The sequence below is a fragment of the Apteryx rowi genome, unplaced genomic scaffold (genome assembly GCF_003343035.1).
Source record: "Apteryx rowi isolate R43461 unplaced genomic scaffold, aptRow1 scaffold_262, whole genome shotgun sequence".
NCBI classification, from domain to species: domain Eukaryota; kingdom Metazoa; phylum Chordata; class Aves; order Apterygiformes; family Apterygidae; genus Apteryx; species Apteryx rowi.
This window is the reverse complement of record NW_020448997.1, coordinates 271,321-343,409: the sequence shown is the minus strand read 5'-3', so window position 1 is coordinate 343,409 and position 72,089 is coordinate 271,321. Positions and strand designations below refer to the sequence as shown.

At 36.9% G+C, this 72,089-nt stretch overlaps 1 protein-coding gene and 1 long non-coding RNA gene across 9 annotated transcripts in view; both read left to right on the top strand.

Moving 5' to 3' along the window:
• The window catches only part of LOC112967056, a 24,059-nt gene extending 11,804 nt beyond the window's left edge, over positions 1-12,255 (top strand). For 2 of the 5 annotated variants that reach the window (XR_003253835.1, XR_003253831.1), the window contains exons 4-6: positions 1,544-1,652; positions 2,675-2,798; positions 8,638-10,215. This is a non-coding gene — a long non-coding RNA (uncharacterized LOC112967056). Of the gene's footprint in view, positions 1-1,543; positions 1,653-2,674; positions 2,799-8,637; positions 10,216-11,980 lie in introns of those variants that run through there. The other 3 variants (XR_003253834.1, XR_003253833.1, XR_003253832.1) reach the window with 3 other exon arrangements.
• Positions 12,256-30,607: 18,352 nt separating this feature from the next.
• Positions 30,608-70,475, top strand: SCAMP1 (secretory carrier membrane protein 1). 4 transcript variants are annotated; one of them, XM_026067780.1, is made up of 9 exons: positions 30,608-30,746; positions 44,749-44,826; positions 54,027-54,125; positions 54,384-54,495; positions 57,836-57,964; positions 64,134-64,293; positions 66,365-66,466; positions 68,074-68,191; positions 69,974-70,475. In XM_026067780.1, exons 1-9 carry the CDS (start codon positions 30,690-30,692, stop codon positions 70,136-70,138), a joined length of 1,020 nt encoding a protein of 339 aa, XP_025923565.1. In that variant the 5' UTR covers positions 30,608-30,689; the 3' UTR covers positions 70,139-70,475. The 4 variants fall into 4 exon arrangements, with proteins under 4 accessions (XP_025923565.1, XP_025923566.1, XP_025923567.1 ...); XM_026067782.1 differs by lacking the exon at positions 30,608-30,746 and adding an exon at positions 46,353-46,484 and having other exon boundaries at positions 44,743-44,826; XM_026067783.1 differs by lacking the exon at positions 30,608-30,746 and adding an exon at positions 46,326-46,484 and having other exon boundaries at positions 44,754-44,826.
• The last annotated feature ends 1,614 nt before the right edge of the window (positions 70,476-72,089 follow it).

The window sequence follows — 72,089 nt, the reverse complement described above, 5'->3', positions numbered from 1 at the left end:
GAAGAAAGGCTTTCTTCTTTGGAAATGAATTAGTATCTTTGTAGATACGAATAATACTCAAAAGAAGATCAGTCAAGCAGCTAGCAGCTAAGAGCAGAGGACCTAATATAATGGATTTCCTTTCAAACCTTGACAAAGTGTTTAAAGATTTGCCAATAAGTCATGTAAACCTTCTGACACTGTTCTTATCAGACAATTTTGCTTCTATGGCCTTTGATGTCTGCATTTCTTCCTTGTTTTTATCACTATTGACTAGTTCATGAAATGCTAGTGAAAGAGGAGAGCTGTATTTTTATTACCTCCTTTTACCGGGTGTTCAGCAGGGAAAGGTTGAGGTTTGGTCTGAGTTGTTACCCAATATTCAGGGCTTTTCATGCTTCTTTTTGTTAGAAGAAGTTGATGGTATAAGCAAAGTCAAAATAACAGCTAGTGTTGTACAAAAGGAGCAACTCTTCAGGGACACACAAAAGGAGTGTCAGCTATTCTGAAACTGCAAAACTGAGCAAGCAGCATAGAGGAACCTGGCAGACTAGTCCGGATACTAGGAGCATGTGAGTGGGATAAGGAATGGAATGGGACAGCAGGGAATACCACACCTACGCAGTGGTCAGGGTGGTCTGCGTCTGGTTCTCCTCAGCAGAGCTTTGCGTAGTGGGCTTTGCTTCTGGCGCAGAAGATAACACAGAGCAGTGGAGAACACTACCCCACCCATGCACACATTTACTTAAATGTGGGGCTGGAGGGAAGTGGGGAAGAAGATGAAAGCACCAGAGACTTCACCCTTGATACCAAACAGTCTTCTTTCTGCCTTGAGAAAAGTATTTCTTTGATGCAGCTTTGTACATAAAGTCCTATTCCCTGAAAACAGAGAGACAAAAAGCAGATAGCAGTTTCCTCCCGCACAGTTTCCAAGCTGCTTTTTCAGCAAATCTGGAGCCCTAGAAGTCCACTTTCTGCATGTATTGTCTCAGGCTCCCATTCAAACTTGTTTCTTCTGATGATTGATGGCTTTCTGTCTCTTATCCACATTTTGCCAGTATAGTTTTTTAAATGGTTGATTTTCAGACAAGATGAGGACTTAAAGCTTTCCAGCAAAAAATAATTTAAGCAGAATTAGTACCTTTAAAAGTAGGCTACTTTTATTCAAGCATCTGCTAATGAATAAAAGTGTCTAAATTCAGGCACTTTCATTTTAAGGGGTAGGCAGTTAAAAACACTGGAACAGAGCACACCAACAAAATATTTCTAAATGGAAAAGAACTTCAAGAAACAGCAGTAGTTCTAAACTTTAGGCTACATAGGGACTCAAAAGTTTGACTGCCTGAAGGACATCCCTTCTTCCCTTCTCCCATCCTTTAGACTTYCATCAATACTGTTCTTGATTTCTTTCTGTACATTGCTTGACTATTGTTAGTTTTTCTGAGTGTCACTCAAATTCCCATATGACAGAAAGGCAGAGAAAATTTGATGCCCATCACTGAGAAAGTTTGGGAGAGTTCTCAAAAGTATTATATATTTTTGCATGGCTCTTACTTTTCCCTAGGGATTTCCTTATGGCCACTGTTGGAGAACAAGACTGAGAGATGACCTGTTGTTCTGACCCACTACAGCCTTTCTTATGTTCTTATAATTAAGACTGTGACATGGAAGTGGTATGTGAAAAGCTCTTATACACCAATAAAGGGAAAAAGTAGGTTGAAAGTTGCATGGAATGGGAAATGGGAAGTCAGAAAGAAAATTACCTACAAAACAGTTTTAGAAAAAGGGTTAGAAAAGGGGAACAAGTAACAAAAGAGAAAAACATTCCATTCTCCACAGAAGAGCAAGGTTTGACACTACACAAATGTTGGAGACACCAAGTCTGATTCTCTAAAGATTCTGATATAATTTAATCATTTCTACCCATATAAAGTAAATGCAGATTCTAAGCCTTCAAATGGCAAAATAAAAGTTTACATTCATCAGGCACTTGTTTTGCATCTAGTGTTACTTTGAGATTTTTGAAGTAAACTTAGCTTTGACCTCTAATCTAGTTGCATTAGAAATCAACCTTTTTGAAAGGTATTTTACATGTATGCAGTAGTATGCAGAAGTAAAGATCCGACCATTAAATTCATTCACATATTATGATAACAGTCAGGAACGACCACAGGTTTCTCCGTCACACAGAGGTAGACACTGCTCTGAGCACAAGTAAGAGCTGAGACTCTTTGCAGTGCAGCAGAATTCCCTGGTGCCTGAGTGAGTGGGGAGAGTCTGCAATCCCCTATTCTGCTCGAGCCCCACAGGCACCCTCAGCTCTCCCTGTCCCTGCCCACCCCCAGGCCTCCCCTTCCCCACCCAGCCCCAGACCCCCATCTCAGCCCACCCTGGGGCTGTCAGTCCCTGCCCTGTGAAGCTGCAGCGGTGCTGGGCTCCAGCTCTGCACGGCCTTGCCCCTGCCTGGCCACGGCCCCCCGACCCCCAGGCGCTCATCCAGCTTCGGCCTGGCACCAGCCCCCACTGTCCCTGCTGCCCCTGGCTGCTCTGCTCCCTCCAACTTGGAGGTCCACAGATCAACATTTTCTTTACAGTATAAGGAGCTGTTATTAGTGAGTATCATTGTTGAAGGGAAAAAAATATATATATATTTAGTTTTATTGTGGAATGATTAATCAAGTTAAGCCTTTTTCAGCGGCAGTTCCGACTTTGGGCACAAGAGGTGGATGTTTTCACAGGAAACTTCCAACAAATATTCTGATGAACAACTCTGTTATACTCCAGGGGGACCAGCAATTGTTCATTTCCTCCTTTATGTGGTATGTATGAATATATTTACAAAAAGTGAGATTAACTGTAAAAATGTAATCTGGAGAAAGTGCGTAGTCATGAGCTGGCTTACAATGCGCTATGTGAGTTATTTACATTTGTTGCAGGGGATCTTAGGACCTTAGATGGGATGAAGTGTCTTGTTAATATTTTGTTCTCCAGAAAAAATTTTTGAACTTTGTACACACTTACGAGACCAGAGTACAAATAGTAAAGCTGATTTTGTGGGTGATGGAGAGTACAAGTCACTTGGCCAGCACTGAATCTGTGTTAATGATGTTCTGCATGGTTGGGGTAGTCTTGTGAGCAACCACTCTCGCTCTCTCCAAACTAAGCAATTAATGACCAGAAGTCAAGAGGGTGGACAGCAATAGCCTCAGACACTACTTACATTTTACACAGTATTATGTTTGTGTAATAAGTGGTTGATATTTTTCTTTAATAAGAATTTTTCTTGAATAGGGAAAAAATACTTCCGACTATTAAATATTTGTATTTTTAACCTTGTAAGAATTTTTCCATTCCTAAACATCATGGAGAGGATATAAGACATTAGCTGTATTTCTTTTTCATAGGGACCCATACACACATTCCTTGGTTAACTGCTATCTAGCAGGATTATCAAAGATAATTTTTAAGGGGAATACAAAAGATAATTTTTTATATTAATGCAAATAAGAGCAGTACTATATATATGCACCTAAGTCAGATTGTTGTGTTTAATATCAGTTAAAATATACTTTGCATTTTAATCTTCCAAATGTTACCTAAACATGATTCTTTAACAGTCAGCAGTGTAGACTGTAAACATAGTATGTTATACAGATTCACAGTATCCAATGTGAAAAATAACCTTTTTCTTTGTACAGTCTCAGAAGGAATTGTCTAGGGACCTGAGGCAATAAATGTAGTGGGGTCTGCTTTTATATGTAAGTTCATTAGTAGACCCATTAACTTTAATGTAGCTATTTACGTGAGGGAGGATTTCTTGCATGAAAAAAAGTTTCAACAGGGAACTTAGTTGTAGCCTGGAAAGCTTTTGTGGGAACTGTAGCCAAAGACAGACCGTGCATTTTTTCAAGTCTTCATTTCTACATATTATCTGAAGAGTGCATTTTTTGTTGTCAATACAAACTTTAATTTATGGAGGATAATACTTACTTCAAAGAAGTCGTAAATTTTAAGTAATTACTTGCCATTAATTTTGTGAAACCCGATGGAGGAGATCCTTTGTTCTGTTTCATTTACATGATGAACCTTAATTTCCTGTGACAGAGCCTTAGATATTTAGAGTATCAGCTTGTGTATCTTACTATGTATCTTAGATATTTAGTGTATCAGCTTCAGAGCATTGCTCTGAAGTGGTGTATTTGAAAATATTCTCAGTACAAGCTGAGATTTTAACCTACTATTTCATGCCAGTAAGAGCATGAAGACAGTACTTAATGAAAGTGCAAATTAGTTCAGGTTTTAAGTTTGAATTTGCTTGAAGATTTTCACTGCATACTTTTTAACACTACATATTTAGATTATGTTAATTTAATCACTTTCTTTAAATGCATATAGCACTTTCCATGTAAAAGAACCACATTTTCTCATAAACATTAAATCACTTGTGGAACAATAACTGAACAAAAGCCAGTTAATACAGTTTCATGCTTCTAAATTCACTTCTTAAGAAAATGTTTAAGCTGAACAATCCAAATAGACTCTATTAATATAATATTAATAATTCAGGACTTTAAACGGAAAGAACAAAATTAGAGAATAAAAGATTTGGGCAGTGAAGCACTGTAACTGATTGTCTTGGGATGGTTTGTAATTTAGAAGACTGGAAATCTGTATTAACTTGCTGGAAAAGCATCTGTCAGGATGCTGTGGGAAAGGAGATGGGCCAGATGACCTCTCAAGGGACTTTCTGGGCCTATTTTCTATTATTTCTATAGTAATATATTTCCCTAAACTTGGACAGGTTAATCAGTTTTTAGAAACTTGAGTTAACACAGGCTTATTACAGACTTGGTAGGTAAAGAGTCTGTACTAAACAAAACCAGTCAAGCTTGCAGGAGCTGAATGTGACTTTAAACAAACTGCTTCTCTTAGCAGCCAAAAATGGCTGTTTCATGCACAGAGACCACAAACATACCCTGTCCTGGTGCCCACGCAGTGAGAAAGCAGAAGAATTAGGAATACAGTGCTACAGCCACGTATATGACAGTATTTCTGGTCACAGATTTCTTCTGTGATCACAAATCAGTTACTAAAAAACAATTTGCAATTGTTGCTTTTCTTTGGGTTCTCATCCTAACTGACCCACTTGACACATTTTTAGTAACAAGGCACAAAGTTCAATTAGCATCCCAGTTTCTTTACTACACAGAGCAATAGTAGCTTAAAGGAAGGCTGAGTCATATGCCATAGTACAGTAGTACTTAGAGTGATGCATAAACTACAGATAATATATAAATATTAATATATATTAATATAATATGTAAATATATAGATAAAACTACAGCTTGCCTGTGATGTGTGATTGGCTTTTGTCAAACAAATCCCCACAACATACTCATTCAATAAATATCAAATATAATGAATTACAGAAGGAAGCACAGATGCACAGGGATGTTACAGAGAAAAGTTTCAAAAACAGGCAAGTYTGGATTTCTGAATTAGACTGAGTTTCTTGTTTGAGAATGTTTCTTGTCTGAGAATACCCAAAACGTACCAGACACAAAGGCAAATAAAGCTAGCAGGTCCAGTGGAAAATATGGGATGATGAATTGTAATCAGTACTTTTTAAACTCAAGACCTGTTACCTTAAAATAAGATATATGATATTTAATGGTGTATACTTCACAGTTTTTAATGTTTTAGAATGACAATATATGAAAAAAGCTAAACATAGCAGAACTTAGTTGACGCTTTGAACATTGTTTGACAAATACTGTGGAACAGTGCTAACCTTGAAAAATACATCCAACTATTAATAAAATATGAAAGTTTTTCACATTCTCATTAAGTGAGGGTTTAAAATAGGACATTAGCAGTGAAAATATAATTTAAGACTAAAGTATTGCTAACGGTAGCTCTCCCGAGACTATGTAGACAGCTGTGAAAACTTAATAAAACTATAATTCCTCATATACATTGCTATCTTAACACCATGTAGACTGAGATGTTTAATTAAAATTATATAGCCTTGAATAGTCTTTTTATTGTGAAATGGAGACTTGATATGGTCTTCTACCTATTCCTTATTTTAATTAAGATAAGCTATAAATCTTTTCTCTTTTTTAATTTTTGGCTTCATTTAAGCTATTCTCCCTCCACCCCTCCAAAATAATTACCCCACTGGTAGCCCAGCCATTGTTCAACAGTCTAGTCCTAATTATTTGGACAGAGTACCATATACACCATTTAGACATTTGTAGAACAAGGTAAGTTAACTCCAGAAAGAAGCAGTGTTTTCTGATCTGATCCCCTTCATAGCCCAAGTTATAGAATATATATTGATTCCTGTTTCAAATGAAAAGTATTCTGTAATGTGTCTGTCATTTAGGAGAACATTATATCTTCTCTATATTGACAAATAACACATTAAGCTGATGCAGTATCTGATTACTCCTGTTAAAATTCAAAGTGTATTTGAAACCTGAAATCATGCCAGTTCAGCCTTTGTATTCTATTTTATCTTTGTTTGCTAGACTTAGCAATCATGTGTTCCCTGTGCATGTACGATTAAGGGTAGGCTTAGCATTACAATTTGCCATAGTTTTTCTTGAAGGAGCCTATGTGGACAACATGGAATAAGTCACATTTTATCTGTGCTAAATATTTCTGAATATATAACTCTCTATTTGAATTTTGTACTTTTCTCTGAAATTTTCAAGAGAAGTACTATCAACAGGATGGTCTAATCCACTGAGAGGCAGAGCTCCTGAATACCTCCTGGTTTTGCTCTTATTACTTTTGCTCTTCTTAGTTAATTGAGTAGCTCTATTGTGGAGATTCTGTGGTAATTTCTTTCTTTGTTTCTTGTTTTAATTTATCTTAAAATCACCACAGATATTATGGTAATTTGCCATTATAAATGCATGTAGAAACAAGGACTAATCTCTTTATGAACAAATATTAGCTTTGCAAAAATATCATTCTATTTAATAAGGCGAATATTGATACTTCTATCACCCTGAATTAATATCTTCATATTGCAAATCCTGGAATATTATTTTCATATTTGTATTTGAATAGTAAGGGAATAAACAGAAAGATAGTCTTGGCTCAGCTTGGCTGAACTTTTGGAAATATGCTACTTAATTTGAAAATACCTTCCAGAAAGATACTCAGTGAACAGAAGTGCGTGCCAAATGATGATGCTTTTGAGAACCCATTTTCATAAGTTTTGCAGCAAATCAGACTGCTACCAAATAACAAAATATTAAAAGAAAAGCTATATCTGAAGCAGTAGTAATTTTGTTTTTAGTGGTTTTGGAACGGACTTCAGCAGCAGCAAAAGGACACAAAAATTGAAGAGAGATATTATTCTTAAAATTACAGAAGAAGATTTTCATTGCTACCACAGGAGGTTCCTAAGCTGTTCTAGAAGAAGGTTAGCAACCACCATCAATGACTTCTTATTAGGAAGAATGGCAGAGAACTCAGTAAAGGGCCAAAGACCAGCAAGATGAAATAAATATACAAGGAGTAGGATTTATTACCAGAAACCAAAGAGCAATTTTTTTCATTCTTAACTAGACATCTATGCTTGGTCAGATGTATCAGACCATAAAAGTATTTCTTGCCATTAACTATAAATGGTGTCCTGGATGAGTAGATCAGAGGTGGAGGGCTGCACTGCAGACAGGTTCATTTAGTCAAATGAATCCCATACAAAAAGAACCTGAAAAATTGGGCAAAGTTCTGGAGCTATTAGGCAAGTTTCTGCTCATAATGATCCATATTTGATCATCCATCTGAAGACCCGTGGAAGTATGCAAGTCATTGTAGACTTCAGCAACGTTGAAAAAGAGCTGAGGAGAAAGAAAGTCAAGTAAATTTACTGGAAAGCATTCTAGTCCCAAGTGTAGGGGAAAACAGAATAGAGAAGGTAAATAGGTCATCATATAACTAGTATGAAAATGAAAAGCTCAAGTTTGTGGAGCTCTTGACCACTTTCCAAGGAAGTAGTGAACAGTGGTGGCAGTTATGGGACTACAACGTACAGTTCTGCTATTATTATAAAAAGATGTTGAATAACAAGAAAAAGTATGAAAGAGACCCAAAATTTTGAGGATAGTTATCACCATCGCTTTCCTTCTCACTGATATTATCTGCTACTGTATTTAAAGGACTCAACCCTAGTCATGGAAAGGAGTCACTGCATGGTCTGCCTGAGCAATTAATGTGGGTGGCTCTGTGACACTAATACTTAATAATGAAGATACTGAAAGACAATTTAGTAAGCTGAGGAATGTGATGGACAGCTACCTAATTGCTTAGGAGAAAGTTAATTCACCATTGAAGTGTCATTATTTAAATAATGCTTGTCTGTTCAACAGGCATCTACTTAACAGAGATGTTATTAAAGCTAAATTATAGCAAAGCTGTGAGACATCTCCATTTAAACAAGATGGGCAAGTCAAAATGAGTGATGAGATATTTATTTTTGTAATTTTCAGTTTAGCCATATATAGCAATTATTATTGTATGCCATATCTTTCATTACTTCATTTGTCATTTCATGTTTGGGGCTGCATGATTTGTATTTTTGTTGCTGTGTTTTAAATATATAAACAATATAAAATAATATGGTACTTTTTATTTAAACAGTTGTTTAGTTGCAGAAGTGATATAAGAAGAGGATGAGATACAAAGAAACAGAAATTAGGATTTAATATGAACTATAATAACCTCAACTTCTAGATGAACATGGTCAGGTGAGAATCTCAACTTTAAATTTTCAGCCTCTCATGGCTACAACAGAAAAGCTTGAAAATGCAAAAAGAGTGTTACCTGCAAGTTATACAACTGGAATAGATATTTTAAAACCTCTATTACTATTATTTAAATCTGATTATTTTTAAGGCAAGCTTTTGTTCTGGAGTGGAGAGAGAAGTTAAATATTAATATAAAAAATAGACTGCAATAATATCGATCTTGATTGTAAAAGCTGCCTCAAAACAATCCCCAAATCATTCAAAGCCTTAAAAACATGAACCAAAGAAATTCAGGGGAAAGAGAATTCCCCTAATGTACTCTTGTGCATTTCTTTTTATCTTCATATTTTTAGTGCCTAAAAAACTATCAATAACACAATTTAATGATTCTGAAGGCTTTCACTTCCAATCAGCAATAGAAACTAAATGCAATTTCCATGATATTTTCATGGTAATGCAAAATCTGAACACCTGTCTTTCCTACTCTTGTGTCCATTTTGTGAAGAGGTCAATATATGGGGCTGCCTCACAAATTCTATATATTCGAGAAGTCTGCACTAACATAGCCAAGGATACAACCCAAAATCACACTTGTCAGATTTCATGAAGGGATAATAAGACTATTTTCCTAAAAATCTTGAGATTCTGTGTGCAGATTTTTCTCTGTCTAAAGCAACAGGAAATTGAAATTATTTATATTTAATATATTCTATTACTTCAATACAAAATAAAATATATTTATTTTTCTTTGTTCTTGGCATTTAATTCAATCCAGACAGTTGCCTTTTAGTTTAATCTGTTCATCTGTTTTGCTTCCTTGGTTCTCAAGGTACTATCACAGTGTTGTACTAACTTGGGTCGTAAATAATGCAAAAGGCTGCTGACGTTTAAATGAGTTCTTTCCACTGTCTTTTGGATTAACACATTTTCTTTTAATTTTAGATTTTGTAAAATATTTTTAATTCCGAGTTTATTATTCATACATAACATTAGCCTTCCAAATTGCTTTATGTATTTATTTTCTTAAGCAACCTATACATTGTTTTAGTAATACTTAGTATTGTTTACTAATGCTTAGTAATATTTAGAATATAACTGCTAAAGTACCTGATATGACATGTTTCTTTGTTTAGTTGATTAAGTGTTGGCATTGAAAAATCTTGATTTTTCCGCCTTCAAAGAATGAATAAATAATATAAGATGTTTATTTACTTGTGGGTCACTTCATGATTTTACATTAGACTTAAATGTATTTTGTTGCCTAATCTGCCTTTCTTATAATATGAAAAAGTGATCTGTATTGTTGTTTCCCTTTTTCTGCTACATGGCTAAAGGTTCAAACTAAGGACCGGACTTGTCATCCTTCATTTGTGCAGGTACTTCGTCATTTCAGTAGTTCTTCTATCTTAGTGGAGCATTCATACAAATAAAGGATGAGTTAAGCATGAAGTGTGTCATTCAGCTTTAATCACTTGTGCTTGGATTATTTTCATTTTCACTGATGAATATTTGGCATTTTGATCTTTTTTCCTTTGTCCAATAATTTTAGAAGTTGTAGTTTAGCTTCTTTTTTCTGGAGGTCTGGAAGAAATTTTGCTGAGTATATAGCATAATATTGTACAATTTCAGTGCAGTATTAAAGCAAATCATTTAAAAATAAAGTTTAATTATTTCAGTCTGTTACTGAAGGCAAAGTGAGTTTTGCTTACGCAGTTCAGACTGCTCAAGCATGCCAGATGTTGTGGAATGAGCTACATAAGAACTGAAATAGATGTTTACTATTCACCAGATCAGGCATATTCCTCAGATAAGAGATCCTTTAACCAATTATTTTTTCCTTTTTTTTCTTGTTGGCCAATTGTTACATGAGTTGGGATTTTATTATTATTATTTTAAGTGTCTTTGCTCCTCCCTGGCAAGTAGGAAAAAGGCTTTATTACTTTATTCATGAAGTATTGCATATAATACTACATGCTTAAAAATAATAACTCCAGGAATAAGTTATAGACAACAACATGGTTTCACCTATATAAGACATCACCTGACACACTGGAAAAATTCTTAGTAATTCCTTATATCTTCCCCATATTTTATGGCATTATCTCCAACTTAATTTAACTGGATCCTTTTATTTATTGATAACTCCCCATTCAAATTAGGACAGTGTTATTAACATTCTCAACTGGCTATTTTTAAATGTGTTTGCTCTTGGACTTGAATAACCAATTAGAAATCTTTTCCAATTTATATTGCTTTGCTCATTAGGCTTAGAAAGTGGGTTTCTTATTAACCAGCACAGGTTTGTCTTCTTTTTGCCAACATTTTGACATATTGTGTCATAACGGAGATTCAGAAGTTCATTAAGTAGCAGCCGATTTGCTTTGCTTATTGCAAGACTACTGGTTAAAGAAGAAACTTATGAAACTTATAAAATTACAATACATAACAGTATATAAATGACAGGTCATATTTAAATAATATTAAACATTATAAAAATGATAAAGCTGAAACTAATATTCAAATATACACAATCTCTATTGACTATAATATCAACTAAGAATCTGTATTTACAGAGGTAGATATGAGTTTATGCTCTCTTCATGGAGCTCAGGCACTTTCCTAGTCATCAGCTAATATCTTCCAAGACCTGTGAAAGGAAAAATGTATAAAGTAAACTTACAGCCTAAGAGGTATAATCTGAAAGGGGGCAACCTTCCAAAGGAACACTTATTAGAGACAGAGATTACCTGTGAGAATCAGTCTGGTGAGAAGTCAAACTGAGAGATCTACAGATCCTTCTTCTTCACTCACAAGCTTCAATGTTCATAAAGTCATCTTTATATTAAAGATGTCTAGTTATGAGCTCTTGACTCAGAGTCAGTCTTATTAGTTATCACCTACAAGTATTGTAAATTGCCCATAGTTACAGAGCAGAAGTACAATAGTGAGAGCCATGATCTCTAGCATCACTTCTACTGATGATCTCTAATGATTTGTCACTTCATTGTCTTCATATCTTCCCTAGAAAGTACTAATGTGCCTTTGCTTTACAAATAAATAACAGCAAATTTGCAGAAGAACATTCAAGGAAGAAGTGAGATAGATATCATGTTTCCAGTTTGACAGACCGTAAGTTTTGTCAGTTGAGTAGATAGGCCTTTCAATTCACAAGTATTCATACATGCACTTATTTGTAACCATGGCATTACTCTTCCCTTACATGCTTGCTGCAATAGAACTGACCTCCTTACTGGATGCTGTTACCAGCCAGAACTGTGTATGAAAGTGCTATCTTTCCGTTGTTCCATATCTAACATATTAATTCAGTGGCATGTTATGTCTGCTGACGAATATAGAAGCTTAGGTGGAGATGGCTGCCAGACTGACTGATAAAAGCAGTTACATATATTGCATTTAATAAACGATATCAATCTGCAATATCAAGCTTTCTATGCCTTTTTTTTTTAGTTTAGTGCCTAACAGCTTTAATATTTCCACTGTGTGATAAGTAGATTCAGCTTAGGAGAACAAGGATGAAAATTGTCATTTAGGAAATACCAAAGGGATGCTTTTCTTGCTGCATTGTGTTGTGAAAATATGTCTAAAAACTCTTTCAAAAATGTCTCTAGCTTGCATCAGGCATTAACAACTCTTATTGCTTCATATGGAAATAGTATGAATATACTTTGACAACCTTGAAAATTGGCATGATACAAAAATACAGATCATATGAGATTTAAACTATTGCTTCTCTTATTTCTGTCTCAGATGAATTGTTTTTAATTTTAAAATTAAAGCAAGGAATTTCTAAATTAATATTACATATCACATATATCATTAAAATATAAATATTACAGTATATGTTGTATTTTAATATTATATAATATTAAGTTTTTAATATTTAGTATCGATAGTAATATGTATTACAAATATATATTATATCTTAATGTATATTCAACTGTGTGACACATACAGCTGTACTTGAAATCAGAAGGAAAGTGCACACAGAACTATTTCTTCATGACTGGAATTCTGAAATAATATTTCTGTTTCAGCCACACATTCTTAGTCCCTTTACCTTTAAGCTGTGAAAGGGCCACCTTTCAACAGTTTCTCCTCTCCTGGCTTTAGGATCTATGTGGACAATCCAGAATCTTTGCTCTGCAGTCTAATATTCTAAAAAAAAGGAAAAAGTACAAAGTTTTCATGTGCTCAAGTCTTGAAAATGTAAAATCTAAAGCATAAATAACAATACCAGTAAGAATGTCACAATTCAGGGTATTTTGCTTCCTAAATCACTGAGTGTGATGATAGACATATTCATTTGTTGAATAAAACTAGGAAATAGGAGCTTCCATAGATGGCCTCCTGGGTGTCTTGGCTTTTCCTTCTATTCAATGCTTGCATCACTCAGGAGATGTCCTCCTAAGAAATATCCTCTAAACACATGAGTGGGTTGGACTGAAGCTGTAGTGAAACTAATACTTCAACCAGTGTTCACAGAATCACAGGATCACAGGATCACAGAATGGTTGAAATTGGAAGGGATCCCTGGAGATCATCTAGTCCAACCCGCCTGCTCAGGCAGGGTCACCTAAAGCACGTTGCCCCGAATTGTGTCCAGATGGCTTTTGAATATCTTCAAGGATGGAGACTCACAACCTCTCTGGATAAGAGACCTCTCTGTTTTAGCTGCTGAGTTGCACTCCTCTGGTGGAAAGTAGTCTTGGTGTTCAGAGCATCCCCCTTAGGTCACTCCTTACCTATAAATATATATATAAATAAATGGATATATGTAAATATATACGTTTAAAACCCTACATGGATGGTAGCAGCTAGGGGGGCTGAAGAAGGCTAGTAAGAGAGCAACAGCAGGAAGATAATAGCCAACTGGAGGATGAACCGCAGGGAAGGCTGTATGTCTTCTCTGTAGATCTTTGTTAGATGTGTTCAAATTAAAATTAATAGGATCTTGACTTAGACAAAAAGTCTGTATCACATTATCTTAAACAGATGAGTAGAGGAACAACTGCAAACAATTTTCCCATGGCTTTGAGATTAGTGATTTCAAGGTGTTTAATGAAGAATAAGCTTCAAAACTTTGTCTACAATTGGAGGCATTCATAACAGTGTTCTCTCCCATAAATTTTCTGGTGTCTAATAATGTAGTTTAGTTCATGTTGCAAGCTTTCCCTCCTTGGGGCAATAATCTGATTGCTCTCTCATCTATGCACCCGTTCCTTGAAACTTGTAGGAACACAGTATTTTTAAGTGGTATTGATGTACACACACCCACAAATGTTGACTGACACCTCAATTCCTTAGGAAAAATTTAATTAAGAATTAGTCTTTCTATGTCTGTCTGCCAGCTCCTTACAACAAGCTAGATGACTCTCGTACAAACTAAGTGCATTACTTTTTAACACTGATGATAGCTTTAGAATTTGTTTTACTACTTATATTCCAAATATGTCCAAAGTAGCACATTATACTGCTTTCTTGCCTAGTATTAGACAAACAAATCTCACTTCATTCCCAACCTGCTTGTTGCACACATTAAATATTATAGCAAACAAATGTGGTTATATTTCTTAATGTGGTGTTACTACAAAGTAAACACTTTGTACACTCTGTAAATCTATTTTACCTAAAGCAATAAATGGCTAGAAAAACAACATTCCTTTATAGAATGCAAACTACAGAGCTACAAGAATAGAAAAGAACCCTGAAGTGATAAAGTGGCTTTTTTATCTCTTATATGAGATACTTTCAGACCAGTCAATAGGGATATTCCAAAATCTTAAATGTGAAGTTTTGACATTGTCTGCCTAATAATTTTAGTGTAGCTACTCATATACTAACAGGCTATCTTTAGATCATTTATATCTGTATGTTAATTGCAATCCACTTTATATGTCAGGAAGGGCCAAACTTCTGACCAGCATTCAAATATGTTCAATATTCAAACATTTTAATAGGAGCAAGAAGAGCCAGAACTTCCCTGACTCTCCAGCTGACCTCTCAACATTTCCCAAGCTTTAAGCCCCTGCCCTGACACACACAGTAATTGATACAGTTTAATGGAATTTTTCAAATATATTCCTGCAGAGACTAGAGGCCTGGAAGCCAGCATACTTCAGAGTCCAGAAAGGCCACTATTAGTACGTAATGAAAGAGAGGGGATAGATGATCCAATAACCCAAAAGAAATAGAAGTAAGAATCTCATAATTAAAAACCATATAAGTATCCTCAATCAGATGGATACTTCTTTAGATTCTACCTTTTATTGTAGGGAGATCTATTATTAAGCTTATGCACTCTGGCCTTGGAATGCAGTAAAGAGCTATTAGGCTTCTTCCATCAGACAAAGGTAGCTTTGATGTACAAATCAGGTGAGGACTTTTTAGATACAACAGCCTGTAAGCTTTTTTCCTCTGTAGACCTCTTTAAGAAATATTTTGATCAAAGTTTTGGCATCCAGATAAAAAATGATTACAACTGGTGCACTAAAAGTAAACTAGCTTTGTAAAAGGAAGAAGGCCCCTATGCAAGATCAAATATTTACATGAGATACAGAGTTCTAGGACTACTAATAAAAAGATCTCCTTTTAAATAAGAAGAAAGAAGAGTATTTGAAATTGCCAGGATATCCTCTTTCATTCAGAATATAAAAGAAAACTGTTTTGGGGAGCCCTTTCAGAAATGAATTTAAAATAACAATAATTTCTTCAGTTGTTTGTAAAAAACAGTAGTAAAAATGGGAATAACATTATACAGAAGAAAAAGACATGAACATTTCTTATCATACATCCCATTTGTTTTAATTATAAAGCTATTAGGACAGTAGATTGGGGTCACAGAAGAAGCTGAGGGATTTGCTTACTGGTAATAGGAAACAAGATGTCATTACATGCTCATGACTATGTTCTTCATACAATATACATATTAAAGTTGGAAAGAATTACAGGAAGTAATCAAAGCTATTTTTAGAAATGAGGATATGAATTAAATTGCTATAAATCACAGGTATAGTGGTGTGGTTGAAAACAGTAAAGAATGACAAATGTCTTCTAAAGTGTATAGATAATAAATTTAGATATTTTGGCACTAATGTTTTGAAGAAGGAGGACCTGTTTAAATTAAATACTCACTGGCAATTGTTTACCATCACATAAATGGGAAAATATTATTACTGGTGAAATGTCCTGAAAAATTCAAGGGCTTTAAATGAATAGTTGACATTTTGTATCTCTTTTTCCTGAATCTCTTTTAATCCACAAAAATACATTTTTTAAAATAATTAAACAATTCCTATAGGTTAAATTGTAAGTTAATACACCAAATGGAATAACTGAAATAATTCTGTAGTGAGACAAATCAGGGCAGTGCTGTCATAGAATTCCTAGAGGAAACACTTCATCAGAAATACTGATAGAACAGAACTTACTGACCTAGATCTTGTAATGTAACTGAGTCCAAAACCCTTATTCTAAAACTTCTGGCAAGCATGAAACAGTCTCTGAAATTTAGAAGTACAAATGGCAATATTTTGCACTTTGGGCAATATATAGTTAGCCAGAATGCTATATACATGTACCTATACACATACATATACGTGCACACATACACACAGCAAGAAGAGAGAGACATATTTTCACATCAGAGTCAAAAGAAAAATTGTTTAAGCCTTGAAACAAGTGGAAGGATTTATTTATGGCATACAACCTGAGGCAACATTATATTTATAATAAATATATTTTGAAAAGATAGTTGTGTGTCATAGTAAGCCATGTAAAAAAAGCTCTCTTAGAAAACAAACTAATCAAACTATTTACCTTATGAAATTTCATACAGAAATCTGAAACATGCAAAGGCAATGGAGGTTGTTTTGTAATATATTATTTCAAGGCTATGCTTTTAAAAGGCAAACCTCAAAATCTGGATTTTGAAGTATGGATTTATGAAGTATAAATTGCAAATATGAATCAACAGCAAAAGATTAGAATGAGCTAAGGCAGATCACACATATTATCTCAAAATTAACCACATATAGTGCAAATTCAGTACTGTTTCACAGAATATTTTAATTTTTTATATAATAAGATAGTACTGTTGTTCCAGATATCAATGTGAATGTAAAATTACACAAGCCCCATATCACAGAAGATGTAATGGAGAAGGGAGAGCTAGTGTAGGGATTCAAGAACTGACATGGAAATGAATTTTGCAACAGCAATCTGGGAAAATATGAGTGGGGAAAAAACATAATAAATCAGAGAAAAGGTTGTTACGGTAACTGAGATATGAGATGATAAAAGCCTTGTTGAGATTTTTTAGCTGAGTGAGTGGATAAGAAAGAGGGTCACTATGACTGTGTATTGCTAACATTTCAAATTCATTTTAATTTATGTTTCATTGCAATTTTTTGGCAGAACCACTGAGCCAGCTTATCTTTTGGATGAAACACTTAGGGGAAACTGCACTGCTTTTTAAACATTTCTCAGATTGTTACTAAGCAGATGGATAATTCTCATGTTGCACTTTTCACAAAAATGTTTGTCTGAATTTAATATGTTATTTTGCTGACTGTGTTTTCTGAACATTTCTACAATGCTCCAATACATGCCCTTCTGCAAAAATATGAACAGTATTGTTTAGCTTCTAAATATTTCTCACATGTTAAGTGCATCTCACAGCAACGACCTGGGCATGAAGTAGAAAGTACACAGCTTCTTTATTCTGCCATCATGAATATTGCAAATTGAAGAAATATTTTACAATGCAATTTTGACTAGAATTTTTGTAAAAACAATATTCTTGACTGAAAATTTTGCTCTTTGTGTTCTTCATCACATCTGGGTCCTACAGTACTCAAGTTTTCATTGATATAATCATTGCAATATAGATTCTCTTCTGACTCAAAGAACATAAAAAGTTAAAAAAATTCAGTAATATCAATAGTTTGTATCACAAATACAAACATCTTTGAGTCCAAAATATATTTACCTACACTTTTTTTAAAAGCTACAAACATAGCAAAATTCTCTGTTCTTTGAAAGCTGGGCTAACTGAATTTGGAAAGTGGAAAAGTGGTGAATATGGAACCCTTTTAATACTATTTTTGAAAGTCACATTTCACAGTGGCTTCCAGGCTTTACAGTACTGCTACCAAGTGTTTTAAACATCCAGTAGAATGTACATTTGTATGGTGTGTTGGAAGTTTTTTTTAAGAAAATAAGTTGCACATCCACTAGCATTAGTGAGAATCTTAATTTTTTCTTTTGTTATTTATTACTGTGGAGGGGAATTGGAAAGGAAGAGGGGGAATAAATACTGTACTCACTGAGAAAAGTGTTGAAGACATATTTCTAAGGATAAATATTGTTTGACAGGCATGTAGAAATAACTGCTTGGACAAAAACTCAAAGTACAGTTGCTCATTTACAAGAAATTCACGGAACTACTCCATGTTTGAAACTCCTTATTAAATAGATCTTCTTTAACGTAACATATGCAAAGGCTAATTTTTAAATGAGAGAAAGCTATTCCTCTCATGAACTCCTGATTATGTAATGAGTCTCATTTATACTGTTAAATTAAAGTTCAGCATATAGCCATATTGTTTTGCTTTTTTCCTTGGAGTCAAGGTGTTTGATTAATGGTTAGATCTATCTTTTCTCTTGGTGCAGAGTAATTGCACCATGAAAAGAAGAAAAGTGAATGTCTTTTGAGAAAAAAAAACTGCCTGGGGAAACTAAAGAAATCAAATAAATAGAGATTTCAACTGTTAAACACTGTGAAAAACAAGTGTGAAGCTTCTCTGCTATCAGGCTTCTTGCCAAAACCCTCGCTGAGTTGGGATAGCTCAAAACATACTGCTGCAACACCTGAGGTCTCTTCTGGGTCCCTTTTTCTCCTTCTTTGGAAGACGTTTTAACAATTTTAAACTTGTCCAAAATGACCCAGCAAGTTCTAGCTGTGCTTTGCTAGTGTGACACCACCAGTGCATGCTGCCTGCAGTGGGGCCTGACATGACCATGTAAAAAGATGCCAGACCAGCTGGGATAGTGCTGGAAGACAGGGCTAGGTGAAGGAAAGAGGAGCTGGGATGTCATGTCCATACAACCTGCCAAACCTGTCCCTGGGCTCATCAGTCACTGATCTGCCCCTTAATTTTTTTCTGGAGAGAGGGGAGAGGATGGCTGATTGCTCCACTCCAGAAGGGATCCTGATGCTCGGGGAGCAGGACCCTGGCATGGAAAGGGAATGACCCAAAGAGACAGCATAGGTGCCCCCATTGTCGCTTAAATATTAAAAACAGAATGTCCATTATTAAAATAATAACAATGGCAAGCATTATGCAGTAATATAATTATCAGATTTGTTTTACAGGTTGTTAACCATTTTTCAAAGTGAGCTTCTTTACATTATTCAGATCATATATAATCTGATTTTTTTTTAATTAACCTTAGTGAAAGTGACCTCTCATATATCAAACCAGACACACCTGTCAAATGCTAACATAAAAGAAAAGTAAAGGAGGCTGGAGTTTTCAAAACAAATAAACTTTGAGAACTAAAATAATAGTTTACTTGTCCCATCTTTTGATAGGACACTTAGAGAAGTATTTAACCCTGGCTGCTAGTCTGTAGATATTGATAGTCTAGGATACTGATAGTAGATGAAAAAATAATCCTTCATTTCTGCTATGAATGCCCATGAGACTTATCAAAGGGTAATATCCAGCACTTTGTAATACCTGGTTCTGAACTGTATTCCAACACTTCCAGTGGCTGGAGAGGTTTACATTTATTTCAGGGCTCTATTCCAGATTCGTAGATTAGTCATTACTAAGGGACATATCTAATTTTCTAAGGGATACAATTTTATTTGCATTGATTCACAGTATCTGAGCAGTACACACAAACTAAAATCTCCTAAAATCTTCTCTCTTGGTAAGCATACAATATTTGTCTGGAGCAGAGCACTCTGCATTCATTACAGCTTTAGCACACAATGATGCCGTACAATATTTGAAATGTTTTGACAATACATTTTAATAGATCTGCACAAAGTACGTATCCTATTCATCACTTTTTATTCCACATAAAATGCAGAATGTTAACAACTTCTCTGTTTTATCTGCAATGTGTATAGAAAGACTTTGAAACAAAAACAATATCCTTGGCAAACACTGATTTTGTCAGTGGCCCGTCTCTGCCATCAAGGACCTGCATGCTTTCTTCCCAGCCCTTCAGATCTCTGTTCACTGAAATCATGATTTGACATTTGAAACTTCTAGGTTATTCTGAGCTTTGAATTTTCAAGTACTTTGGAGAGCTTGCTGCATGCTTGTAGTCAGGTATTGCAAAGGGAAGATTCCTTTGACTTTAGCACACTTACAGTTAGCAGTTCAGATCTGGCATCATTGTCTTTAAAGCCAAGCATTTTTCTAAAGTTCTGGATTTCCTTAGATACTAGTTTTTAGATAATGTTAAAGTTTATCAGTATGTAAAACTAATTTTTGATGTGATTTTTTATTATCATCTACATAAAAAGCTGCATAGTCAAGAAGGCAATGAATGAGAACAGAGATAGACATTCTTGTCTAATTCTGCAATGTAATTTGAAGAGTTACTTTTGAAATTACATAAAAAGCAATTATGTTTTTTAAATTGGGTCAAGGGGATGTGACCTTAATAAGAAAGTTCTAATCTATGAAATCAAGGCTTTCTTTGCATTAAATGTTAAACTTCTTTTTAACTGACAATAGGAAATACAAATATTACCAAATTCATACGTTATCTGACTTTTGGCTTTTAGCTGGTAATGCTATCTTACACATATGTAGATGTAGGTGTAGGTACAGACAGATAAGCCTGTTGTGAAATTCAATCAGAGTTCACTCACAATTCTCTATGACTTTTATGTTTCCCTGGAAAACCTCATATATCAAAATTATTTTTTAGAGAACCTTCCAGTGCTGGAAAAGCTGAAGTAATGAGGCTTCTATAATGAATAATGCATTCCATTAGGGAGTATCACTAATTTTTGTTTACTACCAATTGAAAGCAATGAAATGCTCTTGAAACCTTTGAGCTAATAACATAATTTTAATCCCCTTTTATGAAATATTTCAGAGACCAAGAAAGTTTTTTAGAGACACCAACATATGTGTTTTTCCCCCACTTTTGATTGTAATTACACCCTTTCCTATACAACAAATCAGGGTCACAATAAAATGACAAATCTTGTTCTATGTTGTATTGCTTTCCAGCAGTCAGATGTACTGTGTTTTTATGTAGAAATAATAATGACATACCTACTTTATTGTTTTTTCCTTTTTAAAATCAAATCTGTCCTAATAAGGAATCAGTAAAAAGCTGAATTTATGCTGAAATCCTTTCCCCCCGAGATCTATAGAATTTTAAAGAGACACCTTTTTTTTTTGTCTTGAAAACATGCACTGAGCTACAGTTATTAGTAAGAGAGCAATTATTATATTTTAAGATAAACTGTTCCTCTTTTTTTAACTGACTTTAAAGCTGAAGAGGCACAAATTTAACAAACATATCATTTATGGTTCTTTTTCTTCAGTAGAAGCCTAATATACATGCAGAAATCAGTCATTTTTCATATCAATAATTTGCCCCTTCTGAAAATGAGCCTCTCAAAATAATCTGAGTGGGTGGTTTTTTTAGTTCTGCCAAGATATTTTTCCTTTTAAGGACTGATAACCTGTTATGAATGTCAAAGGGAAAATTCAAAGGGAAGAGTTATTTATAAAAAAATGATTTTTTTTTTATTATGAACTCCTGTGCAACAAGCATCTCATTTCAAATTATGCTGTCTCTACAACTCTGTGCATGAGTGCTATCAGAAATTTCCAGAGCTCTTTTCTGTAACTATCCCTACTGCTTGCTCAGTTACCACCTCACTCCTGCATACCTTTTTATCTAGATACACAACTGAAATGCGAAAGATTCTTAAAAAGTCGTTCTTAAGTGGATGTGCTTTGCTAAATCCTAAAGCCTACATACTACCCCATGAGAACATGAACTGTTTCTTCTCCTGAAAAGGAGACACAAACTCCACATTATTACATACCTCAGGGATAGACTACCATCTGATTTTTTTTTTTTTTGCTTTTGTTTATAAAAGGGTTTTTATAACTGAAAGATGTTATTATTATGGATTATTTTATAAAGGGGTGCCATACAATTGAACACACACCCTCTGCATTAGGTTGTGTGTCTACTCCATATGATAGGCCACTGTCACTTGTTCTGTCATTGCCCTCAGGAATAAAGTTTGAGGGGAGAAATACAGGAGAAGTCCTACATGGCCATAAAAAAAAGATTAAAATATGAACCTAGGGATTTTTGTGAGAACACTGTGATAGTCCTACTCAAACTGGTGTATCTGGTTACCTAACTTATGGTTTATTGTCATCTCTGCTTTACTCCCTCCTGTCTCTGACATTTCTAGGAATCACTCTTTTTTCATCTTTATAGGAAAACCAGACATCAACATCATGCCTATTCAAGCAAAACCAAAAGCTGCCTTATTTTCCTTCAACACTCTATCTTTCCTGTTTAATGTTTAAATTATTCAGATACCTGAGTCTTTCTGTCAGCTTCACTTCATGTCTGCTACTACATTATTCAGAATTTCTCCACCACACAGTTTCTCCCTTGTAGTGTGGTAATCTGCAACATTATTTCCAACAGCTGATCCTTAGATTTTACCTATGAAGCATCTATTTTTTATATCTGAGATTTAGTTTTATACTGCAGGTGACTGCAGTAAATTACCCTTATTGTCTAAAGCTGGGTTGCAGGGTCACTGATTCTGCATTTGTGCATTGCTGTGTCACGTTGGAGTGCAGGTTTGAGCCAGTTCAGACGCAAGGGCACATTTCCAACAGCACTGTTCAGTTAGCAAGAGCTAACAATAGCAAGGTTTGGATGGTGTGAAGCCTGATACCCTGACTGCCACGTGTGGAGCAGTTCACTTGTCCGTCCCTTTTCACCACGGGGCTGCCCGTAGATGGGTCTCTTTGGAAGAGTTGACCTTCTTTTTGTAACACCAGACTTCCCCTATGTTGCTGGCCAGAAACAACAGCCCTGAAAGTGCTACATCACTGCCAGGACATCAAATGTAGTACAACATTGCAAAAACAATACATTAGTTTGCTTTCGCCTGAGCAGTGACTGCTTCAACAGAAGCATGGATCCTTGCCTGATGACAGCTTTACATGTCCTGATGCAGCTGTATCAAGACTCTCTGTGCCAGGAATGAGTCTTCTTATTCATTAATGTTCATGTAAGGGAGAGAAGGTACATGTAGGGATGGAATAAGAGCAGGTCAGCCTGGCCCCAAGGCTAGAAACTCTCAATATACTGTCAGGGTTTGTGTGAGGATTAAACACTGCTTGCAGAGGACTGTGCTGCAAATGTGCAAGGGCTGACAGTGAAGGAAGAACTTCAGGGAGGGAAAGGTGATGTCTGTGGAGACCTGTGCCAAGTCCATTCCCTACTTTGTGTGAGCACAAAGAACATGACTAGTTTGATGCTTTTCCAATCCTTCTAGCTAACCTGGAAAAGTGACTTGCTCAGGCCTTTCACAATACCTATGTGTATCAGCAAGATCAGCAGTCTGGGCTGAACGTATCCAGGTAGATGGAGTCACTGTACTCTCCTCTACCTGATACTTTGACTGTCCTGCTTTATTCCCTGATACTGGGGTATATAAAATTATAGTTCTTTTGGCAGCTCAGCAGTATCCAGGACCACTTCAGTTAATATAAGAGATGGTTCCAAAATATGTTTTTGGTCCACAGAAGGGAAGATGAAAGAGGAAAGATGAAAACCTGAGTTTGACCTCTGCTGCCTTACCTGTTTGCCTGTTATAACCTATGGAGCAAGCACATGAGGGAGGAGATGTAAGAGGTGGGATGAAGAAGTCCATATAGAACTATAGCCAGCAACTGTCTGTCATAAGAATCAGGAGGGTCACATTGTGATGGATGCCTTGGGAGCTATTTTATGCAAAATCACATATTTCTTGTGCTGCAGAACTGTGTATAGTTGAACTGAAGTCAATAAACCATCATTCCCCACAGCTTCTGTTCTCAGTCTCTTTTTCCCATGTCTTATTTGTTGCTCACAGAACTCCTGACATTTGAGGACCACAGTTTGGATCACTGACTGACCCCCCACATCCCAACACATGTACACAGACTCCTTCCTAGACTGTTTTCTAGATCCCAGAATTGTAATTTAATTGCTTAATAATCACAATCTAATTGCTTAATAATTGCAACATGATAATTGCTCAATGAAGAAAACACAAGGAGTGATTAAAAAGCAATGCAAAATGCATAAAAAGTACAAAATGCAGACAACTATTTACAGATATGTTCAATTTTAAAGTGGAAGGGATAAGGAGTGACATGTTGAAAAGTTATTTGCCAGAATCATTTGTCTGGAAGGCATCCTAGCAAAAGTCCTGCTATTGTCTAGACATTGCCCACTGCGGTTCCTCAGTGTTCCTCTTCTTGAGGGGTCAGGATATGAGTCCTGGGCTGAGGAGGTGCAAGAAAAAGGACTGCAGAAGACAGGCATCTGCATACAGCAAGAAATAATGCAATGGAGGAAGAGACAGGTGATACTCAGGTCTACTCACTGCCCGAACTAGCTCTTTTATCACATGCCTTAGCTTCTGCTGTTCCTCCCACTCTTGAGTTGGAGCAGGAACATATGCACTCAATAGACTGCTAGTGCCACTTGGCTTCACTCCACAGCCGCCTGCAGCACTCTCCCCACTCCCAAATAGCATGTGTTCACTTTGCTGTATCCTCACTCATGACCGTAGCTTACTATTCCTTGTTCCCATGCACTTGCTGCCACAGTAGATTTGCCATCCTCTTAAAGGAAGTTTTTGTTGTAATGCCTGGCTTCATCCACAGATGCTTAAGACAAGAGTGAAATTGTTATCGTTCTGTCCCCAACTAGACAAAGGACTCTTCTTCCAGCAGGAACAACTCTTCCTCTATCATTACATCCCACTGCCTTGGCCAGTGCTGGTGATTGCTGGGCTTTGTAAGTGCATTTATGGCATATGGTGATCCCATGGCCCATGCCCTGCTGTCTGCGGGATGGAAAACAGGCAGGCATGTTCAGACTGGGAGAAAAGTGAAGACTGCTTGCTGGTGATAGCATGCTGTGCCTGGATGTTCCCAGGATACAAATGTCCCCTGCTGTGGGAGAACTAGGGGGTCTGATCCTTGGATGAGGACTAGCAATTGGTCCACAGGGAAAAGAAGCAGAAGGAAAGACAGTTTGTTGATGACAACAAGAAGACTTATTTGTACACTTCCAGGACACATGGAGCAGAACAGGATCTTAGGGGGATATGAAGAGCAGCAGAGGCTGATGGCTTCACTGGGGACAGCTTTCACTTTTCATATCTAAACTTCATTTTGAATGACATGACATTGAGCAATGTCCTTCTAGGTCAGCAAAAATGATTCTTTGCTCAAGCCAAGGATGACCRATTTTGTTATTAGACAGCATGCCTTTAGAGTGTCTGGACATTAGTGAAGTCTGTTATTTCAAGAAACAAGTATGACATGCTGCTTCTCTAACACAAACTGAAGGAACAGCAGCTGGATGCACTTGTCCTTATGTCAGTGTAGGTCTGGGGTATGGCATACAGGGCAGATTCAGTCAGAACAACAGAGTGGGGTAGAGTATGGAGACGAACTGGCAGCACTGGACTGACCTTTGGCAAAATGACCACAACCTGGCAATATATCAGTCATCAGTTCCTTGCTATGATTCAGCTATTGCCCTGGGAATCCTTCTCCCACCAAGAAAGAGGTAAACTATCCACAGAGAATTATTCCAAATATCTTGCTACAGTTCTGGAATACAAAGGGGTAATCTAGGTGTGTGGCTTCACAAAGTGGTCAAGTGCCTAGAAAGGGCAGGCTGCTTCACCAGCCCCAGAGTACTCACTGTTGTCCTTAGGCCTGCCCCGGAGGTTTGCCGTGGTCACGCGCTGCCCTTGTAAGCTGGCTGCGCTGGTTCTAATCAGAGAAGAGTGCAGGTGCATGACAGCAGAACTGGCAAAATTCCCCTGCCCTCAGAAAACAGCCAGATTAAAGCTACCTTTTTAGAGTATTTTGAACAAGCTTATACTGGCTCAACACTTTGCATAATGGAACCACAGACATTTTGACTCAGCAATCAAGCACACTAAAACTGGATTTATTATCTTGTGGAACAAGGGCTTCACTGATTATAAGAAGAAGAATGAGAGGTTAAATGGAAATCCATATATAGCAGATTTTTGCTGTTCTGAATGCTGTAGTGATTTCTGCCATTTCTCCTCTCTTCTCCACACTTTTTTCTTTGAAATTAGGGCAAAAAATGTTGGCTCATGACCTTCGAGTTTTATATTTGAATGCCTGCTTTTCACACTTCTCTTTTCTCTCTCCTCATTAAGTTAAAATCTTTCCAACATTTTGCAAGTAAATCTCTGCTGTAAAACTTAGAAAAAGTGTATGATCTTATGCATTCTGACTCCTTTCAGTTCTTCCAAAAGCTGCTTTGAATAACTCTTCAATTAAAGTTTTACCTTAGGTGTTTTCTGTCTATACTTTCAGCAAGACTTTAAAACTAGTATCTGCCCATCATCTAATTTTAAGCTGTATCTTGCCTTTTTGCTACTGTAGGGTTCTCTTGTTTATTTCTTCTAGATCAGTTTCTAGCAGTCATTCAATCTTCCATGCAAGTAATTTTGCCTAACTTCTACAGCAGAGCCTTAAACTAAGTGCCCATGTGGCACGTCTACGACTAAGTGTTGTGTGGCATTCTTCATCCCTGCTTTTTTCTAACAGTTATGCTTTCTTTTGGAGCTGCATAGATTTCTCCACTCCGTGAATGGAAGCACTCTTCTTCACAATTGTTACCAGGGTTTATTTTTAAGGCTTTTCTTTTATCTTTTGAAGGTCCATCCTCTGTAAATCTGTGATCTACTTTACTGGGACAGGCAGCTGATAAAAACAGACCACTTAGTTATCTGCTAGATATCTAGCATTTTGGATTGAAAAAAACTGATGGATTTTACTCTCAGCTGATTAGGCATCATCACTGAGCACTCTTCCCCACCGTCTGAGGTTGGCATAAATATAATAAATTCCACAAGTAATAGAAAACTGAGAGAACCAGGACTTAAAGGAATAATGTCAGGTAATTTCCTTACACAGGATTTCTGAAACACAAGTATATGTTTTATCCGATCTCAGAGTACAATACTGCTCACACAAACAGTTCACATCTACTGTTTGTTGAAGTTTAAACTCTTCAATAATGTTAACAATTTCACAAAAACTTATATTTTCAGAGAAAATGGCCAAGTTAGACTAAGATTTTTTTGTTGTTGTTATGGTAACTATTTCAGAGTTAATGAAAACCACTGAATAAAACCACTTCCATGAGGTTAGCAAATTTTTAGATAGGAGATATTTGTATCTAAATAATGTTATCCATTCTCTACTAGGACTTATTTTTCAATGAATGTACTATATGTAAGGGATATTCAAAATCACATTGTTGTATTTATGAGACATTTTTTGTAACAGAATTAGCAAGAGTTGATTGCAAGTAAGCAATTCTCACCTAACACATAAAAGTAAATTCTACTATTTGGAAAGCAAGGTGTAGAGAGAACTTATTCTGGGGGCGCAGGGGGTGTGTATCCTTGGCAAATCAAATACCATTTCTAATTCTGAAACTCCTTTGAAAAATGAGGAAAAGTAATTGACAATATCTATTATATAACCCTCAGCATCAAATGATGACATATCTATCTCATCTATGTTGTTTATGCAGAGTATAAACTATGCAATTAGCTGGAAGAATATATTCATTCTCATTTTCTATTAGCTGGTAGTCAGAGTGCTATCTCCCAAAGTTAACATTATTAGTTGCAAGTAATGATGCACTGTCAAAGCTCACATCATTTGATTGCAATATACTTTTTATCTTTTCCAAAAGCGTATAATGCAGTTTCATTGTTGTCTTGAAAGTCATATAAAATGACAGATTACCCTTTAACAGTTCAGAAACATATAATTATCAGAGAAATGTTGCCATGTCCATGATTGGAAGCATCAGTAGCCACACAGGAGAAGGTGCTCTTTTCAGTCAAGCATTCATTCATCTGTGTATAGTTGAAAGAAGAACAAATATAGAGCTGCCAACGTACACAGCTTTTGAACTATCAACATGTATCATTGAGCTATGATATACTGAACTATGGTTGAATATTGGAAAACAACATGATTTAATTTGCTGTCACCATAAGTGAGCTGTATGAATGACTGTGATTAATATTGTGATACATTTTTGTTGATCGTACAACAGCTGCCTTTGTGCTTTTTGAAGTATAAAGTATTTTACACTTCATAGAAACAAAGTTGAAAGTGTTTTGTTCTTTAGGAGCTATGCTTTTATGATTTGTCCCATTTGCATAGCATCTTATATCTGACAGTCCTTCATGAGTAATTGAGAAACTTCTGCATAAATTACAGCAAGCCCCATGGCAATTATTGCTTTCTTTACTGATCCATGCAAAATCAATTCTGTGTTCATGTAGGATTATTCTTCATCACCATCATAATGACTGCCAGAGTCAGGATCAGTGTAGTGATATAAGTAGATCCATTAAAGTACATAAAAATGCTAACATTCTGAGTCAGCCTTAGCACATGTTTATCCTATTTGTTCTGTATCTCTTCTGTGCTGGGTCAATAAACCTTATATACTGTGCCCCAGTTAGGTTAGGATTATTGCACAGGAAAAAAATCACATATGAATACCAAAAGGTTAAAAACCCAATTTTTTTATTTTCAGAGCAATTTCTTTTAGGTAGACTACAGGTTGACCTATCTCGAACCTGTCTTTTGCATTTAAATGGATGCTTAAACCATTTCTGTACAAAGCATGTAAAAAAATTCAGGATTCATTGGTGTGGTGGAGTGCAACTCCACCCCACCTCATCTCAGGCCCAAAGTGTGGTGGAGCGCAACTACCTCCCACCCCCTTATCTCAGGCCCCAGCTGACCACAAAAAAGTGACAGTGCCCAGTGCTGACCAGGAGGCACTAGGCAATACTGGTTGCAACTGGTGAGGCCAGAAATAGGCATGAGCTCAGCAAAAAGGGGGATATTTTCCCCCAACACGGCATGAGATCAGCAAAAAGGTACATCTCCACACCAAATATTGTATGACCATGAGTCAAACTCCATGCCCATAAATAGCGCTGCAGCCTAGAGCCCATTGAGCTCTCCTGTATGGCAGTGGGCTGCACGGCAGTGAATCTTCCCTTGAGCTGGGATGCCTCTCAAGGTTACTCTCCTGGAGTTAAGAGAACCTCTGACAAGAAAACGTTGGAGTGGTAAGAAACCGAGGCTCAGGCAATAACAAATGTGCAGGAAGATTTGCTTGCTGTGAGTACACTGTAAAGCTATCTTCAATAAATCTGTCTGCAATAAACCCAGAGTTAATATACCTCCCACTCTGTGACAATTGGTTTTAAAACTGTTTCATCAATGTAGACTGTTATTGTTTGATACYAGGTAAACAGGACTTGATTCAGGTTTCAGATTTCAACAGCAATAGCTCAGAATCAAAATTGCTCTGGGGGAGCAGAGCTTTAATCAGTTGTTTCCATTTATTTGCATCATTCTGACTGGGTTCTTCAGTCTTGAAGATGCAGGGTCATTATTTCTGAGGAAGTATTTGAAAAGTCTTTCAACCAGTTCTCCTCTGAAACTCTCATGCAGTCTTTATCTTGACTTTAAAGACAGCCTGTTTCTTCCTCCAGTTCTGCAGCACTCTTTGAAGCCCTCCTCTTATAATCTTCATAGTTGCTCAAACCATATCAGCATCACAGTTTATCGGGAGTACAGAGTACTCTGCAGGCTGCTGAGTTAGGCTGAACATTTGCAAGCAGCTCTTTTAATGTGTCTACTAAAGGAAGCAGGCTTTTGTGACCTTGTTTCAAAGCCTTACCCTACATACAGTCCTCGCTGAACCTTTGTATAAGACATCTGAGAAGCCATACGTTATCATGTTATTTATCTCGCAAATAACAAACAGAACAAGGGAGTGAAATTGAGTTTTATCAAGTGAGTCTCAAATCTGAAGCCTTTTTCATTATCTTCACAGCTGTTACAGACAGCGCTTGGAGAGCCCACTGCAGGGAATTTTAATTCTACTTTTTAGACAAGACGGCTGCCCTGGCTCACCCTGAGGGGCAGAGATGGAGCAGCAGAGAGGTTTCTTCCTTTTGCGCTGTACTGAGCAAGCCCTAGAGGCGGTTACCAAATAGGAGCTAACGGGCAGCCCCGGCGGCGACGCCAAGGCCGGCCTGGGGCTGGGGCAGCTTCGTGGAGGCGGCGGCGGGACCCCGAGGCGCTCGGCGCCCCCCGCCCCGGCCCGGGCACCCGCCGCCCCGGCGGCCCGGTCGGCCGCCGCTGGCTGCGGGGAGGGCACCGCCACCCATGACGCCATGGCGCGCCGACGCCGGCCGTTAGTAGCGTACACAACCTCCCCCCGTCCCCGGCTGCCGCGCCGGACCCGCCCTTCCCCGCGCTCCGCGATGGAACCTTCCAGCCCACCCCGGGAATGGGAGCGCCCCCTCCCAGCGTGAGGCGGCCCACCCCGCACCGTCATTTCCGGGGCTGCCATTTTGGGAGGTTGGCGCTTCGCGGCTCGTCGGCGGCGGAGGGGGCGGGCTCCGGGGCGCAGCGGCTGGCGACAGCGAGAGCGGCTGGGGCGGGGGGCGGCAGCCTGAGTGCCGCCTGCGTGTGGGGGGCGCGGGGGGACAGAGCCGCCGCCGCCCGGCCGTCGCAGCGCCCGCCTGCCCCCGCCATGTCGGACTTCGACAGCAACCCCTTCGCGGACCCGGACCTCAACAACCCCTTCAAGGTGAGGCTGGGGGCGGGCCGGGGCCGGCGGGGGCCGCCAGCCTGGCCCGCTGCCCCGGCGGGGAGGGGCGGAGCGGCCGCCTCGCAGCCCAGGGCCGCGGGCATCCCCGCGGAGGGGGCTCGCAGCCAGGGCCGGCGCTGCTGGGGCGGGGGGGGGGGGGGGCCCCTCGCCGCGGGGAAGGGGCGAGCGCTGCGGGTAGCGCCGCCCGGGGGGAGCCTGGCCCGCCGGGCTGGCGGGGTCCGCGCGGGGTGCGGGCTGCCTTCGGCCGCGGGCCTGGGGCACGGCTCTGGGGGCGCAGCCGTTTCACAAGTTCAGGTTTCTGTGTTTCGTTTCTCCTTTGGTTGCAAAAATAACACAAATCGCTTTTAGGTGCGTTATTTTGAGAGCAAGACTCTTTTTAATTTTGTCAAGAAATTAGGCTGTGTGAATGCATCCTTATGTATAATGACAGAACTCTTTTTTTTTTTTCCCCCCCTTCGGTTTGACTGACCTATCCTCAGATAATTTAGTGAATTTTCCCCCTCTTTATCTTTTCTTCCCCCTTCAAGCTTACATACTTCTTTACATTATTTCTTAAGTATACAGGGTAGTGATGGCTAGGCACAAGTTCTGCCCTTCACTTCAAAATGGTATATTGTAATGTATTCTAAGGCTTGTAGTTTTTTTGAATTCCTGACCTGTCATGCTCACAGCTGAGAACTGTTTTCTTTACCCACTGTTCCAGCATCGGCTGTCAAGATGAGCTGGCCTCCTTGAATGCTTCCCCTCCTTATCTGTACTTTTTTTATTATTGGAATCCAGTTTAACTAACTTCTTGAGCTGCTTACTTTAATCATCTTACTGAATGTGTTCTTGTTTTTTATGCCACTCTTTGATATCATGCTGATACTTTAAAGCACACACATTCTATATTTCAGTGCGTTTTGGCTCACTGGTTTCAGCTGGAGTAATTAAGCCTTTTTAAAATTAAGCTGTCATGCTTCAAATGTGCTTTCATAGACGTAGCTGCTGAAAATGTAAAGCATTATTGCTGACTACTTTATTCATTTGAGTCTGTCTAAATCATCTCAGTTTAGTTCTTGTTGTCATAAAACTTTGCAAAATCTTTCTTTAAGCTAGTCGATGTGTTTTTCCTTCATATTTTACACAGTGCAGTGACCTAGATCAAGAGCAGCACTGGTGTTGAGTTTGCTGTCAACAAAAGTTTGGACTAACACTAATGAGAGTGCTGTTCTTTTAAATAATTTTGGCACGAAATATCAAAAAGGTGTCACTGTTCTAGAATATGTCTTCAGCAACAAAAAAAGTCTGTTTTCCTCTACTTTCTATACTAATGATGAGAATACTATATAGCAAAATTTTTTGGGTATGGGTACCCAGAGTAGTTAAGGGTATTGGAAACAGTATAGCCAGTATAAATGCCTTTGCATAGCTCATGAGCCCAGGTAATGTGCCCTATGTAGTGTTTCTGAGACCTAAACTAGAGATGTAGCTCAACCACAGGTATACTGTGAGGACACTGCTAAAGCTTATTTGGATTTCCCCACAGGAAAAGACTTCTATTGTAGCTGTTAGGCAAAATCCATGCTCTACTTCTCATCTGCAATGCATCGTGATAAAAGATCTCCAGAACTTGAAGACCACCATTAAAACATTGCTCTGGATTTCTTTTACTTGCAGATGTTATTTTAGGAAACCTGTATGCTTTTTCTTTTCAGGAGGCTTTTTTTCCCCACTTCTTTCAAATGTCTGCTAACTTCTGTCTCATTCTACTGCCCACAGAAGGTGATTTTGCATATCTTTACTCATCCAGGTATTTACTTGAAGGGCCAAATCTTGACTGCCATCTCATTAGCATAGCAAGTTTGAAATTAGTGAGATTTTAACACATGTCTGAACTTCAGTTTAGTCTAACTGTACGTGCTTTAAGAACCAGTATATTTCAGATAGACCCTGGCAGCCTAGGTTATGTTGTCTGAAACCTTATTCAGACTTGTTCATATTTTTATTTTTCTGTAATTGATAACTAATTTCATCATACATAAAATTATTTTCTTTACATTTGCAGCCACTTTATGTGCTGTGTAAAATCGCAAATCAGTGTGGTACAGAAAAGAGGGAGGATCCTCATGTGGAAGAGTTGTTGCCAAGGGCTGAGAGCAGATCATGCTTTTCCTTAAGACTTTTTTTTTTTACTAATTTTATGTAACCTGCTTTTAAGGTTTTCTATAACTATTCTCATGCTTTTTTTTTTTTAAATCAGCAGAAATTCTTGTTTGATGTTGAATCAAAAAAAATATTTTCTTTGGGAAGATAAAAGTGAAATAGAAAAATCTGGTTTGCTTTCTCTGTTGGGTAGTTATTCTTTCTGGAAACCTAAAATTAAATCGTGTTTCCGGTTTGGTATCTGCTGGAAGTAAAAGAATTTAATTTGTAAAATAGGATTTCTTGTTTTAAAGTATTTGCTTGCTTAGACTGATCACAGAACGATGTTGATTTTGAGATAATAGCTATTTGGCCTCTGCTTTTATGTGGTACTTTAAAATAAAAAAAATGAACCCAAAGGCTGATATGCTTTTGAAATCATATTATTCCTGTGTAAATAACTGGCCTCTGGATGGGTGTACAACCCAAATGAAGAGGTGTTTTTGTTTGAAAGACAAGAGGAAATTAAACAAAAAGATAAATAACATGTTAATGTTAAAATGCTTCTGAAATATGATGGCAAAATTGTGTGGAGGAAAATGCATCAATGTACCATACAAATGAAGATGTGATAAGTCCTCTATAATTTGAGAAAGTAGTAGTAGCAGCATTATCATGAAATATACATTTGGTGCAACCTGAATTATTGTAAATGAAAGTTGGACTAATATTGAAAGCTGTTTTATTTCTTTCTCTGGGGAATGCTTGTCACATTTTTTGCTAAGTAAAGCTCTCTTTATTTTGAGTTAACTTTATGCAATTAGCTTGTTTATGTCAGAGCAGCAAGGGCAGGCTGCCATTTAAGGGAAAGTGAGCTGGGAGCTGAGGGTGACAGCAAGTCAGATAGAGGCAGAGACATCACTGACAAGTGGTGCAGTCCCACAGCACCCAAACAAGGCGAGCAGAGCAGGTTCAGTGATGGTAACTGTGGTCAGCCGGGAGTCCAGAGTGCCAGACAAGTTCATAGTGAGGAGGTAGGTCTGAGGTCAAGCCAGGATGTTAAGTCAGGGTCAGAATCAGATCCAGTGACAGTAACTGGGGTCAGCCAACAGTCCCATTATCACCAGGCAAGTCCCTAGTGATGAAGTAAGTCTGAACACATAGGAGGGATTCAGCTATGCTCAAGGCCTGGACAATTTATTCTTGAATAGACTACGCCAGTGCAAAATAAATTTTGTATAATCAGACAAAGGTATTTTTGAAATTAGCTTAAACCTCTTCCTAGGTAGCTGTCTCCTTGCCACATTGGCAGTGGATTTTTGTTTTGTCTTGTTTTTGTCATGGAATAGGGGATACTTGTATTCTTTTATCTTGGGAGATGGTGCAAATACAAAGGTTCTGAAACTACAGTCTCTTGACATCCAGTATAAATTTCATTTACACTGAAATAATTCTGCAGTAACTCAACTACAAAAATGTGGGGGGGGGTTGAGTGTGAATGATATTAATTACTGAGAGAAGAAATAACTCATCTCTAGTGCTTTTACAGTGTTCTAATGGATTCCTCAGGGTTTTTTTATTTATTTTTAAGTAGAGCTATGAATTTCATAGGCCTTTGTGGCTTGGCTGACCGGCTGTAAAAAGGTTTGAGGACTATTACACTTGTCCAGAAATATGAAACAGTTACTTCTGAGTGACTGTGGAACTGAGGCTTAAACTGGGTTCTATGTTGAATTCTGCTGGGTCAGTTCCTTTGACTTCTTTGGAGCTCTGGGCAAGTGCAGGTATTTGATACTGTAGAAATTAAGGTAGGATTGAAAAGTAAGATACACTTGTATTTGAATGTGAATGATGACATTACAGTAAAAAAATCACTAAGCAGTGTGGGTGAAAACTGAACAAGATGCATGACATTCTGTTCAAGTTTTAACTTGGTAGGACACGATCATGTGAACCCTCAAATGTGTGTCACGTTAACTATGTGAGTGGTTTCTCTGGGTGGGATTCAATATCCGAATGTAAGTAAATAGTGACATTTTAGATGCCATGTGGTATCTTGGTTAGCTGCCAGCTGTTGCTCTAAAAATGTGGGTCTCTTGTGGATGTCCAAGATGTTTTAAGATAGCTAAAAATGGCATTAGGCACCTGACTTGCTCCCACTGAGGTCACAGGATTACTTGACTCACTAGAACTAAGTATATGTTAGAGCTTGACTTTACTACAGAAGTAGTTCCAGTTATAATTTGGATATTGCACTTAATCTGACTCGCATGAATGCAAATTAATCTTCTGTCTGGTTTGGCAGGAAGTATGAGTTGATGGTCTGACGCTCAAGCTAGTAGTGTGTTGATGACTGCTACCCTGTATGCCTGCAGAGTCCAGGCAGTTTACACCTTAACTGCTATTGTTCAAATGAAGCTGAAGTGAGTGAAAGTTACAGCAAGGGAGAGAAGTCTTAATTATTTTTGAAGGATCAAGACCCTAATTACTTGAATTGTTTCTGTAGTATTTATACTTCATATTGCAAAAACTTTGTTGTATGCCTGTATGCATAGCTCTTTTTTTTAATCTGATTATAAAATATACCCAATTAATTTGTCTGTCTTTTAAATTAGTAAAGAACATAAAATACTGACTTTATTATCTGGTTTCACTTTGGTAACTTCAGAATTTCTGAATTCCTCAAAACCTTGCATAATTTAATGTGAAACATCATGATATTGGAGGTGTTCTTTAACATACCTAGTTAGCTTTCAAAAGTATGCTTCATCAGCACTGTAGGTGCAATACTGTGATGTGTTTTAATGGATACTGTACTCTTTTTGTATTTTCAGTAAAGTGTGAGAAGGTATTGCACTAGAATGGCTAGCCTTCCTGCTTCAAGAACTATACATTGAGACTGTAACATTGCAAAGAGGAACATGCCACACCTCAGAGCCAAGGAAAGGGAGAGTTTTGAGAACAGTTCAGAGATAGAGGTGATGCTTTTTTAGGGGCTACCACTCCATTGCAAGATAGGACTGCTGTGGGATTTAGGACAAATTCATCCATGGGAGTCTATGAAGTTTTATTTGGTTTCAGAGGTGGCAAATTTGGTTTACTCAATAGCTCAGAATCTGCATAGTCTGGCTTCCAATCAGATAGTGTGGCCTGTAGTGGGAATTGCTTGACAGCCATGTATAACAACCATGGGTTGGCTACTTTTGCGCTATCCTATTTGTTGATTGTGCTGTGGCGATGCTAGATTGAAAATCTTTGAATGTCATGGTGGGGGGAGAAGAGATGGCTGATCAGTGAATGAGAAGTTAAATTTGAAACTGAAAGAACTGAAGTATTCTAGTGGTTATTCCTTGGGGTTGTGGGTGTGTGTTTATGGGGGTTTTTGTTTGTTTGTTGAAGTAAAAACTACTTCTGTAACTTTAAGTGATTAATTCCTCTGAATGTAACACATGTAACTTTTGAGGCCAGCTCTTTCTCATAGTAAGTAGTTTTTAATCATAGGTTGGAATATACTGTTGCAGGTACAAGACACTAAGGCTTTCTTTATACTGTAAAATATAAACTTTATGCTACTATTAATGTGCTATTAGGACAGCAAAACTTATCTGGATCTTAAAATTAAGTTGCTCCTTGTGAAATTTTTGTCAACTTACACTTTCTTGGGCCTATGATAGTGAAGGAAGAAATAAAGCATGAAGAATTTATAATACTTGACACTGTTCATCAAAACATGAGTAACTTTTTGAAACTTTTCCTTGTGTAGCTTGTTGTGGCATGGACAGGGTGAAAATCTTTGGGGAGTTTAGCTGTTTGATATATACCAAATCTTTACTGGACATATGCAAATTTCAACTTCAGAGGCTTAATCTGGCTGAATGTAGATGATGTTATGGAACTGGAAAATGCATCCTTCATGTGCAGGCTATCCTCCTTTCCAAGTGTCAGGTCCTTATTTAAAAAAGAACAGTTAACAGGAGAAGAAAAAGCTTTGATATCCACTGCTGGCAAAAAACATTTTGCTTCAAATTTTGTTCTAAAAAGCTAAGCTTTGTCTGCACCCTCCCTTCTCCTGCAAAAACCTCAGGTGGGCATATTGAAAGCAAAGTACAGCATATGGAGAGTTTCAGTTGATTGGTTGCTCTCCAAAACTCATTCTTTATAAAGAGTGGGGTGGATAGTTTTCTCTCTGATCAAGAAATTGAAAAACTCAGGGAAACAGTCATAGATACGTTTGTTGTGTTTTTACTTAACTGTTTGGAGCCATCAGTTTGATCTTTGAAGGTACTCCGCAGAGGAGAAAACTGCTGTTGAACTCTCAGCAGAATGTGTACATCCAGAATATTATTGACAATATTTTTCACACTTAGAAAAGGCTAATGTGAAATGAAATAGGTATAGAGAACAGTTTCTGTGATAATCAATGGAGAGTTTATCTTGAAATGAAAAGAGCTTAGTTTTTCATGCAGTAAAACAAAGGTTATGGGGAACTTGGTTGGGAAAACATACCAGTGAGAGACAAGATCTAAACTGGAAGTCAGTATTGTGCATGAAGATGGGTATAACTCATCAGTAATAACGGTAGACTAAAAACTAGAAGGGTTCTAATCTTTCAGAGTGAAGTACTGGAACCGCCAATAGAAGTAGTAGGGATAAGAAATCCGTGTTGGTTACGATGGACCTTGCTAGATTTGTAGATCTGAGCTCATGATCTCTGAGTCCACTCTGGGGACTGTGCTTCTAGTTTGCATGCAGTCAGGTTTTTTGAAGGCATAACATCACTACTGAGCATGATGAGTAGTTTGGAGGATCAGATTGGTGCTGCACATTTCTTGCTATCCGGGAACTTCCTTCCAAGCACAAAAAGCAACAGGGAAAAATGCATAGCCAAGTGAAGTGTGTTTTTTTTTTTTTTTTTTTTTTTTTTTTTTTAACAGTAAATGCTGAGGATGCTGGCAGAATAAAGGCTCTGGGCGGTGTCAGTGACTATTAAAGCAATTAGGGTGTAGTTATTTGTGAGGATCTTGAAGCAAAAGACACAAATTGTATGCTGGCACAGCTGAAGGGCAGCCAATGTCTGATCTTAGAGGTAGATGATAGGATTGATATAATGACTTGCTGATTGGTGATATTCTCTAACCCTCCGCGTGCTGCCCCCCCCCCCCCCACTTTGGGTTTTTAAAACAAGAAACCTTTTTGTGTCCATTGTAAACTTGCTCACATGTTTAATACTTTCTTGGAAAATGAATAAAATTCTTTATAGAAGAACTTCTTCCTAAGAGTATTGTGGTGAAGGGAACTGTTTCCTCAGCTTGGATTGAAACTACTCCAGTAATCAAGAGGTCATGCCTATCTCTGAATAAACTAAACTAAAGCTGAAAATGAAGATTTCTGATTGCCTGCTTAGCTTTTTTCTTCCCTCAGCTGTTCTTAAGGAGTCTTATGGACTGATAAATTGTTGTCTATTATTGCTTCTTCTGACTTTATTCACAAAAAAAATCAATCCTGTTCTTTTAAAACAATTTGTATGTTCATAGTGTGTTGTTTCTCCTTACTCTTTTTTTTTTCTGAGACTAACCAAGTGTATTTGTCAAATATTTTATTTGGTGCTGGCCTATGAATTCAATGTAAACACTTTTAAAAATATGCTGTCAATTCTAAATGCAGCATTCCAGTTTTACCTATTTTTCCAAACAACATGATTACTATATTCTTGTCATGTATAATACTTCTGGTAATATGATCCAAGTTTTGGAAGGTATTTAGTTGTTGTCTTTGCTTCTTCCTGTCAACCAGTGTTAAAACTCTACCTTATTATACTATTCTTTTAGTGGTTACCTTTGTTCCCCTTATCCTTTTCCTGGTAAGTGTTTTATGCATATATCCCTGTTTTTGTTTGCTGCAAACTTTTTTGCTCTACTTTGGTTATATGATTTTTATTCTAAATTCTTGTTTTCAATTGCTGATGTGTTGTAAAACCTTTAGAATGAGTATTCATAAACCTACTTTCCTGACCTCTGCAATAAAATGTTGCTCTTACCTCTTTGCTAGTCCTTGGAAGCAAACCATGCTAAACTAAATTAAAAGTTGTGCACAGAATGTTGTTTATTAATATCACTGATATCACTTATTTAATTTCTTTTAAAAACAAAAAATGCAAACACACCTCAGACTTATTGTAAATTACTTGTGTATAAGAGCCATGCTTTGGCCTTTTTGGTACAAGAATGTGTATACCTCAAAATTAGAAGTGTGTGGTGTTTGTGTTTTTTTTGTTTTTTTTCTAATAAAAAATCTCAAGGACAGTTTGTCAGGAAAGAATTCCTAGATCTCTACTTTCTCTTCACTGACTAACTTAAGCAATTAAAATTACAGTGAGAAACATAAACTTAGCTAGTGGGCTTGTTCAGAATATTTTCACATTGTCTATGCTAACAAAGCATCTTATTCTAGAAGAATGCTGGACCCATTCCCAATGAACACTAATACAAAGAATCATTACAGATGTATCTGGTTCTTCCATCTTTAATTTTTTTAATTTGTTCTGTGTTAATGAAACTCGGTAGCTGATGACTAGCTTTGGTCTCCTAGACAACAGAAATATCTTAATTTGTTTTTTAAAAAACTGTAAAAACTTGCGTAGAATAGATCATTCTGCTCCATTTCAGCCACATGCTCTTTGATTTTGGGTGGCAGGGCAGGGGGGAGCTACCTTCCTTTTCTTTACATTTTATCTTGTAATTACTGGAGTTTATACATTATGTGTGTTAACTGAACATTCAGTTAACTTTATCTGTGTCTGAATGATGTATTATTTGTTAACCTAGTACTGGAGACATTTTTAATAGTTGTGTAGCTGCACTTGCCTATGTGAGATGCAGATGTTTGCAGGGGGAGTTGTTTAGTGTGTGTGTGTGACCACCTCTTCCATTCTTGATGTAAATACTGGGGTGATGCTTGTACCTGACTCTTAGTGATTCAAAGAATGTGATTCTAGTCTTTCCTTTTGAGATTGATATTGCGGGAGGAATAGTACAAGAAGCAGAGAAGAGGAAAGATTAGATGGAAACAGTTAAGTTGTATTGATTTATCGATACTCCCTTCTTTCAAACTAATTCGGATATCAAAAATGTGATCTGAAATGATCACATAGCTGCATGTATGACTTCCCTGCACTGCTAAGTACAATATCTGGGCTTGAATGATGATGTTCTTAAACTCTGCTCCCTGGTTGATGAGGCTAATAATTCATAAATTAAGAGACAAGGAACTGGAGAAACTGAATTGGCAGGAGCTTGGATCAGGTAAGGCTGGAGAGGGAAGTGCTGATTGGAAAGAGGGAACAAGGAGTTTGGGAATTATTGGGATTGGAATTCCAGGACTGGCTGGGTGGCTGAGAAGAATCAGATTGTGGCAAGGCACTAGTGCTAGGGCAGGTTCGTTCTGGGCAGAAGTACTGGTCCACCAAAACAGTCTTTTCGGTTGGAGATTGAACCAGGCATTCTGCAGTTACCCCATTCTGTGGCTGACATCAGATATTTGAGGTCTTTTGCAGAAAGTATTGACCTTACCTTCTGCTCCTCTGTAGAGGGTAACCTGATTTTTGTAATGTGGCTCAAGTGGTTGGGGTCTTTGGATGTTTGGTGGTTCCAGCCATGCTCCTGTTTTGTATTGGTGTCTATATGCTATCACATACGGAAACTCATCACTGTTTTTTTTTCCTGTTTCTTGCTATTAACAACCAAAAGGAACTAGAAAATAAGGCATTTTTAAACTTCATTCATTATATAGGTAGAAGATCAAACATGGAAAAAATAGGCTATGCCCAACTGGATGTATTTATTCCTGTAGAACATGATAGTCTTCATTGTTTTGTCCTGCCCCTACCCCAGGATGTATATCTCACACAATGTACAAGTTTGGTAGCATCTATTCAAGGACAGACATTAAATGCCATTTTTTTCCTTTTTTTGAGTGTGTCGTACCACTTAATTGTTCATTATTCAACCCCTGATTAACTTCTAAATTAAATGTTTTATTATTCTGCAGCAATGAGTACTTCGTTTTTTTGCACCGCACCTAAATGAGTTGGCATTCACTCCATTCTTAAAATGAGATGCCAAGAGTGTAAGGTAAAAGATGCACGGTCATTTTGGATATTCTTTAGGATGTCAGGTCCAATCTTTTTAAGTGTTACAAGTACTGTCAGAAATATGAAGTGCAGCTCCTGTTGGCATCAGCTATTCACTGCACCATAGATGTTCAGAACAGTTCAAAGTCCAGGAGCCTCCAACTGGACATTTGGAGCATGGGGAGCTTGTTTCTTTTTGTTCTGAGGTTAAGTGCTTAGGCTCTTCACCTGGTATTGCAAAAGATCTCTGAATGAATACAGGACAGATTGAAATCTCCAGACTAGTACTCGCCTCCTTTAGCTATATATATATTCCACACACACACACACACACACACCCTGTAATCTCTGGTTTGTTTCTCCTCATGTCTTCCAGCTTCTGGAAGCAATCAGGCCATGAGTTTCTGCTGAAGCTCAGACTCTATAAGTGAGGCTTTCTGAGAGCAGAATTTGAATGCTATTTGGCATGATGGGGTCCAGTTTGAGTATTTCAGTACAACTATAATAGTTTTTTGAAGTTTTCCTACTGGATAATGAAACTTTTCTTATGTAGAGCTGATGTTAAATGCCCTCTGAGTCATTCAGTTTTTTCAGAGTTCCTGCTACTTTTGCAAACCACTAATGAGTCAGTAAGAAATAGGAGTGTTTGGCAGAAGTATAGCAGTAATGACGATTGCTAATTCAAAAGGGGAACAGACTTGTGATGGAGGACTACTTGCTGTGTATATCTAAGCATATAATGTATTCCTAAAACTGAGGCTTGATGAAATAAGCTTGCTTAGCTAAATCAAGAGAAACATATACTTCCTGCCATTCTTATTAGTCAGCAATAAAATGTTGCAATAGCTTTGTGGAAAGATGTAAGAAATTCTTTTTCCCCTGCCCTTTCCTAAAACACTTGGAGAAGAAAGTTTTTCTTTCATCGGATATCTATCATCATTTGCATGTTTGTAGTTGTAAACAGATTGCATTTCTGAATTGACTTGACCACTGTTTCCTGCTTTTTGGAAACCTGCTGCTGCTCAGTGGTGCTCTCATGAATCTGTCCTATTCAAGTTATTCAAACAGTTGCATTTGCTGTCCTTCTTGGACAGAATCAGACTATCAGATACTGAAAAAACACAGAAATTCAGTGTTGAAATGTGCTCTTTAAGCAACCAAGTCAACTTAAAGTACTAAGTGCTATTTGAGTTGTGATTATGTAGACTTACTTTTTAGCTATGTGGCTGATGGGTAGCAAGTTTCATATGTGTCTACACTTCAGTGATTTTATAGTTTGTAGGGATACAGTCATTTTCTTTAAGGTAGATTATGTTCTGGGTAATTTTAGTGAACTTAGTTTGTTTTTTGTCTTCTACTGCATTAAAAATGTATATTAGTTCCCAGAATTGATTATTTAAATGCAAGTATTCCTCACAGGTTGGACTGAAACACAGGCCTGAGGACTGAAATCTCCAGAACTAGAAAACTGAGGAACAAATAACATACTTCAGACTCATCTACTTGGAAGACTTTTTTTGGTTCAGTTTACAGTGGTTCATGTATTGAGGCTTCAACTAGCCTCCCAAGCCAGTGTAAAGTTTGCCCTTGTGTTCTTGCTGGAATTTTCTGATCTTCAGATGGGGTGCTTCCCAATCTCTGTCTTGGTGGCTGAGTAAGGTTGGGTTGGAATTTCCCTTTTTGCAATGTTTTGTGCTCTCATTTTTTGATTCTTCAGGACCTTGTGTGAAAAACTAAGGGAGATGAAGATATGAAATCATGCTGTCAGCACTCTTTTTGCACATTTTTCTCTAGTTCCTTCATTTTTCTTTTCTCCTTCCCTTCCTGTTCGTATTCATGCACAACATGCTGGGTTTTATTGCAAAGGGTAAATAGCTGGCAATCTTGTTTTCAGTATTGCTTTAGTTACATGTAATCCTTCATGCTTGATTGTTTTAAGGAGCAGGAGAAGAATTGCTATTTGAAGGACTAAATTCAACCATTTACTATTCTTCTGATGTAGTGCCAGATGGCAGTCCATAGAATGGCTACCAATTGATGTTATTCTGACAGGTCACTTGTTAATTTTGAAATACTGGTGCCTGTTGATGTGAGAAGTTGCACATTCAGTGACAGGAGGCATTAACAACATTTACACACATTCTCATTAAGTACCGTCTTATCAAATTGTGATTTACAAAGGGTTTACTGTCTTTCAAAATCGCTAGCTTGAGAGAGAATAACCTGGGAGCTCATGACTGATAATCGTGTGGAAGAAGCTATGATTTGAGAGTGTTTATGGAAGGGGTGCCATACCAAATGGATGAAGCAAGCACTAACATACTTTCTGCTCTGCTAGTTTACACTGCCCCTAAAAGGCTAGAAWAAATTCAAATTCAGGCCAGTGACCTAACTTTCTACAATCCTGTATATTGAATTATGAAGCATCTTATTTGTGTTAATTAAAAAAAAAAATCTTTTTTGATCTGTGCTATCTCTGTATCTAGATAGTAGGTTACTGCTGTCAAGATTAAGTTAATGCCGTAATAGATGCTGATTCTAAGAAACTAGACTTTATTTCTTAGTACCTTAGTAGTTTTATTTAATCCACACAGACTTAAATATACACTTACTGTAACTACTTAAAAAAATTAAGATTAATATTTCATACTGAGGTTTTAACTTTAGCTGTCTTTCTAAGAAATATAGATGTATGTAAATACTGATCTTCTTCCCAGCCTTTAATTGCAATTTGTTTTCTAACTTGAACTAATTGACTGTTGAAATTAAGAAACTATAACTATTTGGTATAGATACAAATTTACTATTTATTTATTTATATACTTTTTTAGTGTGTTTATATGTGTGTGTGTATATATATATATAACTTTGTACATTTGTGTGTCTGTTTAAATGTAACTAGCTATATTGAATAAGTGGAATTCTTAATTTTTAGAAAACCTTCCTCTCATCCATTCTTACATTCTGAAGGTGCAAAAACCTTAAATTAAACCACAAAAATGACACATTTGGAAGCAGGCATTACATGGGATATATACAATTTTTCTTCATATTAAGTTGGTCTCTTCTATTATAGTGAGTAATTCTGCTCTTCTACAGAACCAAGCCTACCAGTCTTTAGCATAGAAAAACATGTCATTCCTGAAGTTACTTTCTCAGTTAAACCTTAAGCAGTCCTCCCTGCTGCATAGTTCCTTGGAGAAGAAAGAACATCTTTTCATATTTTTTCCCAGTTCAGGCAAAAGCTGAACCAGGAGATGCTTTTGGCATTATGGGACGCTTTTTTCCTCAGCTCCATTTTTTTTTTAATGGTTTTACTATTGTTGAAGGTTTGGGAAATAGTTTTCGGCAGAGAAAACACAAAGTTAAAGCTCTTTTTTTCTGTTATGCTCTTTGTTTAGTGTATAGCTGTGGAGTCCGGCAGCCTAAATAGCAGGACAGTGTTTTCTTCCCTTCTCTATTGAGAGCTTTTCTCTTATAAATCAGCTGTGTGACAGATGGAGTTTCTCTTGGACTGTGTTAATCTAGGTTTGTAAGAAGCTCAGAATGGAATGATGTCATTTAGGGGACAGAGAAGGAAAAAATGGATATTTACAGGATTTTAAAGTGCAAATTAAAACTTTTTTTAGATTGAAACAACAGTTGAGTTTTATGTGATATAATGATGCAAGTGTTGACTCCTTGCTTTTATATGTGTGCATATGTTTACAGAATTATTTTCTTTTCTAGGATCCCTCAGTAACACAAGTGACAAGAAATGTTCCTCCAGGATTAGATGAGTACAATCCTTTTTCTGATTCAAGAACAGTAAGCACATTTATTTCTTAAGCATGCTGTTAATCTTTCTGGGTAAGATTTGTGGGGGCTGTTTACAGAACTCACAAAATCTGTGAAGTACTAGCTAGAGGCAGTGGAAGATTTATAAGGATAGATAGTACCATAAAGTGTTTGGAGGATTCACTGGATAGGTCTGACTTAAGTGAGCTTGGAACTCTCAAGGAAGAGTGGCTCCCTGAAAGGGAGCCCAAACAGAATTTCATTTTTGCCCTCTTTAATAAGATTTCTGGTGGCCTGTCCTTTAAACTTTTCTAAATTTTGTCCTTGCTTAACAGCATGTGTGAATGTGGCACACTTCCTCTGTGTCTTGCTGTTGATTCCCATTTCACTTACAGAAGTGTTGCTCAGAATGAGGAAAAACACTGCATTTTACAGTCCACAGGCAATGAGTAGTTGTGCTGTACTAAAAAGGAATAGCTTAAGACTGAGAAACACAGTTGGTTTTACTTCTTATATAGCTTGGACTTGCCACTTAATGGCTATGTTTCACTGTTAATAACAACAGATAGTTAAAGTTTTTAGAGAAGCTGAAAATGGCATTTTTCAATTAGAAATCCATTTTTTTTCCTGTTTATGTTAGCAAGTGGTAAGATGGGAATCTGATTGACAGTCTATAGCATTAACCTTCTTCCCCCTTTCTCCCCCTCCCTGTCCCACAAATTCAAGTTAATAAAACATGCTGAGCTGCACAGACAAATATTTCTCTACTGCAAATCCAGACAGATTTGTTTCCTCTGTGAGAAACTGACTTCAAACTCTGAATGCTGACATTGGTTTTCATAGCTCAGTTGTTTCCCTTTGCTAAGGGAGATGACACTTATCCTGATAACCAAGGAAGAAATGACAGGACAGAAAAATAAGTTAGCTCTACCTCCCCCNGCATTCAGCTTTTCTCTGTAAAGTTTTAAGTCTCAAGTGTCACCACTTTGATATCAAACATGTGAAATCAGGAATCCTGGTTTTCTGGCTTCTTATCAAATTTCAAAGCCTGTATTATTTTTGATTATAAATCCAAACATAGTTTTCAATGAATGGTATAAATGTCAGATTAATTGTCTTTGCCTACATCTTCAGTGGTTTTCTCTCCAGTGCTAGCAGTCACCATGGAGAGGACTTTGGTTTTTTTTGTCATGTTACTGAAATCAACAAGGACCAGATGAGATTAGAGAATTAGTATTGCTGCTTAATCATTTGATGGAATTACTGTTAAAGGGGGCTTGTAATTTCTTCCTTCTCCTAGATCTTCTGCTAGTGCATGTTGAACTTCTACCCTGAGACCTCTGTGTGCGTGTCTATATATGTATAGCAGGTATAGATGCAGTGATACAGATAGCATGAACTTTCAATCTGGAGGTATTACAGATTTGAAAAAATGCATGCATAGAGTATGTTGTGTGGTGGGTGGGTTTTTTTGTTTGTTTGGGTGGTTTTGTGTGTGTGTGTGTTTTTTTGTTTTGTTTTTTTTTGAGGCATGCCTCTTAACTGATTTTTTTCAGTAAATTCCTGGACAGTACCCCATCTTACATCTGAACACAATGAAGAGTTAACAGAAAAATTGATGAGCTACACCTGGCTTCTTTTGGAAGCTTTTTTTTATTACTACTTCTGATACAAATGCACTTTTCAAGGTAAATAAAATACTCTAGCCTCATGGGGAAATCTATTCAAAAGAATGTCTTCTGACCATCTATCTCCAGCCAACATCAGAAGTAGTAATATTAATTCACATCTCTGCCCAGTGTAGCTGTGACAGTAAGACATGAAATAAAAAGGCATATCCAGGCAGTACCGTTTGCGGGGAGACAAAGTGCTGTATTCTGAGGCAGATTGAATTTCAGGGTTGATACGAGTACCTTGTAGTAATCTGTCTGTGAGAGTCAAAGACATGGGCCTTTGAAGTAAGATCTCTGTAAAAAGATTAAACTTGGTTCCCATGGCCAAATGTGTGTGCTGTATGGTAACTCTTACCCAGTAAAGACTAGAGGTCAGTGCAGTGCTCACAATACAAGTCTGAGTAACTAGTGATGGTTACATCCTTATAAAAGGTGGAATTGCTGACCATTCATCTGTCTCTCTGTCAGTACTCCTCAGTCCTATCCAAGGCTGTAAAATGGTCAGATCCCTCTCTGCTGTGCCCAAATTCTGAGCATCGGGCTAGGAAACAAATAGCATTGGGACAGGTATGACAAAATAAAGTGCCAACCCATAGGTTGAGAAGGACCTCTGGAGGTAATCTTCTTCAACTCCCTGTTCAAAGTGGGTCCAAACTAGATGAGGCTTCTCAGTGTCTTGTCCAGATGAGTTTTGAATAGATCCAAGGATGAAGATCCCATGATCTCCTTGTGCAACCTGTTTGGGTGTTTGACAGCTCTTAGAGTGATTTTCCCCCCCCCCCTTCCCTTCCCCCCCCCCCCCAAACATCCAATTAGAATTTGCTGTGTTCCAACAAATCTAATCCTGTGTAATAAAAGCAGCAGCATCCTTTTTTTCCCAACAGCCCCATGTATATTTAAGCTGTTATACTTTGTAAATTACGCATTAGTTAGGGCAGAACTCGGCTGCATTTGCCTGATACTTGGGTAGGCCAGACTGCTCCTGTAAGTATGAATTAGAAAATAAAAATAATTTTTACAGGGTGACTGACTTTTCTGAGGTAAGAAATACTGCTCAAGTCTTGTTTTCAAATCTTTATTACGCCTGATGTGAGACCAAAATTTTTCAGAACATTAGAACGTTTTTTTGCCTCTATCATAAGGTGTTAGTCAAGGTTAAAGAAGTTAACAGGCAATGCCAGATTCACTGGTTTCTTTCAAAGCTGCCTCTGCATTTTTATTCCTAGAAATACAGTGACAATAAAAATCAAAATAATGTGAGAATTTGTTCTGCTTATTTAATATTTATGAACATTAGTGGCTTTATAAAATGCTCATTACTTCGCAAAATTAATTTCTTCAATTACCTGGTTTGGCAGCTTCAGGATTTTCAGTTGTTTTCAGGACCCAGTATATGTCTCCCACTAACACTTCTTGTGCAGACAATATTTGAGATGACCTTAAACTTAGTTGTTTGCTTTTGGTTCGCAATAGCAAATCAGTTGCTTCTGTGACTGTAGTTCTAGCCTGATCGCTTGGTAGTAGTGTTTCCTCAATGAAATTTATACTTACTATGTACAGTTTTTGTGTATTAAATGCATGTTTCATGCCAACCTTTTAAAGACTTTAATCTGAGATATTGCCTTCCAGAATGATTTTTTTTAAAAGGCCTCCAGTTCTAGACTTCTTGCATCTTGTGCAACACTTAAGCCATTTTGGGCAGCTCTTGATCCAACAACTTGCAAATATTTCACCATTTCAGACTGTAAAGAACCTGCTGTATGCTAGCTAACGTGCCAGTAAGGATTTTTATCAGAATTGTTTTAGACCTTTTCATAAAGTTAGCTTAATTCTTTATCAGGCTGACTTCAGAGATGGCAATAAGAGCAAACCTGTGCTTATTGTATATTTGGAAATTGATGTGGGACACTTGTGCAAATTAGCATGTGAAATTTTGCTTTGTATTGCCTTTATAATAAATGTATGAATAACTGTCTTCCTTACTGGTTTGTCTGCTAGCTAATAAATGATTGTTTCTTTTTTTTATTGAGAATGTTTTAATTGCATATGTGATGCAACACTTCTTCCAGGTACCCTGTTTTTAAGGTTTGATGTGCACAACTTCCATTCTCCCTGCTTCTTGTTATTTGCTTGCCCTTGCATGCATTTTTATTGACCTTCTGTTTCTCCAGAGATTGCTAAATATTGGGAAATATTTATAGACTAAAATAAATTATTTGTGGCTTTATGAAAAAGTTAACTGGCTTCTAACAAAATATTATCACAAATAAGCCCCTCTCTCCCTGTTGTTGTTTTTTCCTGTACCCTTTCCTTACTGTTATATCAGGATAGTAACAAATAATCTTGTCAGCTGGTCTTTTTATTGAAGTATTCAGGCCTCCAGCTGTGCTGTACCATGCATGGCTTGAAGACGTACTGAAGAAGAATCAAAGAAGATACTTCTTGCTTCTAGGAAAATTTGGGAACAGTACAGCCATATCTCTTTTGTGGCTGAATTCTTTTCCAAGGCAGATAGATACTTTTATGTTTTATCTTTAGCAGTTGTGGGGTTTTTCTTCACTGCTCCTCAATTTTGATTAAGGTTGAAGTGAATACTTTAGTTTGGTAGGAAGACTTAGTGCCAACATGATTGTAAAATGCAACCATTTTAGGCTGTTTTCTTCATTATGTTCCTGATCTACAGAAGATGTTTTATGATACATATAGCTTTTGTGTGTTGAATTATGATCTGTGCATAGTAACCTGGAAAATCAACACATTAAAGCAATGTTTAATCTCTACCATTAGAGCTACATTTGAGCACTCGTACTTTGTTCCACTGTGCGCACATTATGAAACTGAAATAAGTAACTATGAAAACATAGTATACAAAAACATGCATGGCTTTTATGGTACTTACTGAAATATAGTAGCATTTCTTCATTAACAGGCTGTATCCTATGAAAACAATGCCTGGAATACAACTTTTGTTGGGGTTTCATTCTTAACACATGTTGACTTAGCAGAAGTTCTAGAATGATACCCAGTGAAATTAACAACAAATAGTGCAGCAGATACATATTTTCCTCCCCCTTTCCTTACTACCTGTCTTCCTTACAAGCAGTCCTCTCTACTTTTTCTTGCATCTTGCACCAATTGCAGCAAATGATTTTAACTAAAGGTGCAATAACACATTTATGAATGGTGTAGGCATATCTACTGTAGCTCAAAAGTAAATACTTAGTGGAGTTTGTATCCATTTAAATGCCACATTAGAGTCTCAGTAAATGTGTACCACCCAAGAAGAGACTAAGCATGCTGGCCTTTTGTTGCTGTTGATTTAAATGGCAGTGTCATGTACATTACTGGAGTAAGACAGCCTTTCCAAAAGTGGAAGCCATTTCCAAATAAAATGGAAGAGCTTAAGCTCTGGCAAGCTAAGTGTGAAATTTTAGGCAAGCTAAAAGCTTTGAGGAACAACTTATAGAATAAGTTGGAAAACTTTATTTTCTGGAAGTAGGAAGCTTCCGCCAGCTTTAAGGTCAATAGGTGATCCTGTTGTAAGAGTACTAATAGAAGGTAATACTGTAGCAAAAAGATAAATGAAATGCTTCTTTACAAGTGATTAAAGCAGGGGAAATGTCTTAAGACTGAATCTGCAATGGAACAGACTCTAGAAAAGCAATAAATTGCCAGAACTAAACAGTATCCTGGTGAGCATTAAGGAAACTAGAATGAGAAACTGCTAAGTCCCAGTTAGAACATACCTCAGTTGGCCTCATACCAGAGGAGTAAAAATCATGACTATCACACTCACTTCAGAAAAAGCTCTTAAAAGGATTCAAGGATTTAAGAGGCCGGAAAGTACAAGTTCTATACCAGGCAAGCAGATAAAAACTCTATGAAGAGCAGATTTCCCCTCACCCCACCCCCTTTTAAAAAGAAAAGCGCAAGCATGTATCTTAAGGAGAAATTTGTCTGTCTTCAGTAGGTTTATGAGATAGTGAATATGTGGGGAGAAGATGATATGATTGATGCATGATGCAAATTCCCCCAAACTGTCCTTCAGTTGCAAATCTCCATTATGGTTCAGTTCAAAGGGAATATTAAGTAACAGGGACAGTGATGAACAAAAATACAGAGACACAAACCTGATAGACAAGCAATAACAGAGTCAATAATGAAGACTTAAGCTCTTCAGCTGTTAATTAATGGGCCGCTAAGAAACTATAGGCATAACTTTGAAGAGGGTCAACCTGGACTTAGATAAGAAGGGGGAAACTAGACAAACATGAGTATTATGGATATTTGAGGGGGGCCTGGGGTACTACACAAAACTTTTTCAGCAGTGTTTAGGAGAAGGGGAAAAGGTGGGGAGAAAGGGGGATCAGGGAGGAACAAGGGAGAGGAGTAGAGAAGAAGAAGGATAAAAGAGGCCAGTCATGCATAAGCAGCTGCTGGTCAGTATGCTTGTCTCACTGAGCCCTGTGCCTGATGACTCCCCGATCTTCTTAAATCCTTCTTTAACTATCTTTCTGTGTAGTTCCACTCTCTATCCTATGTGAGTGCTGCAATGTCTAGGTGCCAGCAACTGCAGAGACTAAGTTGAGTGAATTACATGCCAGCAACTGGAGTCAGACCACAGGTGATAGTGGTTTGTGCATCTGTGGTGCCAGCAACTGGAGTGCATGACAGTCTCAGCACTAGCAACTGGAGGGACTGCAGGTCATAGGGTTTGTGTGTCTGGGATGCCAGGAACTGGAGGGACCAGTGTGTTTTTCCCTAATCCAATGTGTGTGGGTGTGTATGCGTAATTCATTAGGAAACTTCAAGCTGGACTAGCTGGTGAATAGAAGGAAAAACTGTCTCTGGAAAGACTCAAAGTCTCAACCAAAGCTCAGTAAGGGAGCCCAGAGTCCAGGCATGGATATTAGGCAGGCTGAGAGCCTGTGCTGATATTCAGGGGATCCGTGAGGTGGGGGGGATGTTTGTGAGGATAGCATGTGAGTGCATACATCAAGCTGGACTAGGTGGTGAGCAGGAGGAGACCCATATATCAGGTGGGAGGTCCAGGATCCAGGCAAGGATATTAGATGGGCTGAGAGCCCCTGCAGATATTTGAGGCATCTGAGAATGTGGGTGCACTTGTGAATCTAGAAAGCGAGGACATGCGTTTTCAGTAGTGAACTGCGATCATGTCAGCCACAGAGGAGGAACGGGACTTGGCCATCTGTACCTGTGTCTGTTTTATGTGAATTCTGGTGGTGTTATATCTGAGTGTTGTTAAAGGTAGAGCCCTATCTGTGGCAGTTTGCATAGCTGGCCATGTTAGTGTCCTCTGCGTGGGCAGGCATGTACATATGTGTGTGGCTCCCTAGGAAACATGCTCAGCCTTGCTCATGTCTGAACGAGCAAACAGGAAAGCAGCAGCTGCATCCATCGGCCTGGGGTGGAGAGACCTCCAAGTCTCAGGCTGCACCGGGCTGTGCTCCAGCAGTTGGGAAGGAGTCGTCCCTGGGCCCTGGAGTCCGCCAGAGGCCTCTGGAGGCAATGGCCTTTATAACTTTTCTTAACAGCTGTGGTAATTATTTCATCCCCTGGCCCTTCTTGACTTTCTTAGAGTTCCAGGGTGCACAGCCCCTGGCTACAGTCCGCCGCTCTAGTGTCACTTCTTCGAGGGAGCACACAGCCTTATTTACACACTCTAGGCACTGGATCTTTTAGCAAGTCTAACGCTGTAGATGGATGGTCAGCTAGCACATAGTGGGGTCTAAACAGTCTGGAAGTCTGTTCCCTAAGCACATATATGCGTGTTCCAGTCATTAGCAGCACTGCAGGCTGTTTGGGCTAAGTGTCTTCAGGAGCTCACCATCTTTAAATTCATTGTTTGAACATTTTCCAGTCTGCCAGTCCATCTTGAAATGCCATTACAGGTGTCTGTGAAAAGCTAATGGAGTCTTTACTGGGGCCTGTAGGCAGTCTCACTCATTAGTCTAGCAGCTAGCTGCTTATCAGTTATGCTTTCAAACCCGTGGTTACTTCAGCCACAGACCTCACGTAAGATTTTTTTGGCTTTTGTAGCATTGCTCTGGCTTACGGTGCTTAAGCCACAGAGTTTCTGTTCAGCAGATTTTTGTTATTTTCGTGCAGGACTCATAAGTATCTTATGTTTGAAACAGAGGATGATAAGACTCTTGATGGTTGTCTAGTTTTTGTAGGAGTTCTCATACAAGAGTTTTTCTTTCTTACATAGAAGGTGCTAATATATGAATTAGAGGTAGTAACTATCTCTAATCAAGTTCAGCTATTTTCATCCTAGAATACTGGGCAAGCATTTTTAAGATGAAAGTGTAAATCAGTGAGTATTTCTGAGGAATGAAACCTTTCTAATATCTCTGTATTCTCTTAGGAGTTGATGTATAAGGTGGCAAGGTAGTTCTGAAATGCTGGAAATAGCTGATGTTGTGGAGATACGCTGCAGTGTTACATATAGGTGTAGTTTTCTAAGGCATGATGTTTCAGCCTCAGAGTATTTCATTTGTGTATGTCAAAAAATGGTTGGAAGAGGTGCAGATAAGCTGGGCCAGGTCATCATTTGCCAAATCAGTGGTATTTAGTTATGATTCCTGCTGTGTTTTGAGGTGCCTTTATATTTAAAACATCACACCTCTCTCCATATTTTTACTCTTGATTTCAGCCTTGTTAGCAACACATGGTCCTCCGTCTTACAAGATCACAGAACAGGGAAGTCTTTCATGTTGCAAGCACTACACAAAGAAAGATGTGAATTGTAGGTTTCCCTTGAGCATATTTAAGAATAAAATAAGATCATAGCAAGACTGATCTGATCTGCTTTGGTAAAGCTCAGTTGACAACTTTAAATCTGTGCAGTAGCTATTTCCTTGGTTTGATAAGATAAAGATATGATAAAGGAATACAGAGGAGATGGCAAACAGAAATAAGCAGGAGAGGTTTAAAACAGCCCCTGAAAAAACTGTGAGGTACTAAAAACTTCTTGTAAGCTGTATTCTCATAGATAATGAGCAAGTCACAGAATTGCCTGTAGTGCTTGAAACTAGATATTACAGTAAATACCGATATTGTTAAGCATTAGATTATGGATGCTGAATTTGAAATTTAATAGGGTACATTGTTTCTCTAGTTAACCAAGTGATATAAACCTTTGTTAAGTATAAAGCTCTAGAAGGTATTATTAATAGATGATATCATTGTGTTTGAGAATGTGGGCAGATCACTATTAAATCCTGCAATTCTCATAAGCAGTAACTGTCCTTATCCATATTCATGTCTGAATAAAATTAGATTGTTTATACTGATTCATAAAATGCCATGTGTGTATATGGCAAACAGTGCAATGTAAAGACAAACAAACAAAACACTGCAACATAGAATAGCTTCTCCTTCCTAAATGTCATAAATACTGCAAGCAGTGTATCAGATTTTCAGTTTATCTGTAATGCTTCCTTTAAAACAGCTGGACTAGTTCTTACAGAATTATGAAAAAATGCTTATTAGAATAGGAGACTATTTCCTTATAACTGTCTTTTGTTTTTTTAGCCTCCTCCAGGAAATGTGAAAATGCCTAATGTACCCAGTACCCAGCCAGCAATAATGAAACCAACAGAAGAACCACCTGCTTACACACAAATTGCAAAGGTTTGTCTGTAACTTTCAGGCAGTAGGTTCCTTCTAATTATAATTACATAAACACTCTTCTGGAACAGTGTGCCTTTTATAAAAAAGCATAACTTTCCTAATGATTTGGAAAAATGAATACTGTTACCGCATGAATTCGTGCAATATTAGGTCAGTCTTCATTCATCACTGGAGATGCATAATTATAGAAAATAGACTCAGAATATTTATTTTGTGTTTATACTTTTAGCAATATCTAACAATGCTTGTTTTATTCAGGAGCATGCCTTGGCCCAGGCAGAACTGCTGAAGCGCCAGGAAGAACTAGAAAGAAAAGCAGCTGAACTAGATCGCAGAGAAAGGGAAATGCAGAATCTCAATCAGCAGGGAGGTATGTATTAAAAATATTTTTTTAAATTGTAGAAATTTAACTTTTTCTTAGAAACTGCTTTTGTTTTACAGTCACAGTGTAAAACAGGTCACGGAGGGTTTTCTAGAGATTTATTATGTCCTTTGCAACAGTGTATAAGGTGAATAAAAACTGGTCTGTCTTGTGCAAGATTTCATAGTGCAAATTTCAGTGTGGCCTTTGTTACTGTCTGCTATCAGCTGTTTTTATTCTTGGTTAAAATCCAAGTAATACTATTGACTAGAAATAGACCATTTTGAAAAGAAGAACTATAAGTAACTTCATGAGTAACAACTCTGATTTCTATTCTGTTAGTATTTATAACTGTAGAAGAAATTTCCTGTTTTGGAACATTTTCTTATCTTTTTCTATGTTATAGACATCACATTCTATGCAAACAGCAGAAAAAGTATAGCTGTTATGAATTTTTCGTATGACACTTTGGATAATCAAGATCAGTGCCTCATTCTGCCAAAACTGTTGTGTGCTGTTCAACACCCTTAGTTTTTGCACTGCAATTTTTGAATGAAAAGATTTGCATCCTCTTAACTGAAGATACTTTGCTAGAAATAGATCAATGGGGAATATTTCTTTTCAAAAGGAAAACTGAACTGAAATCACTGAACTGAAATCAGACTGAAATCAGAAAAAAAAAAACCCAAACACGCTAAAACTCTTTGCACAAGGTTGACTTTGTGTGCTCTTTTCACTTGTACCTAAACTTCAGACAGTTGTATTTCCACATGTTATTTTCTTTTTCTTTGCTCATATCGAAATTGTAACATACAATAGTAAAATTTCAGATTGCATGATTGCTTAGGAATTCAAAATCTCAGGGAATTTCTTGCCAGTCAGGTGCTAATATCTGAGAATGGGGAATCACTATTCTTCTTTTAAGGAGAAAAATCATGGTGGGTATTGTGCCTTCATTAAAACGTTTTTATTTTCTCAGTATTTATTCTTTTCATTCTTTTTATTAAATCTCTGTGTCTTTTCTCCCAGATAATGATTGTCTTTTGTCATGTTTTCATTTCAATCTCCATATATTTCCCTTCACCTAATTTCACTAACTTATATTGACGGTTCTGGATTGATTACTTGTCTCTTCCAGGCTTTAGGGACTGTTTTTTTCCATTCATCTGTATCTTAAGGAACATAACTCTGTTACCCCATGCATGTTTCAGGATCTCTAAAATGCTTATTTACTATCATCATGAGGTTGCAGTTGTTCACATCAAAGTACTTGAGGAGTGTGTGAAAATCTAAATCTAAAGGATTCTTTAGGAAGGCTGAACAGAGAAGAGAGAGCTCTTAAAGCCTAAAAGAGGAAATTAAGTTTTAACCAAATGACTGTGTAAAAGATGCTGCAAATCAGGAATTGTATGTTGTGACTGAGGACAGCAATATTCTTTTCCAATTGATATTTTTCTTTTGCATGGTCCTTCAAACTCCTTTTGAAACACTACAGAGCTGTCTTGATTGGAAAGGGAGGGTCTTTTGCAATAGAACTCCAGCTATTTGCATTTAATTTAAGAGTCTGGCTTCATATGTATGATACTTTGACTGAATGTAATGGACTACAATGCAAAGATATTCAAGCTGGTAGGTCTGCTCAGTTTGGTGCCTTCAGACTTCTCAGCTCACGTCCAGTACAGTGTTGTGTTTGATCTGATTAAACTGTGCTGCTTCCTATTTTAGCTGGTTCATTTGGTCATGGCTGAAAAAATCCTTACTGTGTTTGCATGAAGCTGGTTTGGGAATGTCCACATTCATAGTGTAGGCGTGTTGCTGAAGTTCTGTTAATAAGCCTTGAGGTGGTAGCTCATTATGTTGAATGACATAACTCTGAGCTAGCTCTTTGCTCAGATAAGCTCTGATCTTGGAATATGAGTATCCAAAGAGTATTTGGAGAAAGAGCACATGGTTTTTAATGTCAAATCATCTCACCAAGCTGTCTTTCAGCCTTAGCTGAATATTTTGATAGCTGGGCCAAAGAGGAGGAAAAAAAGCACATCAGATACTATTCTTACATAATAGCTTGAATTATTGTAACATATCTGAATTTTTCTATAACTCTGCCCTGAAACTGTCAGTGCTGAGAGGAACCCCCATATATTGCAGAATAAAGATCTGAATTGTTATCAGATATTTTTTATATAAGAAATCCCAAAGTAGTTTTTAATATGGAGGGGAATATGACTTGGTTACCTTCTGTATCCTCCCTCTTAAGTTCCCTCTTCTAAATGGCTTGGTAAATTGATAAAAGGTCCATCAGGAGAGGAAGAAAACACAGCAGTGTTTTAGACCTGTTTGGACAGAACTGTCAGCTTCATCTTGTCTGAGTGGGGAAAGAAGTAACTTAGTAATGCAAGTATTTTAGGTGTGAAAGTTTTCTGTTCTTACCAGATGAACTACTAGTAAAGCTATGGTTGAAGGCAGAAATTGCAAGCAAAAGCTTGTCAGAATTTCAAAAAAAATGTCTTTAGATTAGCTTCTAGTTTAGCTCCACTTTTGCAATATGGTGGTTAATGTACCTATTGCATCCAGAATTTGAAATGCTATGGTAAAGGTCTGTTGTATGTCTCAGCTGAATCTCTGAATACTGTGCTTGTTACGACTTGCATTCAGCAGAATGTATACTCCAGCGTATAAGTAGATCAGTGTACAGGAAATCCATGGTGACTGATACTGTGTTGTCTTTGGTTGTGTCCTCGCTTTATCACACAACTTTGTATCAAAATATATTGATGCTGTAGGGCATCTTTTTGTATTGTAGTTGAGACCATTTTAATAGAGGTCTTTCTTCAGGCTTATGTGCCTTTAAGCAAAGCTTTGATGGTAAAATTGGGAACCAGTTCCAAGTGTTAGAGATATCTAGGTGTTACAGATATGAGGATTCTGAATATAGAAAATGTCTTTCACACCCCAGTCTTTGTGTTCCACAGAGCATGGGGGGACTGAGGGAAGTGGGCACGTAAGAGTCAAGGAACTCTGAGAAATTGTTTTTTTCTGCCATTTTTCAAATCTGGGATTTTTGCAAGACTCCTGTTTTCACATGATGTCTGCTTAGTCTTTTGCATAGGTAGAATACTCTGCTCTCCTTGATCTGCCTACATTTCATCATACTTTGTTTCTGAAGCTTGTTTTCAATATTGTGTGAGGACTGCTGATAAAGCTCTTGAGTTTTGGTAGCCCAGATTATTTATAGACTTGTGCATAAAAAAACCCTTGAACTGAACCATAACAAGTCCAAATGCATATCTCTTTCTAACATACAGAGAGTAATACAGAGAGTATTATAAACTTTTTTTCTGATTTGCAGGTAGAAAAAATAACTGGCCACCTCTTCCTGAGAATTTTCCAGTGGGTCCATGTTTCTATCAGGATTTTTCTGTAGACATTCCTGTAGAATTCCAGAAGACAGTGAAGATTATGTACTATTTGTGGATGTGTAAGTATTTTTTAACAAAAAGCAAAGTGCCTATTCAAACTTGATGATCCATGCCTGCTAATTTGAATTTTGCAACATCTGTAGTGAGGAATGTTTTTTTTAATCCAGAAGTCAGATGTTGAAGTGAAATCTTTGTGTTAGCTTCAATTTTAAGAGTATTGAATTATTTCATAGAGACTTTGATGGAAGAAAGGGGAAAGTATTACCCTAAAGCAGTTTGGCTTATACCATATTGTAGTTTTCTGTTTAAATATCCCTGTTGTTCTAAAACAATCTCTGAGCATTTATTACCTTAAAAATAATTTTACTGTTTTTAAAATCAGCTTATATATTAAGAAATCTAATTCACAGTATTTATGAGACTTGTGAGTGTAAAATGTGCAACGTTCATTTGTCTACAAATTAATATCATTTTATTCTATTTAGAAAAATAAGTAGTATAACATAAATTAGCAGAAGAAACAGTCCATGTTATAACTATTCTTTGTACAGCACTAGTGCTCTAAACGGTCTTTGAGGGGTTAATTTTGCATTCATTTAGGTGCCGTGTTTTGATAGGAAAAATGCTGGATGAATCAAATGTACAAATGCCATGACCTCTGTTTCTTCTGTCTTGTCTAGTGTGATGAGAGCTTAATAAGTACCCTGAGACTGAGGAAATTCCAAAGGTTTAGGTGTTTTGATGCCATTAATATATATTTTAGTTTGCTAAGGGAATGTGAATTTCATACTTTTTCTGTATTTTTTCAGGGTTTCAGATTTAACAAATCTTCATATTTTACCTGTTAATTTGGTAATCTTATTGTTGTGATTGAACCATATATTTGAATTATGTAAAATGAGCAGTCAGCACTGAATCAAGTGAATTTCACCTCATTATCTACAGCTTTATCCACTATCTTTAAATAAGTAACTGAATAAGTCCTACTGTAGAATGTGGGATTAGTCACTCTCATAAATCTGACAGACATTTAAGATTTATATCAAGTTTAAAATTAGGGACTCCAAAGTTTTAGAATAGTTAATAACTTTGGCCATTTGCAGGACTGAGTTCTAAAAGTGCTGTATGTTTTAAACACAAAGTGAAGCTGGGCAGTGAGAACTGGAGTATTAATACTCTTTTTCTTTTTTTCCCTTCTTATGGCAATAAATTAAGAAACCAGTGGTGTTATAGTATTTCAAAACAGATGAGAATTCTGCCTTCATTTTAAGCTGACAGATTTTCTTCTAGCTAGACTGAGACTTTAACCAAGTCTCCTTGTTCTTTTCCTTCTTTAGCCCTCATTCTCTATCTCTGACTTAGGGATCACTAAGGAAGGAAGGAAGAGGGCATATTAAAGGAAAAGAAAAAATGAAATGAGGAAGCCTGAAGAATATTGCAGGCTAAAGATAATGGTTGAATACAGAGCTCCCTGCCTTAGGGCTGGCTGTTCAGTCGGTCCTCGTGACTCCTCTTTTTCAGGAATATACCTACATGGTTTGGCTCATACTTCATTAGAGTGGCTGTGCTTCCTTAATGGATGCACCCATTACCACAGCAAACCAACCTGCTTCTGCTTGTTGCTCTGTTCTATATTTTATTTCCTCTTCCAGAACTTCCTAGGTCTTATAAGGCCTAGAGGTCCATAAAGATAATGACATTCAGATAAATCTAGTTCCAGCTGCTCAGCGCTTTGTAAAGTAGGTTAGTTTTCCTGTCCCTCTTTAGCAGCCCTAAGAACACACCTTTCTATTTCATTTTTTCTGTGTTGTCTTGATTAGTAACAATTCTAAAATCTTTATTCTTAGTCTTTACATTTCTGAGGAAACCTTCTTATCTTTTATAGGATCAATAAACTCTTTATTGTATGAAAATAGAGGTCTGCTTGTATTCCAGTCCCAGTGAATTTCTCCACCTTTTCTCTGTTGGTATCAGAAGTTAGAATGGTCTAATTCCTTCATGTGGTTTTCTCTCTGCACAGATTTTTTTTTCTCCTGAGACCGCCTTTTCTTTTTAACTGACTGAGTGCTCTCATGTGTTTGTGAACTACAACAATCAAAGAGCAATGGTTTCTGTCAGCTACCAGTGGAGCTTTCCTGTACTGTCTTGTTTTTGCCACCCATTGCTGTTTTAGTGGGTTGTGGATAGAATGGCAATTTTGCTGGCTCAGTGGCCCTGAGCACTGCTTTTGAGATCTTTGTATGCTGTTACTAGTGAAATGTCCCATGTCTGTTGACCTTCATCTGACAAAAAACATTTTTGGCCCAAAAGCCTGTGTTTTCCCATTACTTTCCCACAGCCTGATAAGATGCAAAATGAGCAGTACTGATTATCAAAGAATATTTCTTTTTTGGAGTTAAAACTGAAGAGCTGCTTAATCTCATGGAAAGATTTTGAGGCATTTGGATTTGTTGTTTTGTATTGTTTGTGAGTGTTTCCCTTTTTCTGTGAACAAGACTTTTAAAGATTTTTAAAGACAAATGACTTAAGCTATAGATTCTGATGAAAATCTACCTAAGGTACCAACTGTTATGGTATTTATTCCATTTAGAAGAGTTTTGTTTCATCCATCCTTCTGTCTGAGGAAATGATCAGTAGCACCTGTATCAATCTGTGCAGATGTTTGTTTTGCCTGCTCTTGAGGGCCTCCAAGGAGGGATAATTGTAAACTCCCTGCTCCCCGCCGCCTCAGCCCATTCTAGTATGTTGCCATCCTTATCATTAGAAGATGTTTCCTAGCATATAATTTAGTTCTTCCTTGCTGTAATTTATTTTTGTTGTTCTGTCCACTGTTTTTATGGAGAACACATTTTTTCCCTTTAGTCATCTTCTTTTAGCTAAATTAGCATAGTTATTCAGCCTTTCTTTGTAGGTCATCTTTTCTAGACTTCTGATTGTTTTGTTGCTGTCTTGTAGATTTGTCATTTCATCCACTCCGTATTATTATGGGTTTTTTAGTGTGTAGCATCCAAAATTGGACAGTGTGGACTATGTCCAATATTTCAGCAGTCTTAATATACTGGGTAGAGAGAGAAAAAAAACTTCACGTGTTTGGTAGAATGTGCTCGTGTTCCTGCATCCTTTTGTCAACAGAGGAATGTTTGCATCTCGCTGTGTATGTCTCTCTCCCATGCAAATTAAAAAGAGCAGAACAGACAAGGAACAAAAGCTAGACTATAACTGAAGCCACTCTGATATGACCCAAGGGTGTATGCAATCAAACTTCACCAGCTTTTTCCTCGCTTACCAGTTGCTGTGTGGCTGCAAAATTCTCCATTTTAGGGACATTGCATTCCCGTTGAGGCATTCTGCTACAGGGTGACAGTCCAGCTGATTCCTGGGAAAAAGCTCATTCTCAGTGTATCCTAATGAGGACTTTGGTTTCCTCAGAACAGCCTCATCAAAACATTACTGAAATGAACCTTATTACAAAAATCTATTTCATACAGTCCCAAGTGGGACTGCAAAATAATCTCAATAATGTAGATGTCAAATAGACAGCATCAGTGCAGCTTGTGGTCTTTATCCAGAACTCACTTTCAAACACTAATGGGTGCTAAAACATAGTTAATTAAGATGGAGAATGTGTATCTAAGTAGGATTCTTCTATAATAGGAAGTTCCACTAATAAAAATGAGGTTGTGAGTCTGAATATTTTATTAAACCAATATAATTTTTCATTGTTCACTCTTATTCTGGCATAAGTGCTCTTTTTTAAACTCACCTGCTTCCTCAGCTAAACTGGAAAAAGGCATTCTTAGGTCACTTCACGCTGAGTACTGCATTGCTCTAGCTGTGCTGGTTCATTGAAGTTATTGTTGTATAGGTGTTCTGTGATACAGAGGTCTACCCAAGCCTTGATTCATTTCAGCCCTCAGGTAGTCATTATCTTGTAATAACTTCTATCACACTTGAATTTGAAGACACAAATAGGAGGAAGATACTTAAAACTGTTACCCTGAACATAAAAACATCTGTCTTTTCATTTAATGGGAAAGTTTATATAGGTCACTTAGTGAATCCGCTGGCTCAGAGAACGAATGCTTCTGTAGCTTGCAAGAGTTAGAGAAAGGAGAGTGGAGGGAAGAGAGAACTGTCGATGAAGTCCTGTGTCTTTTTGCAGTTGAGATTCCTTCTAACACCATTGAAGTACTGAAGTAGACCACTATGTTACCAGTTTTATTGTGCTAATAAGTATCAGTGACATGTGTAACATTGTTTCAACCCTCTTCCGCACTGATAGTACTCTCTTAAAACTTGTCCTGTTATCTGTGCAATTGCAAAGAGTATAGCCTATCTGAAAGCTCAGATTCCACCAGACGCTGGACCTTTCTAGTAATCAATGGGGGTCTTCCTTTTTCCGGTAATGACTGGAATAAAAAATAAGTACCACTCAGTAAACTTTCTCTTATTTATCAAAGAAAGGTAGGGATTTGGATTTGTATCCTGTGTTGTACTTCGTGATGCATGCACACAAAATCTCTGAAACGAGTTGCTGTGCTAACTTCTCGGAACAATACTAAACTATTTAAATGCATTAAACACTCTTTATTTAAAAAGCACAAAGTTTTCTGTTTCTGACGATTCTTACAGGGGGATGTGATTTCTTTGAGGGAAAAGTGTTTTGAGTTCCTTCAGCCCTTCGTGTAAAGATGTGGGCATTTTAATTTAAGTTTTTTTTTCCAGTAAGATGATTTAGGGTTTATTTAAGTACTAGTTGAGAGGGAAGAAAAAAACTTTGAAGAGCCTTTTTCAGAATCTTTGTATGTTACATAAACTTACCAGCTCTTTTATTAACCTTCCCTTCTAGTAAAAGCAGTGTGGATAAGGGAGAATTTGAATGTATGCACAAAAACAAGACTTCATTTATTTTTTGTTGTGAACTCTTTATGCTACCTAGCTTTTCTATATTTCTCTGAGAAGCAATAAATAAGTAAAGCTGTAAGGAAGAGCATGAGCTGTGAGAACTTATAACTTTGAATGACTAAAATGTTTCTCTGAACTTTAAATAAATAAATAAATCATCACTGGTGCAAGGAACTGTTTTTGCACTCTTAACTATAAATAATGTACTTTATCCTGGTCCACAAGGACAGAAACTGTCCTTGAGACAACAAAATCGCTCGTGAATCGCTAGGTATTGCTGAACTGAAAGAGAAATTCATTTTCATCTTTTAAGTGTCTGGCAGAACTAACCACTGTGCCAGATAGCATGAAAATTGTAGTTGCAGCGTTTCTTGCTATTGTTAAGAGAGAAATATATTTGAAATTAACTGCGAAGTCATAATGCCAGTGCATTTTCTTCAGCAGAACTTAAATAGTTAACCTCTAATATGATCTGCCAATGAGAAAATGCCAGTATTGGCCTAAGACTTAAGTACTGAAGAGGAAGATTTTAAAGACCATTGGTCTAAGAAATATTTGAATATGCCATATGAATTTAGGGTTCTAGAACAGCTCCTCATGGATTTTGTTTTACTGAGAAACATTGTTACTAAGTAGTTCTTCGGCTTTTTTCCGTGTAAGACAAAGAGCTTTTATCTAAAAGGCTATTTCTGAAATATTTCCTTTTAAATTAGAATGTGTACAGTGATAATTTTATGGTGTCTTTATATCATTTGTAAACTTTTCTCTAAGCAAAATCAAGTAGTTACATATTGTAATAAAAAGGCTGTAAGGTCTTACATTTATTTAACTTGCCTGGTTGTAAGAGAAGATAACCTGGATTTTGAAAAAGTGCAAATATCTGTGTCCAGTAATTGCTGTACAAGAAAATTCAGTTACTGCAGCTGTGGAAACCTTTTTTACATTATTTTAATTTTCTTTTTAGCTAGTTGATGCCCTAGGCATCAAGCGTTTGCTAGAAATCACTCTTAGGAAATGCCTAAGAATGAAAATGTTTTATTTTTGTGAAAGGTTTTTTTTCTTCACCATATACCTCATATTATTTTCATTATATTTTGTAATTTCTTGTTCAGTACTTTCACTTAGGTATTCTGACTTTACCTGAATGTTAGGAAACTGTGTAAAAATCAGTTGGCTTATTGCAGAGAGGATATTGATTTATTGTTAGCATGCCTATGTTTTCTTTACAATGCTCTATTTATTTGAGTATTATTTTAACAGTTGAAATAATTTATTGTATAAACATAATTTAATCAAGACTCTTTTTTGGTTTTGGTCCTACAGTCCATACAATGACACTGTTTCTTAATATCTTTGGATGTTTGGCCTGGTTTTATGTTGATCCAACACGAGGGGTTGACTTTGGATTGAGTATCCTGTGGTTCTTGCTTTTTACTCCTTGTTCTTTTGTCTGCTGGTACAGACCACTTTATGGAGCTTTCAGGTAACAACTTCAGCTTGGCTTAAGATATCAAAAAATGTATGTATATATCGACTTGCTGAAATGCGTTAATCTTCTAATAGAATTTGCTGAATTATCTTTATGATAATCCTTCAATATGATTCCATTAGAAACAGGTAGTATATTTGTCATTAGTTCAATTGCTGTATCTGAAACAGATGGCAACATTTAGGAATATCATGGAATATTTAAAATATTTATAGCTTCTGCAATTGACATAACATTTGTAGGAAATATTTAACTTTGTATTGGGCTAATAATGTTTTTAATGGAAATTCTCATTAAATCTCTATCCCATCACGCCAAGAATCTGAGCAGGTTAGTAGTTAAGGGTGTATTATTACGTGTTTGGTTTGCTGAATGAACTTACTAAAACTCTACACCTAAAATTTTACATTGTTAAGTAACCTACAGCGTCTGTTATTGCAATAGATTGAGATTCTTAAGAACAAGTAGAGCAGGTATATAGCTATCAAACTCCAGTATTTTCTGCAGCTGTTAGAATCTGCGTTTCTCAGATTTCACAAGCCTGAGGGGCAGTATCTTTGTGTTTAGAAATACTGTGGTTGGTTTGCATGCTAAATTCAGCATTTTGGTGAGAATTAGCATATGGACATTCTAAAATCTTGTACTCTTACAGTATTTCTTGTGGATTGATTTTAATATTGAAGTGAATTCAGGATATTGGAAAACTCAGTTTAAATATACTAATTTTTGTTGAGAAAGATTGATAGTCATTAATTGCAGTTGAGCATAACCTTTAGGCTAAACTAGATGGTTTTTTGCTAACCAAGAATATATTGCTGTACCCACACATCTTTGAATAATTACATAGTTTATAGTTTCATGTGCTAAATTCTTATATTCTTATGGCTAAAATATGAAAAGGATTTTTTTTTTATTAGACTAAATTTTGTTCATGACTTGTATCACAATGTAGGTGCAAATTGAGATCAATAGAAAATATAGAAAATCGCCAGCATTTTAAAATGGTAGCTTTCATTAATTAGTTTTAAGCCTTACATATTCTCTTTTAATAGTGTTGTTTTATATATAATGATTATTTCTGAATTAACTGATTTGTTGGAGGAGGTGTTCACAGTGTTACATTATCATTCAGGGTTTTAGATCTAGCAGATGTTAGCCTTTCTTAGTGAATATTGATTGTTTGGAAGAAGAAAACTACTGCTTTCATTTTCAACTTTCATTCAGTTTCTCAGCTGAAAATGAAATAGTTATTGAAATGAACAGGTTGAATAAATAGAAATTAAGAAACCCTCTTCTGCAAAAAGCACTGTTACTGGCAAAATCTGGATCCAGGTTCTTAATCTGTGATTTAACTAATTCAGTGATTTTTACTTTCTTTAGAACTTTGGCAGCAAGCATACCACGTAATTATTAGTTTTGATAATAATAAGTTGAAGTCTTTATTACAAGTTTTGCTTGTGCATTTATTTTAGATAATCTGACTGACTTTAACGTTTCCAGTCTCTGTCAAGCTGGCATTTTAGTAATTTGAACAGCCAGCATATTTTGTATATTTTGCTTTTAAAGAACAGCTGCTTCAGTATTCTGATCTGCATTATGTTTTAATAATTCTATATTAGATTTTATTTCCTTTCACTAGTAAAAGAATTTCTACCCACACTGACAGTGCTGTAAACGTCAGCCTGAAAATAGAACAGACTTCTATTCTTCAAGCACTGTAGCAAAACTTACACAGTTAGTCATATAAAACCCAGCTATGTTCGGAACAGAACGTTATGATGCACACTAAGGAATAGTATATTGTTGCTTTTCTCACCTCTGTTAGAGATGCAGGAGACAAAAATACTGTATTATGGAAGAAGCAGTTCTTGTAATAAACACTTTACAAAACCACAGAATTAATGCCTGATATTTCAAGTCACTGTCAATAAATTAAACCATGTTTCCTCTAATTCATACCACATCCTCTAATTCATACCACAGGAATATTTTACATTGGTACTACAGTATTTGTCAAAAGGCATTAATTTCCTGGTGGTTTTAATTTTTTTTTCTCCTCTTTCAGGAGTGACAGTTCATTCAGATTCTTTGTGTTCTTCTTTGTATATATCTGTCAGTTTGCTGTACATGTACTTCAAGCTGCAGGATTCCAGCGGTGGGGAAACTGGTGAGTATTCTGCTTTCTGTAGCTTTGTAGTATCTAAAAAAAAAACCCAAAACCCAAACCTCCTATTTGATACAGAAACTGCATGGAGTCTGTGTTTTGTTTTGTTTTTTTCAATAAAATCTTGTGTCACTGGAATTGTTGTATTTAGCACTCAAAAAAGCATTCTTAGATTGTTCCTAATTAATTGGGAAAAGTGGGTGAAAGATATCCAGAGCGTGTGGTACTTCTGTTTAATAACTGGTCAAAATTTTATCCTTTGATGTAAGCCACTTTGAACTAGTCTTTTATACATTACCTCCTCTATTTCTGTGGTATGTGGAGATGTTATTTGCTCTATATTTAGAATAAAGATGTAATAAAACTAAGAGAAAATGAGAATAATTTAGGTGGTAATAATATACTGTATATTATTCTCTTATTATTATTAGTTATTTGTAATTATAATATTAATATACTTACCAGTGAAATTTCTGGCTAAAATTTGAAGAACGAGTGGACACTGTATTCAGCTGAATATAGTGGTATATCTTTCATTTAAGTTAATATTATTTGAAAGCTAGGCTCTTTATCTGAATCACCTCCTTATTTTGTAATAGTTGATTTTTCTTTTTGATGCTTATAAGTTAAAAATTGGTTTCCATAAAGCAAAGCATAGTAAGTTACTTTTACTTGAAATACAGTTTCTATTTGACACTTCAGGGTCTAATATTTAGATTTTACAAGGAAAAACTTGGAATGATAAGAAACATAAGAAAAGTTTGGAATCATTTTCACCACTCTTGCAAAAAAGGTCAATGAATTTGAATTAACTAAAAGCACGTAAACAACTGATAGTACAGAGAGCTATGCCTGGCATTTGTGTAGCTGAGTAATGACATTTCTGTGTATGTGTGTTTTTTGCAGCTAACCTCCAAATGTATGCAAGTTAGGCAAAACAGTATTGGTTTAGAACTGGAATGTAAGGAAAAATCCTGTACTATTATTTTTGCTGTCAAGCCCAGTGTTTTGCTTTTCAATAGATACCTCTTGATTGACATGAACAAAATAGTAAGGTAGTTTTAGAAGGGCAACTCTTCAAGTATGTGGAGTGTGCTTTTCAAAGGGGTAGGATAAGGAGGCGGATCATCCAAAGATGCTAATTTCAGAATCTTTGCCCTCTTAGGGTTGTGTTTTTCTTAAGGTAATGTTGAATTTGCTGTTTTTGTGGTTTCACGTTTGCTATTATAGTTTTATGTTGGTGTTAAGATTTTTAAGAATGGGGAAATGTCTAAAGTAGAGATTGCTCTACTAGTATCTTCTCCCTCTCTCTCTCTGTCTCCCTCTCTCTCTCTCTCTCTCATTTCTTCACCACTCTGCTCAAGGATAATCATCTTTCTCAAGCTTTTGCCTATAGTTTCACTGTATACATTGGGAAAATAGAATCGAAGTTCGAAAAGCTTATTATAAAATAGAAATGTGCTCTTTTATAACTTCCATGACTTTTTCTTTCAAAATACTCCAAGTTGATTAGAACCAGGAGGCTGTAAAGCTGGTGGATACCTGTGGTTGAACAGTTCATGTGCTGTGCTGCTAAAGCGTGCCTTTTTTTTCTTTTTTTTTTCCTTCAGTGGGTGGATTTCATCTCTTACTGGTCTTAATAAGAGTATCCCTGTTGGCATTATGATGATAATCATAGCTGCACTTTTCACAGCATCTGCTGTTATCTCATTAGTTATGTTTAAAAAGGTAAGTTACTTGTTATTCCACACTTCTGTTTCCTGTGTTTGATCTAGATTGTACTATCCTGCTTGAGAGAGGTTCTCTCTCACAAACTAATGGGAATTAAAAGATATTATGGGAGTCTTTTACAGCTCTGTCTTACATATTAACAACTGTGTTTTCATAGTACTTTTTTGCTTATACTGTGTTAGACTTAGGAAACACTGTGTTTACAATGCACTTACTTTCTGCAAATTGAAATGTGAAAGAGTAGCATGGGGCAAGAGAAGCTGGGAGGTAAGCCCACACTGAAAGTATAGGAGAATGCATGAGCTACGAAATACCCAGGTTGTAATTTTCAAATCTGTAGCAATTCCTCAGGCTGAGTGAAGCACAGCTTAATTCAAACGATTGCTAAGTTTCAGCTCTTATCAAAATCATTCCCATTAAGGTCAATAGAAAATGGAGATGCCTGGCACCTGGGAAATGCATGTTTATTTCTCTGCTTATATTGTTTAACATATTGTCAGGTTGATGATTGCATAGCATAAAACTTCAGAGAAGGATGCTTTTTGCCCTTGCTTCCTGTTTGTGAATTTCCAGCCAGAAGGCCTAAGTTTAGATACTAACATGCTAGTAACATTTTGATGTTGTTTTGATTAAATGTTACTGTAATCCTATGATCATGTGCTGACAATTCTAATAATTCTACCTGATTCCTAAGTTAAAGTTAGCATGAAATTTTAAGTATATCCTGGAGATCTTCTGTCTCCTTATTTGCTTTCTGCGTAAATACTCAGATGCAGACAAAAGAAACAAACAAGAAAAATATATGGTGGAACATTTTTTCTCACACTCATTCTACCACATGCATCTGGATTTTTTTGGAAAACCTGCATGCTCACATATGAGCAGGTGTATCTTTATGGATGAGAAACAGTCACATTTATAGAAAAGAAAAAAGTTACATTACTTTTCCTGGTACAGTTGAATGAAAGTGTCTTTGCAATATGATTTACAATTTTATTGTTAGCTATTTAATTGTCTACAGATCAGAAATAGCATTTTAATTTTAATACTGAGATAATTGGAAGTTACTCAGGGTTTACTTTTATGTACTAGATATTATAAGCCATATTGTTTAATATCTCTGCTATTTTGCAGAGCTATTGGTCATCACAGTAGTTTAGCAGATATGTATCTGTATTTTTAGGACATCTTATCCTTTTTAATATTCAGTCATAGCTTAGCTTAATAGGTTCTTGCAGACATGTAAATCTTAGAGACATTAAAATGTGTCTAAAGAATTGGTGTAGAAAAAAGTTAACCAGATTATTGACACAGTGGATTCAAAAAATACTTTTTTGATTTTGTTCCCTGCCATTTCTTTTAGCATGCACTTATTAACTCTTCAATGAGTAGGCCAAATTGTATACAAATTGAGACAGAAAAAGCTTTTGCAAGCAGCTATGGCCCTGTGCTGTGCTGAGGATGCTGCCTGTTTGTGTGTTTAACTGTGTTGTTTTGGACAGTAGATACCACACCCATTTTTGGAAAGACCTATGAGAACCCCCTGAACTTGCAAAAAAACGCGGGTACTGCTACAGCCAAACTGCGCCTGCAGCAGGGGAATCAAAGCTGTAGGGTTTGTGGAAAAAAAAGCCATTTACTCATTTCCCGATTCTCCCAAGCAAGTGAGCAAACCACATTTCCCCACCACACCGTTCTGCTTTGTTTAGACTTTGTTATTGCTCTGCCAAGAGGTGGAAGGCTTCGTACGCTTTTCTCATTGCTTCCCCACCTCCCTAGGTGCATGGTCTCTACCGCACGACTGGTGCTAGCTTTGAGAAGGCGCAGCAGGAGTTCGCAACAGGAGTGATGTCCAACAAAACTGTACAAACTGCTGCAGCAAATGCCGCGTCAACAGCAGCAACCAGTGCAGCTCAGAATGTGTTCAAGGGTAACCGAATGTAGAGAAATATAAAAAGTCATTATGGTTCTCTTTGATTGTACTTTATTTTCCAGTCACTTACTATATTCCCTAAAAGCCTAGATCAAAATACACACAGCATGTTTGTCTATTCTTCAGCTGTGCATGGGTAAAATGGGAAATGTTGGTTTTGTTCTATTATAAATTTATTTATTTTAAAAAAGATACCCATTCTTTGCCCCTCTTTAAAATGTTGCATTCTAGAAAATAAAACCCTCCATATTTTATGAAGGATGAATAATTTCAACAATTGGCCTGATAATGACTTACGGTACTTTATGATCAAATAAATATATTTATAATAAGTTTTATAATAGTTCACTCTGGTATTTTTTTTTTAACTTCAGGAAAGCACTTTGGATCAATTATTTTTGTTTATAAGAACTTGTTTCCCTATCTCTATTATGAGAAGTAGGGTGGACGAAGAGCTGTAGAAAGTTAGGTTTGGCTGCTGCTTTTGCGATTTCAGCAGCTGCTGTAGGACAGATACAAGTAGGGTAGATACTATAAATTCTTCTCCTGTTTTTTTAGGATAAGTCTTTTGATATAAACCTGTAAGTTTGCATGAATACTGCTGAGTTATTTGATCATGTTTAAATAGTGTTTTGGTCTAGAATTTACCTGCGCCACTTTATAATTATAGGGTTTGTTTGTATCTATTTTCATGGAGTATTCTCTACCTGTGAGAAATGACTGTGGTGCATAAACATCCTCTGTAATGGAGTGTGTAATGCAGTGTACAGCTTAGGGAAGTTAACTGACGGTTTTGATCAGAGAGGTAAATGATTATATATTTGCTATTTTTAATTTCAGTATTCATGTCTTGGGGTAATCATTCTGCCGAAAAAGAAACCAATATTGACCTTTAGAACACTAGTTTCTTGCCCCCTTCCCCACTTTTACATGCAGTGGTATTTTTGTTGTGCTTGGGATTTTTGGGTTTTTTTAAGTGTAGATTTGTGTTTAGCAGTGGTACTAAATCTCTAGCCTTGTCAGTCACACTGTTTACTGCTTGTCCAAAAATCTGAATATACAGTATTTAATTTTCTAAAAGGAATATTGTCTCAAATCAAGCTTTTTAAACAATGGCATTTAACAGATACTTAAATTCATTTTAACGTAACTCAGCCTTCTCTGTGATTTGATTTAAGCCGGGGGAAAAAAAAAGCATTTTAGCTATTTTGAGTTGGAAAAATGAGAAAATCATCTTCTTTTACAAAATTAAATTTTAACATATTGAACTGGATGCCTAAGGGGTTAAATTGAGCTGTGCAGCTGAACAATCCATAATGGTACGTCCCATCATAATATTCCAAAATTTAATCAAGTCTAACTATAAAGTGATGTTTCTCTCCATTAAATACCATCTGATATTCTTGACTGACAAATTACACGCAATATCTTACGCTGTTTTTTTAAAGTCCGTTTTAGAAAATGAAGACAGGAAGGAGCACGCCCCCCACCCTGTGTGAGTATACACGGTAGTTGGAGTAATGCAGCTCTTAATGTGAAGCATGTGTAGCAAGACTGAGTTTTAAACTTCTGAGGCACCTCCATGTTCTGAATGCGGACTGACTTTCATAGAATAATCCTTTTTCACTACAGTGTATTGATAATAACATAAGAGCATTACAAAAAATAAAACCTGTAACTTAATCCCTGGATCAATATAATACTGCTAGCATAAAGTCTATTAGTATCCTTTTATTTACTAACTTCTTTAAATCCTACTTGCATTAGAATAAATACAGTAGGTTCACCTATGCTGCAGTTGATATTCATGAGGAATATTTAGAAGCATGTACACTCATGTCTTGAAGTTAAAAGTAATTCAAATATTCCATGTAATAAGAACTCTAAAATTTTATGCTAGTGGACATGCTAGCATTGAACTTGCATTTGTGTGGAATATTATTAAAAGCTTTCCAGACAAAA

Bases quoted from the DNA above. Each gene is read 5' to 3' on its own strand.
- SCAMP1 (XM_026067780.1), top strand. From the start codon at position 30,690: ATGTCGGACTTCGACAGCAACCCCTTCGCGGACCCGGACCTCAACAAC. The intron at 64,294-66,364 runs GTAACAACTTCA...CTCCTCTTTCAG, and splicing joins CCACTTTATGGAGCTTTCAG to GAGTGACAGTTCATTCAGAT. The intron at 66,467-68,073 runs GTGAGTATTCTG...TTTTTCCTTCAG, and splicing joins TTCCAGCGGTGGGGAAACTG to TGGGTGGATTTCATCTCTTA.